General features: G+C 47.4%; 1 protein-coding gene and 1 pseudogene across 5 annotated transcripts; one reads left to right on the plus strand and one right to left on the minus strand.

Moving 5' to 3' along the window:
• Positions 1 to 11,695: 11,695 nt before the first annotated feature.
• P4ha2 (prolyl 4-hydroxylase subunit alpha 2) lies at positions 11,696 to 43,463 on the minus strand. Of its 5 annotated transcripts, XM_075992615.1 has the most exons (17): positions 43,368 to 43,463; positions 42,787 to 42,899; positions 34,744 to 34,843; positions 34,004 to 34,100; positions 33,472 to 33,623; positions 30,778 to 30,915; positions 26,954 to 27,193; positions 25,167 to 25,360; positions 24,245 to 24,421; positions 17,972 to 18,042; positions 17,654 to 17,753; positions 16,876 to 16,929; positions 16,491 to 16,550; positions 16,377 to 16,442; positions 14,216 to 14,284; positions 13,813 to 13,909; positions 11,696 to 12,182 (listed from the first exon to the last, which is right to left on the minus strand). In XM_075992615.1, the coding sequence occupies exons 3-17, from the start codon at positions 34,823 to 34,825 to the stop codon at positions 12,112 to 12,114; spliced, it is 1,668 nt and encodes a 555-aa protein (XP_075848730.1). In that variant the 5' UTR covers positions 34,826 to 34,843; positions 42,787 to 42,899; positions 43,368 to 43,463; the 3' UTR covers positions 11,696 to 12,111. The 5 variants fall into 5 exon arrangements, with proteins under 5 accessions (XP_075848730.1, XP_075848726.1, XP_075848728.1 ...); XM_075992611.1 differs by lacking the exon at positions 16,491 to 16,550; XM_075992613.1 differs by lacking the exon at positions 16,377 to 16,442.
• A 15,035-nt stretch (positions 43,464 to 58,498) lies between these two features.
• Positions 58,499 to 59,425, plus strand: LOC142859426 (guanidinoacetate N-methyltransferase pseudogene; annotated as a pseudogene).
• The last annotated feature ends 12,664 nt before the right edge of the window (positions 59,426 to 72,089 follow it).

Consider the following 72,089-nt stretch of genomic DNA (forward strand, 5'->3'; position numbering starts at 1 on the left):
CCTTTAACCCCAGCACCAAAGGCAGACAGATCTCCATGCATTCCAGACAGTCTGGTCTACACAGCAAGATAGTGAGTTCCAGGCTAGCCAAGGATATACAGTAAGATAGTAAGTTCCAGATCAGTCTGGTCTACACAGCAAGGCAGTGAGTTTTAGACCAGTCTGGTACACTGCAAGATAGTGAGTTCCAGGCTAGCCAGGGATACATAGCAAGATTGTAAGTTCCAGACTAGCCAGAGCAACATAGTGAGACCCTGTATAAAGGAAGAAAGGACAAGAGCAGCTGTGAATTCTTTGAGACCAGGAGGGGTGGGTTGGGAGGTAGCTCCATGGATAAAGCACTTGCCATGATGGCATGGGTGGGGAAAGATGTCATGTGTCCGTGTGTTATGTGTCTCCCCCCACTCCCGTCCATCAATGCCTGAGGTAGGTGGGAGAGTTAGTCCTGCGGTAATAAGAGTCGGGGAGCTGTCCCTGACCCCCATGGGCTGCAATACTAGCACCTAACCTGGGCAGCACAAAAGAGTCAACCCTGTCTGCGCAGGGGTGAGGCAGTGTCACTGTGGGTGAGGTAGCCCCAGAGTAGTGAGGATGGGAGAGCTGTCACTCACTATTCGTCATCTATTTTGTGGTGGCATAAATGGGGGGATGTCCCCCCATCCATTAATGCCTGAGGCAGGTGGGAGAACTGGCCCTGAGGTTACAAGAGCAGGAAAGCTGCCCCTGCCCCACCCCCCACCAGCAGCCACACTTGGGAAAGCAGGCCCTGCTCCTCACCTGGGCAGCACAATAAAGCCAACTCTATTGGCTGAGGTGTAGGTGAGCCAGTCCCCAATTGGTGAGAACAGGAGTCCTAGTCCCATCCCTCATCTGCCATATAGTGGCAAAGGCTGGGGAGAGATGTTTCCCCGCTGGGGGCTGCAGACCTCTGGATCCTTGACTTTCCTTGCCTGCCTCAGACCCTTTGCCTGCTGGAGTGAACTGAGCAAAACAACTTGTTTACCTCTGCCTGCAGCTGCTCTGAGCACGAGACCCTCATGAGTTCCTGATGGCAGGGGAGTGAATTCTGGTGGGTTTCACAGCTGGAAATCCCAAGAGCTGGGGCATGGCTATCAGTTAAGGATCCCTATGTAAGCTTCCCTGGAGCACAATAAAGTTGGCATTCTTGTATCAAGGATGACCTGAGTCCCCGTGTCTCTGTCTGTGTGCATGTGTTTTTAAGTCTCCAGCCTAGTTCCTGGCTTGCGTACCATCTTGTGTGCAGGCGCTCCCCTGCCCCCAACACACACACACACACACACACACACACACACACACACACACACACATCCATCAATGCCCGAGGCAGGTGGAGAAGCTGGTCCTGGGGTCATGAGAGCAGGAGGGCTGCCCCTGCTCCCCACCAGTGGCAGGACTCAGGAGAGGGGCCCCTGCACCTTGCCTTGCCCTGATGGCATTGGTGGGAAAGAATCGACCCTGAGGGCATGAAAGAAGAACTGGTCCCACTCCTTGCTCATTGCTGCAAGGGTAAATTAGCTGGGACAATGCTGGAGAGCTCACCCTGGAGGTGAGGAAAGGGGAGAATTGGTGGGCTGATCAACTGTGCAGCTGCCCAAGGCCAGACCAGGCTATGACTTGACCTGCCCCAACATTCACCCCATCTGTGATCTGTTGGAGCACGTGAAGGGACTGGTTCTGCAGACCCAAAGCTGCAGGATTTCCACAACACAGGACAACAGGAGATTCAAGAAGGGTCTCAGTGAGGGCCCAGCATCGATGGTGTAGTAGAAACCAGAGGCCTGAAACCAGACCAAAGACTCTGCAACGAACACTTGCAAGTAAAGATTGTATAGACAAACAGGTTTACTGCATGACTCATGGTGTCACGCCGCAGTTACATGATGAGAGTTTAATTTCTTTCCATTTTTTTCTTTTTTCTCTTTATTTTTGGAGGGGTTGCAGAGGCAGCGAGTGGGTGTGAAGGGATGGAGAAATGAATGGATCAAGATTCACGGCACATCGAATAAATAAAAAGAGCCACAGAGCCCGAGGACCCAAATTTGGTTTCCTATGGAGTCCCCAGAGCATGCTGGGTAGTGAGAATGGTCGCATCAGGGAACTCTGGGACAGACTGAGAGACTATGAATAAGATGGAAAAACAATTGGGGGTGATTCCCGACATCACCCTCTTGCTCCTCCATGCACAAATAGGAGATATTTTAAAAGGTGGGGGGGGGGGAGCGTAAGCTGGTACTTCTGTGCAGTTCTGGAGGCTGCGCATATGTGATGAGAAAGAGGCTGGCTAATTGGGGAAGAGGAAATGGGGAAGACAGACGTCCTGAGGGCACGGACCATCCACGCTGCAAGTGCACTTTTAGAAAGAGCATGGAAAATGCTTTAAAGCATCAGGCTGGGGATTTGTTAAACACCCTCTGCTCTCCCCTAGTACTGGCCTCTTAATCCCAGTGTTTTACAATAATAACTCCACCACAAATCAGGTCGCCCTAGAGTTCAGAGGAACAAAGAATCTTTTAAAAAGTTAAGAAAACTCTTTAACACACATCAGCCTTGTGAAGGACATCCGAGACATCCTTGGGTCAACAGTCAGCGGGCTAAGGGTCTTTTGTTCTGCCTGTTTAGAAATCACAGGAAGGCAAGAAGCTCTGTACACTGGGGCGGCAGAGATGGGGGGTGGGGAATGGGGGTCTCTGGCAGCTTCCATTCCCCTCAGCATTTTGCAGCAGAGAGTAGGAGCTGTACAGGCAGGCAGAGGCGGCAAGTGGTGCCCTCTAGTGTTACAATGATGGGCATGCCTCAAGTTATCTGGATCTTTGGCTTTTCGTTCCAACACTTGAGTTCTCCGCCCAGGACCTCAGACCCTTGTCCCTGAGACTTGACAGTTATCACTGCCTCTACCACTCTTTTTTTGTGTATTATCAGTTCCTCTTGCACTAATAAAATAAGGTAAGAAAAGACCACACCAGAAAAGCCAATTATTGGGTCTGATGTTGCCATTCAAGGAGCAGCAGAAGAGAGTGTAGGACTTAGCTGAGTGGCCTGCTCAGATAGCCCAAAAGGGGTGCTTGGACTCATCACAGACATTTAGTAGGACTAATACAACTTCCTCTTAGCACCAATCACAGTCATTGAAGCTTGTGGTTTGGACCAATCACAACCTCATAGTATGGTCCCTCTGCCAGACCACAAAAGGAAGTATTTTCCCTCTGGCCAACCTGGAAATGCCACAGGGTCATATAGAGTTCATCAAAGTTTGTGATAGAAAGTCTGGTATTTTGAACAGCTCTATGCTTTCAGAACAGAGACGACCAGCTGCGATTGTCACGGAGCTTCCTAAGGTGTCCTTGGAGTGTTTGAGGTCGCTGGCACAGGAACCAGTCATCTGGCAGATGTTAGAGCGACAGTCCTTTTTGTATAACGCAGCCAAGTCAGAAACAGAGTTCCAACACCTGCTAATTTGAGTCAAACTGTCCCAGCCCTGTCTTTAGTTCCATAAAAATAAACATCAGAAGGAACACTTCCCGTCTACAGTTTAAAGATTCCCCATTAAGTCTTTAACACTTTGCGGTGCCCCAGAGAGGGGCAGGTCACCCTCTCAGCTGTCTCCCTTGAATAATTCCAGGCTGAAGACTCCTCCTCTATCCAGCTGCCTCAGACTAAAGACTATGAAACAGTACCAGGGCAGCACCTCACCACACTCCAGCCATCCCAGTGCTCATCAGTCTTTTGGAGCTAACAAAACTTCCTGGAACATTCTTGTTCATTCTGCCAAACTCACACACGGAAGTCCTAACCCAATTTGTGACTATATATTTGGAACCAGAGCCCTCAGGAAAAGACAAGGTTAAATGAAGTCACATGAATATACCTTACTCCAGTAAAACTGGTGACCTCAGGAAGTAGATTAGAACACAGACAACAGACAAGGGGGTAGCCCAAGGTGGGAGGTCTCAGAAGAAATTCAACCTACAACATCTTGGACTTTGAGTCTTTAGAGCTGTCAAAAAGAGATTATCATTATCCATTCAATTAGCCGGGAAGCAGCATTTTATTTTGGTGATCCTAGAATGCTAAAACACATTATAATTTTATTAGATAAGCACTGAGAAGATTACGTTTTATAATTAACTTCAACATTGCAAAAACAGAGTTCAACTAGATGAATAAACATGGCACTTGATTTCATTTCCATTCCAGTTCTGTTGCTAGGATAAACTATCTTGACGAAAAGGAAGTTAGGGGCCTGGCATGGTGGGCACACTCGAGGAGGCAGAGGCAGGTGGGTTTCTGAGTTTGAGGCCAATCTGGTCTACAGAATAAGTTCCAGGACAGACAGGTCTATACAGAGAAACCCTATCTTGAAACAAAACAAAAACAAAAAGGAACTTACGGGGAAAATTAAGAGTTTATTTTAGCTCACAACACAGACTATAGCCCATGACTGCAGGGATGTCATAGAGGCAAGAGTTTAAGACAGCTGGCCTACAATAAAGAATTAATTACAGATGCTTGCTTGATGGCTCAAAGTCTCCACTCTTCTATAGTTCATGGCCCCCTGCCTAGGGAATGGTGCCAACTACAGTGGGCTGTGCTTCTCCACAACTGTTAACTAAAATAATCCCCCCAAAACATGTCCACAAAACAACACAATGTAGAGTCTCTTTGCAGGTGACTCTGGGTGTGTCGACAGTTTTCAGCTCCACGGGGCAGTTCATCATGGACATTAAGACAAAGGAAAAACGGGGCGGGGTGAAAGGGCAATTTCCAGTTAACTCATGTGTCAACCTGACTAAACCGTGATGAACAACTGTTTGATCGATGCCAACCCAGCTTGTCACCTCACATAATAGAATGCCAGAGATACCATCTTAGTTTTGTCAAACAAAAGCAAGATTTGTGTTGCCAGGCAATCAAGAGGGCTAAAATACCAGACTCCTAAAAAGTGACAGGGGAAAGAGGAATGCAGTGTACGGCAGTGAAAAATATTTCTCAAGCTTAGAAAGCAGGACAAAAAAATAAAACAACCAGCACACACTAGACATAAGATTTATAGTCCACGGAATGAAAAAGACCGTAGCTTCTAGTAGGAAATGGGACAAAGTATTATGAGTAGTGGGAAGGCACAAATTAAAATCAATTAATTTTATTTTTTATGGGTATGTCTGTCTGTATGTGTTCATGTATGCACGCAGGTGTCTGTGCAGGCCAAAAGACAGCATTAGAGCCCTTGAAACTGTAGTTACAGGCAGTTGTAAGCTACATGACAGATGTGGGCACTGATAGCCAAACTCGGGCCTTCTATGAGAGCATAAGAGCAGCAAGTGCTCCAACTGCTAAGCCGTCTCTCCTCCCCAATACACCACCTTTTTTTTTTTTTGAGACAGGTTTACTATGCAGCCTTAGCTTGCCTAGAACTCATGCTATAGACTAAGCTGGTCTTGAACATCCTGAGCCTCTTTCTAAGTGCTCAGATTACAGACATACACCACACACCTACCTGTCCTTTATTATTATTTTCTAAAGCCATTTGTATATGTTTGAAAGTTGTCTAACAGAGAAGGCAAAGGTATTTGTCCTCCAAGACTCAGCTCTAATGCTGTCCTGTCCACTCTAGAGCCGATGTTCTGGTAAAAGACACCCCTCACTCTGACCCCTACTTTCCTCCCCCCCTCTTCTTTCTCCTTACTCTCTTCTCTTTCTCTCTCTTCTCTCTCCTCTCTCTCATGCTCTCTCTCCTCTCTATCTCACTCTCTCCTCTCTTTTCTCTCACTTTCTCCTTTCTTTTCTCTCTCTCTCCTTTCTCTCGCATGCTCTCTCTTCTCTCTCCTCTCTCTCTTATCTCTCCTCTCTCTTCTCTCTCCTCTCTCCCATGCTCTCTGTCCCCCCCCTCTCCCCTCTCTCTCTGTCTCTCTCTCCCCCCCTCTCCTCTCTCTCTCTCCTCTCTCCCCCCTCTCCCCCTCTCTCTCCCCTCTCTCTCTCTCTCTCCTCTCTCTCTCCCCCCTCTCTCCTCTCTCTCCTTCTCTCTCTCCTCTCTCTCTCCCTCTCCCGTCTCTCTCTCTCCCCCCCCCTCTCTCTCTCCTCTCTCTCCTTCTCTCTCTCCTCTCTCTCTCTCCCTCTTTCTCTCTCCCCTCTCCCTCTCTCTCTCCCCTCTCCCTCTCTCTCTCTCTCCCTCTCTCTCTCTTTCCCTCTCTCTCTCCCTTTCTCTCTCTCTCTTTCTCTCTCTCCCTGTCTCTCTCTCTCCTCTCTCTCCCCTCTCCCTCTCTCTCTCCCTCTCTCTCTCCCTTTCTCTCTCTCCCTTTCTCTCTCCCTCTCCCTCTCTCTCTCTCTCTCCCTTTCTCTCCCTCTCTCTCTCCCTTTCTCTCCCTTTCTCTCTCTCCCTCTGTCTCTCTCTCTCCCTTTCTCTCTCTCCCTTTCTCTCTCTCTCTCTCTCTCTCTCTCTCTCTCTCTCTCTCTCTCTCCCTCCCCCCCCTCTCTCTTTCTCTCTCTGACACTCCTGTGCCATCAGTCTCATTCTCATGCCTCCTACTGCCCACATCCATGTATGAGCTTCTCCCAGTGCTCTCTATTATCTAAAGAAAAAGACAGTTCTCTTCATCTTTGCTTTCCCAATAGACCTTTACCAGCCATTAGAGGAAAATGTAGTGTTTTTTAGAGGTAAGGCTGTGAGAAACTTCCAGTCCAGGGTTTGAATCACACGCCTTCTACTTACTAGTCAGGAGCCCTCACATGACCTCGGGGACCTTACCTAGTTGTTCTAGCTCAGGTTTGTTGTCTGTTCTGAATAAAACGACAGACCGTGGCACCCAAGAACAGTGGCCAGCACGCGCGGAAAGGCTCACCAGCTGGGCTGGTTAGCAAGGGCTGCTGAGCAGGATGCCATCTCCATGGCAGCAGCGCCCCCACCCCCCAGCATTATCCCAGACTGCGGTCGGTACTCTTGAGCAGACACCAGCACATGACAGATTCCTTAATATGAGACACTCGACATATTATAAGTAAGTAGGGTAACTGTATTTGAGTTATATTTCACATGGAAGGAATTTTTTAAAAAATGGTAGACTTCTAGCCAAGATGAGGAATATTATGGTAGACTAACTTTTAGACTTCTATGCTCTGAAAAAAAAGAAAGAGAGAAAGAGGAAAAACCACAGATGGAGAAATGACTCAGAATGAATGGATGCTCTTCCAGAGGGCCCAGGTTTCGATAGGCAACACCCATGTAGCATCTGCAACATTAGTTTGGGGATCCAGTGCCCTCTCTGGCTTCCAAAGGCACTTCACACACATGGTACAGACATGTTTGCAGGCAACACATCTGTACTCATAAAACAAAAATAATAAGAGGGGAAAAATTGAAAAAGACAAAAGACGGAAACCAAGAAAAATCATAAAATCTGAATAAAACTGTACAAAAACCTCCTGGGCAGCATGGAATTACTAAATCATAAAGGGCTTGGGTATCAAGGTCATGAAGGATGGATCTTAAAAAACCAGAAGTCGACATCTTAAAGTCGTTTTCAGATTGTTGGTCTGTGGGAGAGTGGGGATCAGAGCAAAATGGAAGAGCACGCAAAGACAGGACAGGACCTTGAGGGGAGGGGAACCTTGCTCAAACGTTCACCCTGGTTACCTATTGAGACAGTTTCTGAACTCTGAAGCTGCACAGGCTGGAAGGTTAGGATGCTAAGCAGAAAAAAATCTCTGGATCAGATACAAATTTTCTTTGAATTTGAATCTTCATTTCTTTGAAAAGAGGAATGACATTTGGGGACTGTCTAGATACAAAATACGCGAGGATCGGATCTGAGGAACTGCTGACGGGGACAGAGCAGAGAAGGCTGCAAGCATCACAATGGGAACCCCTTTGATTTCTCCTCCTACTTAATCTATCTGCCCACCATCCCTGCCTATTCTCTCTCTGCCTAGCTATTGTCTGTTCAGCTCTTTATTAGATCAGTCAAGTGCCTTAGCCAGGCAAGGTGAAACAGATGCACAGACCTTTACATAATTAAACACACATTGTTACATCATTAAATAAACAGCAGAAACAAATGTAACACACCTTTACACAGTTAAAGTAATATTCCACAGCATAAAGAAATGTAATACATCTTTGCCTCATTAAAATAATATTCCACAACACTCCTCTGCCTAGTAAAGCGTGAGCCCCTGTGCAGGAAGCCATCACCATCTAGGGCTTTTATAATCTGTCAATGCAGTATTCAGAATTCAATAAAATGCCAAGAGTGGACCAAACAACCAGAAAAACAAAGGTGTTAAAAAAAAAGCCACAGAAAACGAAAACCATGGCATTATCCAACAAGAACTTTCAAGTAACTGTTTTCATTGATCCAAGAAAAACATGGAGGAAACAAAAGAAGAATTCCCCAGAGAACTAGACCCAGAACTAACGAAAAGGGAAGGTAGAGCTGGAGACACAACACAGTGGTTAAGCGGACCGAGTTGGGCTCCCGGCACCCCCATCAGGTGGTTCCCAACTGCCTGTAACTCCAGCTCCATATCTGACCCTCTCTTCTGGCCACAAAGACACAAAAATAAAAATAAATCTTTAAAAACCGAACTAAGCTGGGATAAACTCGGGGTAGAAGTGCTTTCCTGGCTCCTATGCGGCTCTGGGTCCAATCCCAGCGCTGAGGAAGGAGGTCGGAGGAGAGCAAAGGAGGTAAACAGGAAACAAATGAACTACAAAGTACACAAACGAAATAGCTAATCTTGAGCATCTGGGGTGGGAGGCCAGGAGACACAAAAGGCTAGGACAGATGTGTCAAAACAGACGCCTTTACCAACTAGATTTACCAGAGTCTCAGGAAGACAGAGGGAAGGGAATAATCAGGACAGAAACATTACTCAAAAGATGCAAGGTCTGAGAAATTTCTAGAACCCATCAAAGACCTCAACTGGCAAATTCAGTACGCTCTGCCAATGTCCAGAAGGAAAACAGGGAAAGGAATCCTGTACGTACATCACAGAAAAGCCACACAAAGTGAAAACGAAGATAAAAATGTCAGTTAAAAGACAGACAAAGGGGTGAGGGGTTACCTTCAGAGCAGCAACAACACAGGGTAGCCTTCCTTTTCATCAGAACTAAAAATGAAAAAGGCACACCACAAAAAAAGCATTTGGAAAAGATAATGAGCAAAACTGAAATGTCTATGAATTAGTAAGAAAGGCTTGAAGCAGAAACCTGATGACTAATAAATATGAAAGGTGTGCAGCATCACCAGCAGGCAGCAATCGGCACCATCTTACTTAGGGAGGTCTGCTGGAATAAAAATGCTGTAGACTGAGCAAAATGATCTATTTTTTTTCTTTTATTTTAAGTATCAAAACCGTGGTGTAAGTAGATTGTCTGGTGAGTGTGTGCTTCCTGGTTCGTGGTCAACCATCTTCTTGCTATCTTTTTACATGACAAGAAGACAGAGAGCTTCTGGGATATCTTTCATAAAAATGCATGTGCTGGCTAGTTTTATGTCAACTCAACACAAGCTATGGCCTCCTGAGAGGAGGGAATCTCCACTGAGAAAATGCCTCCATAGACTGAGCTGTAAGCAAACTCATTTTCTTAATTAGTGATTGACATGAGGGGGCCCAGCCTGTTGTGGGTGGTGCCATCCCTGGGATGATAGTCCTGGATTCCATAGGAAGCACACTGAGCAAGCCATGAGGAGCAAACCAGTAAGCTGCACCCCTCCATACGGCTGCATCAGCTTCTACCTCCAGGATGCTGCTCTGCTTGAGTTCCTGCCTGACTTCCTTCGATGATAAGACACAGAAGTGTAAACTGTGCCAGGCTTTTTCTTTTGGGACACCAACCTGCTCCCAAATCATAGTAAATAGAAAGGACAGTGCAAGCCACTTCCAAGCCTATAGAAACAACAGACATCTGGCTGCCTGGACAGTTAACCCAAGGTTCCTCTGCAATATTGGGGCATCCAATCTTCAGCCTACAGGCTTAAAATATCCAGTCGACTCTTCTATGGAGCAGGAATTTTGAAGGACTGTCCCACCTTGTTTTGGCAAAGTTCAGCAGTTGCTTTCCAGACAGTGGAGGGAGAGCAGATAGAACTTTCACTCACTCCTCCTTATACCCTCAAGAAATGTGAGTCAGAAGTCATGTGTAAAATTACTTATTGCATCCTTTATCATACTATACAAAGACTGAAACCATCTCAAATGCCCAAAGGGTAGAGTATTGACCATATTATGATTTATCTTGTGTCAGTATCATAGACTCTGAAGTCAACTAAAAGACACCTCTGGGCAGCTTTGTGAGGGACTTACAGGAGGAATTGGTGGAGGGGGAGGACCCTCTTCTACAGTACCCAACACCTTCCTGTGGCAGCCCAGATGCAAAGTCCAAAACAGCAGTGTTCTCACTCTTCCTTGCCTGCCTTTCCGTCTTGCTGGTGAGTGTGTCTATCCAGTTGTGGCCACCGCTGCTGCTGTCCCCCACTCCTATCACAATGAAGCTTCTTCCATCTTCCAATGTGGACTGAGGACAACCTCAGGCCTTCAGCACCAGACTGGGACAACTGAGGCACAAACCTCATAGACTGAACCACTTACTGCTGGTTCTCAGCTTCTCCGGAGTGTAGCTCACCACTGTTGAACTACCCAGCCTGCTTGCTGTAAGTCAATCTAATAAATTCCCTTTGTAACATATATTTATCCTGTCTGTTCTGTTTCTCTAGAGGATCCATAAAAACAGACTCCATGTCAATATGGACAAATCTTTAACACAATACCAAATGAAAGATGCCAAACAGACAGAAATAGTTATAGTCTGCCTCCGCTGGTTAAAAAGTCAATGAAAATGAAGTTACTGTAGTCAGTGACTTGGCCACAGGAGGGAAGCTTCAGTGGTGACCACCAATCACCATCCCATGGTTACCCACAGCTTCTTAGACAGGGAAGATGTCAGGCAGGAGGGTCTCCCATATGGCTCCTGAGTGGTAATCAGAAAAACTCCAGCCAGAAAGTAACATGTATGTAGGTACACACACACACACACACACACACACACACACACACACCTTCATATTCTTTGCATCTGTGAGCCAGGGACAACTCAGTGCACACATCCCAAATCAAACCCTAACAACATCCCAATTGTGAACCACATGTTCTTCCTATGTTCTCAGGGAGGGCAGGTGGGATGATTTGCCTCCAGTTTCCAGAAAAGTACATAAGCCTGGAGGACACATGGGCATGAAAACCATTTTTAGAACCCAAGACTAGGGCTTTGCTCTTGAGAATGTCTGCACGGTGGAGATGCATACAAAATGGTGAAACTGGTAAGGGCTCCTGGATTGTGTGCATACACATTCATATGTGTGTATGCTCATGTGTGCACATGCGTGTAGAGACCAGCCATCCACTTCAGGCATTTTCCTCTGAAACAAGGTCTCTCTTTGAACCTGGACCTCACCCGTTTTGGCTAGGCTGGCTGTCCGCCAGCCCCAGGGATCTTCCTATCTCCACCTTCCCAGTACTGGTATCATAGGCATGCACTGCCAAGCCCAGCTTTGTATATAAATGCTGGGAATCAGAATTCAGGTCCATGTCTGTGTGGCAGGCATTTTAAACAGAGTCAGCCCCAGTTCTTGGACTAAAAAAACAAAACCCAACAGCAATGAACTCAAAACACTGCAAAATAGGCTATTTAAGGCTTCTGGCAGGGGACATTTTATTTTTTGGTTAAAGCCACAACAAATAGAAATGTCATAAAAACAAACTTGTAAACACAGCATCAGAACTTTGGTTTCACTAAAACCTCTCCCACCTGAAACATCTGAGGTACAAAGGCACCGAGCTAGGTGCCACACAGTTTGGTTCTGCAGCAACCACACCGATGCTGCCCGTGGAGTCAGAGCAGGCATAGGCTGGCCAGAGTCTGGGGCCCAGGTCACCCAGGACTCAGCCCAGGACACACTCTCTCAAATTCAGACAAACGCTGGCTCCTCCGCTGACCTGCCTGACAGGAGCTGGAACACACAAAGGAATCTGTCACGCTGAACTTGAAGATGACTCGGGCTGTGGGACCAGGAAGGAGCAGAGCAGCAGACGAGGATGTCAATCAACTTCTGTTGTCCCACAAGGCCTCAGGAACTCTTGTCCTCGTTCATGGAACCACTTGTTGGAGACTGTGAACAGAAAACAGGGATGTGATGATTCAACCTAACAGTTCAGCCGTCCAATCATGCTTCCCATGACGACCACTGCCCTGTGGTGGGCGGGGGGAGACTCCAGAGCAACACAGCTCAGACCTCAAGCCAATCATGCACTGTTGAAAACACACGGGCACACAGGTAGTGGTACAAAAGTCTACCAGTGATTCGATGCATGTACGCAAGTTGCCATAGGAACAGAGCCAAAGGGCATCTCATGATGCTAGGAAAGCAGGACTGACTCAGAACAAGAAGCTGAACTGAAGTTATCGGGCAAATCATGTGACTGCCACTCACTCCAAGTGGGCTGGATGCAGAAAGCAGGATGAGAAAGTCCTCAAAGGCAGAGGCCACCCGGGGAAGTGTGAAGGACCTCAAGAGGCTGGGATAGTGACAAGCAGAAACTGAGGAGAGGGATGGTAAACCTATCAGCACTGGCAGGGCTTGGCCATGAGCCGCGGGCCCCGTGAGCTAGAGAGCAGAATCTTAGTGCAGTGGGTACCCTAGCTAGAGCACTGGTACAGGCACCGCCAGGTCACAGGCATGTACCGTGGCTCTGTTCTCAAACATGGACTCTCTTATGAGGAATACTAACATAATGCAGGGCAGATGACAGCTCATGTCAGAAAGCTGACAACCTAAGCTTAATCCCCAGAACCCACAACATGGAAAGAGAGAACCCATTCTTTCAAATTGTCCTGTGACCTTCACACGTGTGACATGGCACATGGGCACACACACACATGCACACACACACAAGCACACACACACGCACGCACACACACACATGCACGCACACACACACATGCACGTACACACACACATGCACACACACACACATGAGTTTTTAAAGTACTGCACTACTCAAGTCAGAGATTTTAAAATACAATTTAATACCCGAACTTACCTAAACACACTGCCCAGAAGACTTGATTAACGGGAAACTTTAATTAAGCACGCAGTGCTTACATGTGTCGTGTTTGTGCAACACGCTTGCCATCTAGTACACTGACTTTCCCTACACTTCCTCCTCCCAAACCAGCAACTACTTCACCGTTTCTGCGAGCCTGTCACAGGTTACCTCCCAAACTCCACGGGTCACAAACGCAAGAGATCCCTTCCTGTCACAGTCTAGTCCACGCTTTCCCCAGCTCTCCACAGCTGCTTCCAGGGTGAGGCTCAAGCTCATCCTCTGCGCTGTGCCCCAGGTCCAGTCGTCCCATCTCAGGACTCCCCTTCATCAAGTGACAAGGACAGCTAGCCTCAGCACCACCACCCCGTTACCTACAGTGCTGGCTGTAGCCGCATGTGTCTTTCTTGTCTCACACAGACACCCTCTCTCCTCTCTGTTCCCAGCTCTCTCGATGCGCCACTAAAACCCTTGCCACAGCCCACGTCTCTGAAAATCCATCCTGGACCTAGGGTGCTTATGCAGCCCCGGCCTCCGTGGCTCTCTGAGCATTGACAACCAGCTGTGGAAGCTCTGGCTGGGTGGTGTAAGCAGCCAAGACAACCCTTTGTGATGCGGAGCTGACAGCAGCTAGCAGTGGTTTCCACCTCTGCATCTAAGGCCGAGAGCCTCAACACTGCCCCTCACGTCACTCACCCCACTTGCAGCCCACAAGCACGGGACAGGCTGCGTGTCTCGTCCGGTAATCGCCTTCCCCACTCCGCAGAAGGTTGTACCAGAAGACAGCTGTGCCCTGGGAGAGAACAAGCTGTCAGAGTGCATCCTAAACATCAGGTACAGGGACCTGCTCTAGGCATCTAGCTAGAGCCATCCACTCCTAGGCAGAAATGCCCCTCCTTTTCTGTGCTGGGGGACAGGGCTCAAACAGAAGAAAGTTCGGTAATGCACCTGCCTTGCCTCCCTTCTCCATGGGTACAAGTGGGGACCGCAGTCCAGAGCGTGGGTGGGAAGACAGTCAAGTAGACAGCCCGTGGTACTGGGGGACATTGACAAGGTCTGAGCCCTGCTTCAACGCGTGACCCTGAAGAATCACACTCACCTTCTTGGGCCAAATTGCAGCTCCCAAGTCAGGAAAGACGGTGGCACCTCCAGCTTCTACATCACTCATCTGGGGACATAAGGCAAAGAGCTTGGTCCCTCTCCCCAAGGACAACAAGAGAAGCAAAATCGTAGGACACGACAAGATGCACAGGTCACCCTCACACCAAGAATGAGCAGCACTGGCTGGAAGTTCTGGCTATGACTGGTTAAGGCCAGGAAAGGCTTCCCACATGCGGCTTAATCTATGCTGTTCATCAAGACAGGCTCCACGCCTGGAGCTAAAGCCCCCAGAAGAGCCACATTCAGGACACCCTTGAATAGATACAACCTGTGTCCATTTAAAAAATGACTTTCTTAGGCTGGCGAGATGGCAGTTAAGAGCACGCTGTTACACACAACCCAGGCTCAGTTCCCGACACTCACATGGCAGCTCAACCACCCGTGACTCTAGTTCCAGGGGATCCAACATCCTCTTCTGGCCTCGGTGGGCGTCATGCATGCATGCAGCACATATAACATATATGCACACACACATGCATGCAAACACTGATATAGATAAATACATATCAGAGAGAGAGAGAGAGAGAGAGAGAGAGAGAGAGAGAGAGAGAGAGAGAGAGAGAAGGGAAAAAGAAAATGCCTATCTTTACCCTGTCCCCATCTTGAATTCTGACCCACTGCCGGGGCCTTGCCTAAGCTAGTGTTCTCAGCAGTGTGTACAGAGCTCTGGACAGGAGTTCCCTATGGCTTTTAACCTCAGGAGTACCCCCTTCCCTGCATGGCCGTTCTGCTGGCTCTAGCTGCTCTAATCAGCCCTCCACCTTCCCAGAATGCTACTCTTCCCTGCTTTCTCCTCTAAACTGCACTTTTACTTGAAGCATTTCGTCTATGCTGTAATAAGAATTGGAGCTAAGATGTTTCCCAGTGTGACACATACAGCCTGCCTGGAGGGGTGGGCACTCGGCAGGCTCATGATAAGGAAGACGAAAAGCCCAATGGCTTCCCCAGCGCTGGGGTTCAAACCCAGCGACTCTCCAAGTCAGCCTTGCTCGCCTCTCTCTCCAGATACACCAGCCTTTGCCGGTTTCGTGACATCCCAAACCTATTCCCTTCCAGGCCCCCACACACCTTCTTCTTTGCCAAAATATGTTCCACAAATTTCCATTTAATTTTCAAGTCTCAACTGACATGCTATTTCCTAAATGAGGTCTTTACCGAGCCCCATGCCTGGGCAAATTCTTCAGTGTTTGTCTCCATGGTAACTAAATAACCATCTTTCCCATGTTTCAAGTGAGTCTCCCATGTCAGACGTCAGATGTCACAATGGAGACCACATAGGACCTTCTCAAAAGTGTATGTGCATAGCAATCTCCAGGACAATTAAAACTTCAAGCCAAAAGGCAAGCTTTGTTTCTAAGCTCATTGACTATGCATCCTTAGAGTGGGCTATTATAATAGGGAAAGGTGAACTGAGAGCCCACGGGTGGGGGCGGGGCAGCAGGAGGGGAGCTGGCTACGCAGCCTCTGAGGAAACAGAGGCAGTTTCCATCTAAAAGCACCCCCTGGCCACCTCTGCTCTCTGCCACCGAGACAGAGCTCACCGTGGCTCTCATTCCCACAGCTCAGAGTAGACCTGAAGCAGAACACACCATGGCAGACACATGTTAAAGACAGGGGCTAAGGGCATCAGCCAGCAAGAAGTCGACGTTCCAGGGCTCCGCTTGGATGAGGTTATGTGGTCTCAGAGAGCGGGGTGGTGGTGAGGAAGGGACTCTGGAATGAGTGTTTAATAGAAATAGAGTTTCCATTTTATGAGGTGAGAAGAGCTATGGTAACAGATGGGATATGGTTCACATTAGGGATGGACTTAATAAAATCACTAAAGCACACAGAAAATTGTTATGATGGAAAATTTTATATTATCTATATTTTACCACAGCTGAGAAAGATATGAGGGGCGGGTAGGAAAGAGTCAGGGAGTAGAAGAAGGGCAAGCTCACAGATGGGAACAAAAGCCAACTCTCTATCCTCTAGCCAAGAAGGGCGCTGAGGAAGCCTATGCAACAGCTGACGCTATGAGCCCGGATGGGGTGGGATGTGCAGGAGCTCTCTGGCCCCAGGGGCTCCACCGGGCCCATCAGTGCACGCATCATACTCACGTAGTTTAGAAACGTGGCCACACGATTCCCAGTCCCTAAACGCTTGAAAGCATCTTGCTCATCGCTCTATAAAATTAAGTGAGAGTGGACAAATGGGCCCAGCCCAGTACTTACATAGTTAAGAAACGTCGCTAACCTATTCCCCTCCGTTTTGAGGCCGCTGTCAAAAGGTCGCTGCAATAGACAACAACTTTTATCTAAGTTTGCAACTAACTTACCCGCCAACCCAAAGGACTGGGACCCGAAGGGGCAGGGGGATGGTAAGTGTGTCTTCCATAGAACAGCAGGGACATGGGACAAGGCTACCAAACATTCCCTACATCGACAGAAAACAGCCAGGCTTCACCCTGCAGGTGCTTCACCAACAACATAGTCTTCCCCTGGTGAGGTGGAAGGCAGAGGAGGGATGGCATGAAAGCTGAAAGGCTTCTAGAAGCTCTAACCTTGTCAAACCAGCCAGGGCAGAGCCCTTCAGAACTACTAGCAATTGAGGGCTTACCCTAGAGAAGTCAAAGTGTGGTTCGTACTGTCCTCCCATTCCGTAGTTTGCGACCTGATGAGAGATTGACTTTGTCAGCAGTAAGACCAGCCCCACAGCCGCCCAACTCTCCGTGGAAACCATCTCCCTAGGCCTGAAAACAACCCCCAACTTGTGTGTGTATGTACTATGCGTGTGTGGTATACGTATATGGTGGTGTGTGCACACGTGTGTGTGCACGCAGAGGTCAGAGGAGAAGGCTGTGTGTGTCCTGCTCCATCACGCTCTACCTTATTCCCTTGAGACAATGAACCTGGAGCTAGGCTGCCACCCTGCAAGCCTGTAGGTGACAGTAAAATGCTTAACCACGCTCAGCTTTTAGTATGGACGCTGGGAATGTGAACTCAAGGCACAGGTGAGTACATATTCGCTCCGGAGATGGTGGTCCTGTCTTTGGAGGGTGGAATCTTTGGGACCTAGCTGGCATAATTAGATCATGGGCTGTGGGCCATGAAGGTTTTATCTGCTGTTGGCTCTGGCCAGCCCAAGCCCTCTGGTTTCTGATTCAGCAAGATGTGAACAAGTTGTATTACAAGTTTCGGCTGCAGAGCCTCCCCACGGTGATGGACTAAAATGTGAGCCACAGCAGACCTCTCCTTCATCAGTTTGCTTCTGTTGGGTCCTCTGATTAGAAGAGTAACTAACAGTGTAGGTGCCTGCTCAGACAGCCTGGGAACCTGGGGGACCACCCAGCCCAACAGAACCCCTCCCAACTTCTCTGGCCCCAGGACCAGCCTACCTGCAATAGTTCCGCAGTCTTCACGGTCAACCCTGTGATATGCTGCATCCGACGGTTGACGCGGGCCACAACAGGGTCATCATCCTCCTCTAACCAGGAGCTGCACAAAGAAAACAACAAAGATGGAAGGCATGGGTAGGCTTACGTGAGTCCTTCCCAGGCAAGGCCAGCTAGGGGGCAACACAGGGTGACTGCCCCGGAGAGAGAAGGTGCAGCAAGCAGGACAAGCCGGCATCAGCCCTCTTCTACCTCCTTGTCGGGAAGCTCTGGAGTTGGGCTTGAGTGGCTGCCCTCCACCCCACGGCTACCTCTGCTCACCTTTTGGAAACTCTGTAGCTGGCAACAGTGAGGACACCTGTCTTGGGGTCACGAACAGTAGCTCGTGCGAGCTAAAAGAAAAAGGATGGAGTTATCCTTTTTGGTTTTGGGTGTTTTCCCAGAGAAACTGAGACCAGATGGGCCAGCCACATCAGTGGGAAAACAGCTGCAGAAAGTAGCTCTAGCTGAGGTCCCATGATACTCCAGTCCAGACTCCACTTCCCTGGCCACACCCTCCTTGCTCATTACCCACTCTTCTGCTACCCAGGTCTATGCTGCCAGCTCTGTTATGCCTATGAATTCTGCTTGGTCTCTACATGATTTCTCCAAGCATGGCCTCTCTTGACAGGCCCACAGCACACTGCCTGAGCATGGCTTGAGCTTTGATTCCACCACACTCAGACTGGGCCATCTCTGAGTTGCAACCCAAGGCTTCTGTTGACATGGTCAAGTTTTCCCATCCTTCTGCCAAGAAGCTACCCAAACGTGTCTGCTGTGCCTCCTGCCCTGCTTGGCTCCTACTGTGCAGCAAGAAAAATAGTTTACAGTCTGTCTCGGCCCTCCCAGAGTCAACAGAGAAAACGGTAGGAATCTGATGTACATGAACTGCTGTACACAAGCCACCTACCGTGGGCAACCACACACGAATACACACACACACACACGAATACACACACACACACTCTCACACACACACACATACACACACACACATACACACAAACACACACACATACAAACACACACATACACACACACATACACACAAACACACACATACACACACAAACACATACACACACAAACACACACACACACACACACACACACAAACACACAAACCCTTCCTCTACCTCATCTCCCCAGTCTCCATATAAAGGCTCCGGGAGGGGACAGGCATGTTCAGGCAGAAGTATAGATGAACCAAACAGAACAGTGCTGACTCTTACTTCCAATAACTATCTGATTGGTGTTGACTGTGTGCCAGGTGCTATGCTGAGACCGAGCCATGACCCCTGCCTTCACAGACCTTGGTCAAGTGGAGACGGTAGAAAACGGGCCACGTAAGTAAGCATGGGTGAGCTTACTGTCCTGTGGGAATGCAGCCAAAGGTTGCAGCAGCTTGGGTACTTCTGAGAGCTGGGCTTCCTCTGAGACCCTCGTGTGTGGAGAAGGAATGTAGCTCCTTGTCTGATCCTTAGCAGATACAGTAATGACCCGGGGCAAAGGTCCAAAGGGAGCTGTAGCTTTGGGTCCTCAGAGCCAAATGCTGTGGGTATCCGTGCCAAGGCTGTGAACTCCTCTCTGATGCCCTTGCCCTTGAGATACCCTGTGTTCCCCTCGTGTGACACTGCTTGGTTAGCTACCTGATGACATCATCCCCTTGTATGATAGTTCTTCAGTGGCACTGTCTCATGTCTCCCCTGGAAACAGTATATAAGACACTGAACTTCTTAATAAGCTTGCTTGGTGTGAGACATAGCTTATTCAAGACCTCCTGAGCCCACCTGTTCTACCTTCTTTACCTCTGATCCTTCTTCCTCGGGACCCTGCCCTTGAAGAACAACCTGCTGGCCCAGGCTAGGGTACCGCGTACATTATAGCGGCAGGGAAAGGGCACTGGTGCAGAGGCCCCGGATGAAAGGGCACTGGCTACAGGCTGAGGCTACTGATGCAGTGAGATGAGAAAAGGCCTGAGACAGAGACTGGGGTCTGCTGCCATTTTATGGTCAACCTGAAACAGGGACGGCCTTATGCAAGGGAGGGGCGGTCACAATGGAATATAAGGACTATTGTGCCACCTGATGGACAGACCAGATGGGAAGAACAAGGATCAGGGCAAGAGATGGCAGAGGCCTGGGACAGGAGGTGAAAAGGGATGGAGAAGAGGAGCCATATCAGAAGTCTGGTCAGGAAGTAAACTGACCCATCTGATCACTCTAGCTCATAACGCTCTAATATGAATATGGCCGCCAGCATACCCAATAAAGATGGTTTCCCAGGTTCCTATCTATGGTCCTTTTATTAGCCTAGTGGATGGCCATTCCTGCCTGATGACAGTCATTGCCACTAGACTGTGCAAACATCTGAGCCTTGGCATTGGCCTGGTGCCCAAAAAAGACTTTGGGCAGCTGTGCTCTGCCCTGGGGACAGACGAGGCTATTTTGAAAGCAGACTGGGGACTCACAGACAGCTGCCAGGCATTCCCCGCAAGCCAAGCTAAGCTCGCTGGCCCCACTTCAAAGCCGGAATAGTATCTGTCTGCCCTAGCCTCCGGAAAGAAGAGGTCAGCTCATGATGGCCAATGTGTATGGTTTATCACATGGCTCCTGTTAAAAGACCAGTTATCCCAACATCAGCCACCTTCCCCATCCCTGCCACTCACGTATGCACGTGCACACAGAAAAGCATTCCATGCCCCGGACTATGGCAGGTAAGGAATCTCTCAGGAGATTTTGGTTTGTCAGTGTCTCTCTCGACTAGAAAACAGGAGAATAAGCTTTCTTCTTTGGAGGACTTTGGAAGTGACCAAGGAAGTGAAATGAGGAGTCCTAGTTACAGTGCTCCATACACTAGACTGAACCTCGATTACACCCATGATACCAGCAACAGACCCTGTCTCCTGATGTGTGCTATGTCTTCAAACCAAGGCTGTTCTGAAGTGAGCTTTGGGGCCACTACAGGCACCTATTAGAGGTCTGTCCATGAGCAGAAGCTCCCGGCCACCTCAGCCACTTCAGTTCTACTACAAACAAAGCAATAGAAGAGTCAGCTGATCCCTCCCTCCCAACTGCCTGTGACGGGAGAAAGCTGGGGCAATGACAGCTTCTCTTCGAAAAAGATTAAATGGGACCAATCATCTATGGGCTTGAAATCAAGGAATAATTGTAGCAACATGGCATACAAAAGCCAACAGTCGATGGTTATGGAGCAGGAAATGCCAGCTGGATCCTCCATGATCCTCAGACACAAGACAAGGCGGTCCACTGCAAAGATGTTCTACAAGCTCCAGGCATCTCAGCAATATGATCAAGGCAAAGGAGCTCTAACTGTTAGGAAGGATAAAACATTTCCCTTGCTTGCAGATGACAATTCTGTCAAGATAACCCAAGAACACCAGCCAACAAAGTCAAGAAGGAGGAACTTCTACCTCCACCTCTGACCTACACAGGTGAGTTTCTTCAAGGGAAAATGGAGGAGGAACCGGAGTCTGCAACAGACAACCATTAAATACACATAGAACACTGGAGACAGGTCCTGCCACACCAAGCTCAGTAAACATGAGTTACCACTGGGAGAGATACTGCAAAAATCAACAGTTTGGCATATTAGGCCATAAACGTGGCTCAGCTAAGAGCGCTGGGCTGGAACATAGGAGACCCCGGGTTCGATGGCTGCACTATTTAAACCAGGTGTGACATTATACAGCTGTAATCCTAGCCCTCAGGAAGTGGTAGCAGAAGGGTCAGAAGCTCAAGGTTACCCTTAGGTATATATAAAACAAGTCTGAAGCCAGCCTGAACTACATAAGACCCTGCATAAAAAATGGTACTCGATAATTTAGCATATAACAGTGAACTAATATAACGATGCAATGAATTAAAATATTTCCAAGAAGAAAATTTACAAAAAACAAACCAATGAGGAATAAGTTTAATAAGAAATGTATTTAAATTGAAAATTTAAACATAAGTAAGTAAAGATGAGGACTATCCAGATCGTATGTATGTACACCCTCCTCCAAGTCAAACAGTTCTCTGTGGTCCTTATCATCTCGTGGCAATCTCCACCCCTCACTGCCGTCCTCACCCCTCACTGCCGTCCTCACCCCTCACTGCCTCCCTCACCCCTCACTGCCATCCTCACCCCTCACTGCAGTCCTCACTGCCGTCCTCACCCCTCACTGCCGTCCTCACCCCTCACTGCAGCCCTCACCCCTCACTGCAGCCCTCACCCCTCACTGCAGCCCTCACCCCTCACTGCCGTCCTCACCCCTCACTGCCGTCCTCACCCCTCACTGCAGCCCTCACCCCTCACTGCAGCCCTCACCCCTCACTGCAGCCCTCACCCCTCACTGCCGTCCTCACTGCAGCCCTCACCCCTCACTGCAGCCCTCACCCCTCACTGCAGCCCTCACCCCTCACTGCCTCCCTCACCCCTCACTGCCGTCCTCACCCCTCACTGCCTCCCTCACCCCTCACTGCCGTCCTCACCCCTCACTGCCGTCCTCACTCCTCACTGCAGCCCTCAACCCTCACTGCCGCCCTCACCCCTCACTGCAGCCCTCACCCCTCACTGCAGCCCTCACTGCAGCCCTCACCCCTCACTGCAGCCCTCACCCCTCACTGCAGCCCTCACTGCCGTCCTCACCCCTCACTGCAGTCCTCACTGCAGCCTTCACCCCTCACTGCAGCCCTCACTCCTCACTGCAGCCCTCACCCCTCACTGCAGCCCTCACCCCTCACTGCCGTCCTCACTGCAGCCCTCACCCCTCACTGCAGCCCTCACCCCTCACTGCAGCCCTCACTGCCGTCCTCACCCCTCACTGCCGTCCTCACCCCTCACTGCAGCCCTCACCCCTCACTGCCGTCCTCACCCCTCACTGCAGTCCTCACCCCTCACTGCCGTCCTCACCCCTCACTGCCGTCCTCACCCCTCACTGCCGTCCTCACCCCTCACCGCAGCCCTCACCCCTCACTGCCTCCCTCACCCCTCACTGCCGTCCTCACCCCTCACTGCCTCCCTCACCCCTCACTGCCGTCCTCACTCCTCACTGCAGCCTTCACCCCTCACTGCAGCCCTCACCCCTCACTGCAGCCCTCACCCCTCACTGCCGTCCTCACCCCTCACTGCCGTCCTCACCCCTCACTGCCTCCCTCACCCCTCACTGCCGTCCTCACTCCTCACTGCAGCCCTCACCCCTCACTGCAGCCCTCAACCCTCACTGCCGCCCTCACCCCTCACTGCCGTCCTCACCCCTCACTGCCGTCCTCACCCCTCACCGCAGCCCTCACCCCTCACTGCCGTCCTCACCCCTCACCGCAGCCCTCACCCCTCACTGCCGTCCTCACCCCTCACTGCAGCCCTCACCCCTCACTGCAGCCCTCACCCCTCACTGCAGCCCTCACTGCAGCCCTCACTCCTCACTGCAGCCCTCACCCCTCACTGCCGTCCTCACCCCTCACTGCCGTCCTCACCCCTCACTGCCGTCCTCACCCCTCACTGCCTCCCTCACCCCTCACTGCAGCCCTCACCCCTCACTGCCGTCCTCACCCCTGACTGCAGTCCTCACCCCTCACTGCAGCCCTCACTGCAGTCCTCACCCCTCACTGCCGTCCTCACCCCTCACTGCAGCCCTCACTGCAGCCCTCACCCCTCACTGCCGTCCTCACCCCTCACTGCAGCCCTCACTCCTCACTGCAGCCCTCACCCCTCACTGCCGTCCTCACCCCTCACTGCCGTCCTCACCCCTCACTGCCGTCCTCACCCCTCACTGCCGTCCTCACCCCTCACTGCCGTCCTCAGCCCTCACCCCTCACTGCAGCCCTCACCCCTCACTGCCGTCCTCACCCCTCACTGCCGTCCTCACCCCTCACTGCCGTCCTCACCCCTCACTGCCGTCCTCACCCCTCACTGCCATCCTCACCCCTCACTGCCGTCCTCACCCCTCACTGCAGCCCTCACCCCTCACTGCCGTCCTCACCCCTCACTGCAGCCCTCACCCCTCACTGCCGTCCTCACTGCAGCCCTCACTGCCGTCCTCACCCCTCACTGCCGTCCTCACCCCTGACTGCCGTCCTCACCCCTCACTGCAGCCCTCACCCCTCACTGCCGTCCTCACCCCTCACTGCAGCCCTCACCCCTCACTGCCGTCCTCACCCCTCACTGCCGTCCTCACCCCTCACTGCAGCCCTCACTGCCGCCCTTACCCCTCACTGCAGTCCTGATCTGGAACTCCACAGATCCCATTTTTCTGGGACTATGCATTTCTTGAAAAGCAACCCATACAACCAGCCCTTCAACCAGGTGAAATGGCATCTGTCACCGAGCTGCTCTGCTCCCAACATGACCTGCTATCATGCTGACACCTGTCCATCTGGTTCCCTGCTTTTTCTTCTCTACGGAGTTCATAAATCTACAACGTCAGTCGAAGTCCACACTAGCTACGGGCGAGAGTGAACTGGCACACAGACAAGCTGCCCCACAGAAGCAGCAGGAGGGACTGTACCCCGCCTCACTCAGGGGCCCAGCAGGACCCACAGAGACACCTACTTTGGGCTTAGCGATTTCCTTGATCCTCTCGATTTCTTCATCCGACATCACATCATAGTACCTGACGATGTGCGGGCTATCCCACTCATCTTCCTCTTTGAAGGGGGCGATGAGGAGCTGAGGCACCCTGTTACCATGATGGTACCTACAGAAAAGCTTCTTCTGCCTCCGGGGCGTCTAGGAAGCACAGAATATAGGTCCTGAGCGGAGCGAGTCCTCATGCTCAGCGTCAGTCCAGCTGTCTGCACAGGCTGGTTTCACCCTCCGTGGCCAAGGCTGTCCTCGGCTTCACCACAGAAGAAAACCAGAGTGGGAAGTGACCCTACACAAACCATGCAGCTCCCCTTCTCCCTGAAGATCACGCCATTTCCACAATTCCTGCAGCAAAGGGCACCTCCTGACCCTTTCATGGAGATTTAAATAGGCCTGAAGCACTGTGGCTGGGGAGAAGCCTTTCCAGATGGAAAACAATCGGAAGCCAATCAGGGGGCACAGAAAAGGGGAGTGCCTCCTTCAATACTGAGCTGTGAGGGTCAGTAGAACCCTAGGGCTCTCGGAAGCCAGGGACACAGACACCAAGCCCCAGCAAGTGCTGCCATTTTCACCACTGGGTCTTTCTTGTCATTGACACCCTGGGGACCTGAGGCATATCTACACCCATCATTTCCCTCAAACCAATGAGTCAAACATTAGGTAGGCACACTGGGGTGAGTTGGGAGTACAGCAATGTCCTGGAGGATGGGATTTCTCCCTGGAGCATCCATGGAGACAATCTCCTGTTCTATGCATCAGAGAACCCCCACCTCCCAGCCTCAGAAGATGCTGAGCAAAGTGCAAAGCGACAGTGCAACTTCCCATGCTGCCTGCCCAGAGCCAGCACCCAGATCCCCAGCCTGACCACCCACCCTTTCCCAGGTCTCACCAGTTTGACGCCTTCCCCACGACAGAGGCTCTCATACACATCCCTCTCGGGGAGGTAGTCCACAGGCCTCTCGTATAGGTTTTCCTGGGTTGCTAGTCCAGCTTCTGTCTGATTGAACAATGGTTTTTCTCTTTCTTCCTCTAGCAGCCGCTCAAAGTACCGAAGATTCCCGCCAGCTCGTTCATGGCTTGGGTCTAGAAAAAGCGAAAAGTGTGGACAAGAAAACCACAAACATCTGTTAGGGTCGTTTACAGAAACTGTTCTGTGAGTCACTCCTCTCCCAGCAGCCCGCTGGTAGGCTACACTCTACTGGCTGCGGCACCTAACCGGGCTGCGTCAGCCAGCGCTTAAAAGCCAGCAGGGGCTTTCTCATCCTGTCCAGTGATGAGGGAAATATGTCATTAAAGTGAGGCACATTCAGCTAGTAACTAGGGGATTAGGCAGAACTGTGGAACTTCCAGGCGATGCCTCGGAGTCCCACCTCCTTCTTGTGATTGGCTGTAGCTATTTAAAGCCATTCCCCAGAGTACAGCCAGCAAGTCTAGGGACCACATCACACACTGGCTACAGATGGGACACAAGCTGAGAGACTGGTAAAAAATAAAATATAAATAAATAAATAAATATAGGAGGGCTACAAGGCAGACCAGATGGCTCAGCAGGTAAAGGCGCTCACTGTGAAGCCTGACAACCTGAGTTCAAAGCCCAGGATCCACACAGTGTACAAGGAGAGAACTGACTCCCTGGAGTTGGGCCCGACCATACAGATGTACACTGTAGCACTTCTGCGTTCACCCGCTTACACAATCAACAAACATACAGATGTACACTGTAGCACATACACAAACAAAAACAATAAATAAATAAATTGTAATAAACTTTTATTTAAAAGTAGAAGAGCCAGAGTTCTGGAGGACAACACAGTATCTGGAGCAACAGCCACGGCAGGAATTCGGCATCACTCCCAGATAACAAAACTGAGGCTCAGAGAGGTCCAGTGACTCAAGATGAAACCATACAGAAGAGTCAGGTGTCCTGACTCCCTGTCCAAGGCTCTTACTAACTCACATGACAGACTCTACAAAACCTTCTGGCCACGTTGTTTTTGCGGGATGCTCACTTTGGTCTTGCGGGATGCTCAAATGCTAGCTTGCCTCACACGCAGGCTCCCTGGGAAGCAGTGGCAGAGTCAAGTCTCCACTGCTTTGTGAAAGTCCAGACGATAACATTCCCACGTACTAGCAAAAGGTGCGGTAAAGATACAGCGCTTTGAGCCTTGTTCTGTCCCACACCACAAGACATACAGAGTACAAATGGCACGCTAAGTCCTACTTTAGACTTCGGGACACTAAGAGCTAGAATTACTGTCACTGCGGCCATCCAGAAGTACAGCTTGCTTCTCAATCTGTACTTTACACGGTGAAGGGTCTACCCTGCATAATGGTACAAGCGCCACAACACTAGGTTCTTATTTTAAAAAGTGCCACAGTACGCATGTATGTGCACATGCACTTACATACATATGTCCATGCACGTGCATGAGCAACACTCACATATACACACAAGGACGTCCAAGGCCTTTGAACACCCATCACCAGCTGAACATGACCTAACAGGAAGGCTGTGGGTAAGGAGCTAGTTGGCAGTTGACAAGGCAGTTGAAATCACTAAGACACACTCATCCCTGCGCAGGGGACAATCCAATCGATTTAGTTCTAAGAGATGATCAAGCAGTGTGGGCAGAAGAGTCAAGTTCCCTTGCTAGGTCCAGTCCCTAACCTCCTTACCAAGAGAGAGCAGGCGGCGGGTGAGCTCCACAGCACGGTGCAAGTCCCCCAGCTGGAAGACAGCATAGCTCAGGTAGTCCAGCACCAGGGATTTTGTGATGGTGGCCTCCTCCCCAGCGTCGAGCTGCTTCAGCACCTGCTCCATCCACAGCACAGTATGGTAATAGTCTCCTTCATTGTAGGCTGAGCGGCCCATCCCGAAGCAGTCGTCCACACTCAGCACGGCCTGGTACTTTGTTCCTGTAGCAGGAATAGCAACTGTCAGGCTTGGAAATGCCTTTGGGCGAGGGAGGGATATGCTCACTTTGGAGAAAGCCTGGGCCACTGAAAGGGGGACATTATTTAAGCAAAATCCCACCCCGACTTCATGCCACACACCATGAAATACCGTCAATATAGTGAGCATAAACAGGATGGTTTAGCTTAGGTTATAGGTCATAGTCAATCTCTAAGCCTCAGGGCTTTGTGACAGGGAGTCCCACCAAGACACGGCCCTGAGGTCAGTGGGTATAGGTCCTGTAGGTCAAAATGAGAGCTGTGTGGAGGGCAGCTGGCCATGGAAGTCTAAAGAGCAGAAACCTTGGATGAATTTAAGAAGGATTTCAGGTAACATGAAAGTCATGGATGAGGGCAGTCACAGGTAGGAAGTCTGAAAAAGGAAAGAACAGAGAAAATTCAAGGTTAGACCTCAAGGGAACACAGATGGAGTAACATGAGAAGGACAAGGGGAAGAAGAGACAGATAATGGGAATAGGTGACGGATGCCAATGGCGACAAAGAACCGAGGCTGGGATCCAGCAGGGATGTTGGAGCATCAGCTCAGCGGGTCTCGTGCCTGATAGGACCTCTTCCATGGAACATGGCCACAAAGATGGTTTCAACCTGAGGAACAGCAGCAGCTTTAGGGAGATGTGGAGCTTGAGATGGCAAAAACTATGTGTTCCTCAGGGGATAATGAAAAGACAGCTCCCACGAAGAGGGCTAGGCACTCCCTGCAGCCGCCCGAGGCTCCCTATTCACAGCTACCAGGCAAGGATGGCATGCGAGGACTATTGCCACATCCCTCCCTTCGCCCAAGATCTACAATGAGCCTCTTCCCAGGATAGTAGCTGCTGCAGAGACCAAGGTCTGTTTGTTCTGGTGGCCCAAAATCTGACGACATGGGACAGAAAGTCAGGAGAGTAAACATAAGATGGAATCATAGGCAGACCAAGCGTTGGGGGCTCATGGGACCGCTCTTTCTCCACAAGTCTCCGTGGATCTCCACTGACTCTTTGGATGCAGGAATCTATTACAACAGGCTTAACATGGATAAGCAAGCTGTGCCCTGGACCTGGACAGAGCCAGATTGCTGCATCCCTACCAGTTGTACGACTCTGGACAATTCACCCAGCCTCAGCCTTAGTCCCCTAGCTAAAAGGATATGCTACCTACCCAGTCTATCTAAATAAAGACACCAGAACCATTTTTAAAGGACTGTGCCAAAAATCCACTGAGATGATATATGGGGATGTTACCTCAGGATGTTAGAGATCAGCAGCTACAATCAACATGTCTTATGAATGCCAAGAATGTGAGGAATGACATCCGTAACTCAGCATCCTCCTCAGAAGGGAACTCGGGGACAGCTAGGCTGAGTGCTGAAGGGCTAACAGACAAGGAGGAGCCCACAACGGGTGAGGGTACCAGAGCCGAGAGATGGAAACGCTGGAAACAACAGGCAAGCTGGGAAGAATGCCCTATCTATAGGGAGACTTTGGGGTCACTTCTGAAAGCTAAGTATTGAAGTCAAATGGATAAATGTGTACTTAGGAGCAGACAGAAAATTGTCCCGAGTGAGTTGGAGATATGCAAAGGGCCAAAGGGTATTAGAGAGACAGAATCCATAGACTTTACGATTGCGGCTTAGGCTGCCAATGGGCAGAGGTGTTTTCTGTTAAGAGAATAGGTAAGGACAGATGGGAATTTCAGTTTGGCACCAATGAAGTTTATGTAATCCATGGAATGTCCAAGTAGAGATGTCTAGAGGTGCTCGCCTATTCTGGTTGGAGGCCCAGGAGACATGCCTTGACAAGGAACACAGACCAGCATGTCATCCGTGTCGGGCAGCACATCAAGCGATGAAAACAGTGGGGCTCCCCTGAGGAAGGGGTTCAGAGTGAACAGTGGGTGAAGTTCTGGGGAGTAACTCGCTTTACCCTCCGGCCCTATCCAGGACATTCGGGGACCTGTTAACTGTGGAAGGACACTGTCAATATACAGCTCCCTTCTCCCATCCACCATGCCTCACAGCCACAAGGCAAAAAGCTCCCCAGAATTACCTCCTCACTCTGGCCTCATGGTTGGGTCTGGACCAATACTGACTTAAGCAGGAATAAAGAGAACCCTCCTCCCCTTGTTAGCTCAGCAGAGTCCTCCACACCAAGACCCTGGGCCTTGAGTAGCCAGCCACAGGACAACTAAGGAGGAAGACAGGTCCTACATCACCTGGGTCTCTCAGCTGTATTTCCCCTAGGCTCCCAAGAAGGGAGGTGTTATTTAAATTATAATGAGGTCCAACTGAATTCTTGGGTTTATTGGTCTCAAATAACCCCCTAGACCCAGTAAATCTATAATCACTAGCACTGGGCAGGAAACAGGCAAAAGGCCAATTAAAAAAAATCAAAAACAGGAAGGAATGGCCAGACATGTGAAAAGAGAAAAGGCAGAGATCAGCACCCCAGAATCCAGGACATCAGACAGAAAGAAACAATCCATGCCAGACACTACAGCAAAATTAAAGGGTGTTATGCTTGTAATCCGTGTGCTGGCTTTGCTGGCCCTGTGTTCCTAGTGACTTTGAAGAACAGGATCACAGATGAGAGGGACAAATGATGGAGGGTTGTTTCATTGGTTAAGTAATAAAGAAACTCTAGCAGTCGCCATGATTCTCCGACTGGACATAGACGCAGGTTAAGATCTTCCCTGGTAAGCCACCTCGTGGGCTACACAGATTATTAGAAATGGGTTAGATCAATATGTAAGAGCTAGCCAATAAGAGGCTGGAACTAATGGGCCAGGCAGTGTATAAAAGAATACAGTTTCCGTGTAATTATTTCGGGTAGAGCTAGCCGGGTGGCGGGAAGCAGCCCGCCGCTCTACTTCAACAGACAAAGGCACTGTGGGTTCAGGAGTATGTGAGAACCGGGGAGGGCAGCAGAGAAAATAAATCAAATCACTACCCAGAAGCCTCAGGAAAGAAGAAATGGACTCAAAAGAGCATTGGACCTAGAGAAGTATGAGCGATGAGCTACAGAGCCTTCTTGTGAGGTTAGTGTGTGTGTGTGGGAGAGAGAGAGAGAGAGAGAGAGAGAGAGAGAGAGAGAGAGAGAGAGAAAGAGAGAGAGAGAGAGAGAGCACAGGGAAAGGGGGGCAAAAGAAATGGAGGACTAGGCGGGACTATATATGAACTCAAAGAGCCCAGAGAGGTAAGGACAGAATGGGAAGGGACAGAGACTAACTAGGGAGACATACGGGAGACGCAGTGGGTCTACAGACCAGCCGTGGACAGAAAGCAATGAGAGGCTCAGGGATGGGAAGCAGGTCTGCCAGCTGATGGGAGATTTTCTGGGAGCGGGATGCTGAGGGATACTCCTGAGCAACAGCCTCAACTCTCTACCATGCTAGAGGAGAGATCTTGGCTAATACCTGAATCAAGACGCTGGGGAAGGGGTTGAAGCATGGGAGACTGGCATCCAAAGGGAACCAGAAACCACCACCACCACCACCACCGACAGTCTGACCGTCCAGACACTGAGGAGACGGAAGTAAACAAGGTGCCTCACCTGGAAGTTCCCCCCTGGAAATTGTGTCTGGGTCCAGTTTGTATGTGTCCTGAAGTCTCATCAGTGCTCTGGCGGCTCCGGACTCGTCCTCGTCGGTGGGGAAGAACTGCCGCTGCACGGAGAGGTTGGCGACAAAACCTTCCAAGTGACAGCGAGAAGAGAAGTCACTCCTGATCCTGGGGACAGAAATCTACCAGGGACCAGAGGCTGTCGCTAGAAGGTGTCTGGCTGGTGGAATTTCCCTGCCCCTTCCCTCAAAAGCTGTTGGTAGGCTGTAGGCTCAGTGATCGGGACACGTGCCTGGCAGGCATTCGGGAGCCAGCACCAAAATAAGAGTAGAAAAATAACAATAAAGCGTTCTCCTTCTTCAGAGAGTCCTCCCTGGGGGCTCCTCCACAGAAATTCTTTCTTAGCCCTCCCTATGCTATTCATTTGGAACTAAAAGGCTTAGCACTTGAGTCCAGGGTATGGGCTTGTGGTGCCTAGACAGATTTGACTGCTGAAGTAGCCCCAGGTGGCTTTCTAGGGCCTCAAGGCCTAGTCCCAAAGAGAGACACAATTCCTGATAGTCTAGGACTCCGGGCCTTGCCATGCTAATGCTTCAGGCCTGAGAATCTGCCTAAGAACTAAGGACTGGGAGGGGAACGCCAACGAATTCCACTCCTGGCCCCTTTCCAAGAGCAACAGCACCTGGTGCCACCCCTTCACCACATGGCAAGCCAGGGCCCAGGGATGAAAAAGCTGCTACATTATCTTCTTCACAGCTCTATGGTCAGGAACTCTGAAGATGTTAGCATCCACATAAAAGAAGGAAAGCCTCATAGGCAGCCACACTGTACTGTCAGCGTTCCCCCTTATTTCAGGGGCAAGCATCCAACATCAGAGACGAACATAAATCATTGCTCTCTGGGCCTGTCCCATCACCTTCCAGGTAATCCTCGTTCCCAGCTGTTGATGGGAGGTGGCGGGGACGACAGGATCAGACAGCAGATCATCTGTGTCTGTAAGGGCTTCCTCGCCTACACCTCCTGCAAGCAGGAGGAACAGCCTGTTCTGAGCTGTTCTGAGCAGCAGGCCCAGCCCAGGAAAGGGAGGGGAGGCGGGTCTGGGAAAGGCAGTGCTTTCTGGAGGCAGTGAGCTCACAGGCACTGCTCCAGCAGGGCTGAGCTCACCAAACCCTCCCCTGAGACTACCCAGCCCCCAGCCAAGCCCAACCCCAGCTGGTCACGTGGCTGGGACCAGTCTCAGTCAGAGAGACAGCTAGTCTGAAGTTAATCAGCACTCCCAGCTCTGAGCAGAGGCCCAGCCTGAGGCTGGGAATCCCGTGGCCCACCTCCAGCCCACCCTTCCATTACCAAGATCCTCTCCTCTGGATCACAGGAGCATGTTCACACACAGAAAGCACTAGCCCAGAAAGAGCCTTTAGCAAATCCGTGCTCCACCCTGGAAATACCATTTCTAGGAATTTAACTTAGAAAAATAACTGGAGGTCGACACCAAGATACATGTAAAAGAGCTGAAAATTTGGACACAACCCAGGTGACTTGACCAGGCTTAGAGAATATCACTGTGACAGATGACTATCCAGCCATAACAATCACGGCACAGGCACATTTAATGGCATCTGCAGAAGCTGGGAAACCCAGGACTGAGCACATATTTATGTTGAACCCACGCAGTCATGTTTTGTTGTAAAAGACACACATAAAAAAGAATTCAGATGATGTCTCTATTCCCCAGCTTGCCTCAGCCCCAACACGCAGCCCACCTGGCTCACATGTAAGCAGATTAATTCTTTTTGGTGTGTGCATGCATGCATGGGTGGTGTTTGTAAATGCGTGTGTATGCAGGATTGCATATGAGTAGGTGCACACATATGCATGCGGATGTGCATGGAGGCCATGGGCCTTCTTCAATCTCCCTCTGCTAACTCACGGAGGCAAGACCTCTCAATTGAGCCCAGCACTCACTGATCAGCTAGGCTAGCTAGCCAGCTTGCCCTGGGAAATCTCTGCCTCTCGAGTGCTCGGATGATGCCAGACACACTTGCCTGGCTTTCCATGGCTTCTGGGGATCCAAACTTCAGCTCCCCTACTTGTACGGTGAGGGCTTTACCCACTGAGCCATCTCACAAGCCCGAGATTACAGGGTTTCTTAAATATTTATTTTTTAAAGTTTATGTGTATGAGTGAGTATTTTACCTGCATGTATGTTTGTGTATGCAGGTATGCATGTCTGTATTTATGTACGCACATATGCTGTGTATACATGTATGCATGCCTGGTGCCTGCAGAGGTCAGAAGAGGGTGTCAGATTAACTGGGACTGTAAATACAGATGGATGTGAGCCACCATGTAGATGCTGGGGACCAAACTTGGTTCTTCTGCAAGAGCAGCCAGTGCTCTTAACCACTATGTAATCTCTCCATCCACCAAGATCATAATTTTAATGGTGCTTATCATGGAGCAACTGGATTAAGCATCATGACTTTTATGTGATATATTTTGTGTTCCTGAAGTTTGTTATAAAAATATGTATTTCTGGAGCATAATTAGAAAATGTCATTACCAGGAAACATTACAAAAGAACAGGAAGTGACTGTTAGACCATTTTTAAAACAAACCAACACGGACAGCTCCAGGCAGAAGCAGACAGGCGCACAGACACAGCTGACAGCTGCTCACTGCCCCTCACCTGCGGCCGAGTCCTGCAGGACCAGGTCCCCCAGTGCAGGCCACTCTGTGTTCAAGCGCTTTACCAGCTTATAGGCATTCACGGGATGAGCCAGGTATCCCTCGGGGTCGGCGGCTGACTTGCTGGTCAGGGCTTCCATTTTACTGGCCCAGCTGTAAAACCAAAGAGAATAAAAAAAAAAAAAGACTACCACACCTACCCACACAGGCTGGTAATTTCCTTGGTGAGGCCCAGAGCTCTTTCATCAAGAGATAATAAAACATGACTATAGTAACTCCCTAGATACTTCTAGCCCTTAATCTAGGTAAGAGCTGGGAACTCCAGTGTAAATTAAAATGTGTTAAGCAGAAAGGAAAAAGATGGTTGCTTCTTAGCCCGTAGACTCAGCAACTCTGGAGGACCAGCACAAGTTAACTGCAGGTCTGCTCCTCTGGGTCACCCTCTCGATGAATTCCTCTTACAGACACTTGGACAGGCTGGGGACAGTGGAGCAGCAGGGAGACTCGGGGTGGGGTCTTAGGACACTGGACACCTCTTAATCTTGGAGAGCTTGGCTTCCTCCACAAGGATGTACTCCTTCAGAGACTGCACGAGGTCCTTCTCTGCATAAATCAGATCAGTCATGTGCCCTACAGGAGAGAAGCAAGGACCAGTGAGAAATGGATGAGGAGTGGCCTGCCCCATATACCAGAGCAGAAATGACTACCCCCAGGCAAGTGCATGTCAGTAAACCGGGGATCATAGGGACTGGTGGTTAAAGGTACCTAGTCACTCACATGGCATGACCCCAACTCTAGGAAGACAGATGCTGAGGCGGCAAGAGCATGCCTGGGCAAAGTGCAGGTGTACTGGGGAGGGGACTAAAGGAGAAGTCCTAGCTTCATTTTCCCATGGTCACCTGATTGGTCCTATCATAGGGGGATGGACAACCTAAGGGCTCATCAAATGCAAATCAGCTCTGAACTTCCAGTTGAGAAGGAGAGAATCTGGTCCTTGGGACAGAGAATGCCCACTGCTTAGACCACCCTCTTGCCAAAGACCAAGAAAGACCTGAAAGCTACTTGCAGTCTGCACTTCCAGAAAGGAGGGCCCAATTCAGAAAGCTGCCTCCCAAGATATACGATCATCAGGATCGCGTGGAGGTGTGGGGGAGTAGAACCTTCGCCAGCCCCACCCTCCCTGAACTGAACCCTGAACGAGCCTCAGGCAGTGACATCCCCTAGCACTTAGCTGAGCGCTGCTTAGGTAAACTAGAGTTCGGTTGCCACGTACCAATAGAGGTGAAGAATTCTGCCTGCACCCGGCTCAGGACACCAAACCAGGACATCAGCAACACCAACACCTGGAACTCCATGATGGGAAAGGGCAGTATCTGCAAGGCATTCAGGGACAGTCATCAGAGGGACACGGTGGAAAGAGCACCTTCAGCTGGACATAGCTGGGACAAGCCTGTAACCTCAGCACTCAAGAGACGGCGGGTGGAAGAACAAAGTTCAAGGCCGCCTGGGCTACATAGCAAGATCCTGTACTAGGGTGGGAACAATGTATATGAGAGGACACATTCATATACGCTGTGCACATACACACATACCCTCAAGTATATCACTAAATAAGGTATTCAAGATCGCCCAAGGGAGGGGTCACAACATGGAACTAGGGCTATGTGCTCAATTCTGGTCCCTGCCTGGGTTTTGTTTTCCTTTTTAGAAACAAGGTCTCACTATGGATACCAAGATGGCCTAGAACTTAATAAGCCTCCTGCCTCAGCCTTCCAATCGCTAAGATTACAAGTGTGCACACCCGGCTTCCTTTCTAATACATATGCCACGAGAGTGTCAAGAGCCACACGTAAGACGGTCCAATGCAGACAGTTTGTTCCCAGGACATCAAGATCATGGGGATCTCCTAGGGGAAGAAGCAGCTCTGCAGGGCCACTCTCCCCAAACCACTGATGCAGGTCATACCATCCAGAATGTGACAACGTGCCTCCGACAGAGACCTCCCCTTTGAACTGAGGGTGGGAACAATGTATATGAGAGGACACATTCATATACACATTCATAGTACTTGAACTGAGGGCTGCCCAAAGAGGTAAAAGTCCTGTTACCACATATCAATAGAGGTGACGAATTCAAAGACCTGGATCCCGTCCACCAGAAAGTGACAGAACAGAACAGACAATGACAAAGAGATCTGAGATAGTATGACGCAGGAGGCCAAGCCACGTTGAAGTGTACAGAAGGCCGTCAACAGAAGAAGAGGAAAACTGATTTCTGCCCGTCTGCCCCTGCTGCAGAGAGCACTTCTGAACAGACATAGGTCTTCCTGTAGTGGAGATGGAGACAGACACCGTCCCTGGCCACTCCCTACCCATTCGCAAACATCTACTTACACCCCAGAGATTCCAGGCACCAAGCTAGATGCTCAGGATACAAAGGTGGATCAGTTGCGCAGTCACAACCCTGGGGTCGGGCTGCTGACATGGGTGAGAGGCCAGGCACTGCCTTCTCAGCCATCTAGAAACAGATAGAGCTCTGAGGGACCCAGCAGCAACCTGGAGCAAGCTTCCCTGGCGGCTGGCCTAAGTACACAGTGGAGGCTTCAGACATGCTTCCCCCATCTCGGCCACACAGCCCGGAACATGCTGGAAAGCCAGCACCCTGCTGAACCCTTGTTCTGCCTATCCCTCCTCTTTGTGTTTCAACTCAGCCAAGTCTCTGAAACAGCTCAGATGGAAATTTACTCTAAAAGAAAGCAAAGGAAATAAATGAGACAAAATGCCCAAAACTATGTAGGAAAAATCTCCAGGTTAGGAGGATCTCTGATGTGGAGGCCAGCCAACTACCCCTCAAAGTGGGGGTGAAAAGAGAGCAGAGTTCAGGCAGGAGACCAGACCAGACCTGGATGAAGCTGGGGAGCTCCATGCACCTCCCAGCTGTGTGGCCAGTTCCAGCGCATACCTAGTCAGAAATCGGGCAGCAGACTCAGGAAAGGGGGGAAGCCTTTTCATTCCTTCCAAATACCACCCACAGTTCATACCTTACAGCGACTGAGAGAAAGCAGCCAGGTCTCTTTATTACACGAGGGCCAGCTGTCATTTCTCTGGAAGGTGCTGCCTGGCTGAGATGAGCCCATTCACAGATCCCAGCCTGGAGACACAGCCTCAGAGAGTCACACATGTGCTTTAGGAAGCGACTTACCAAGAGCCTTCCCAGTCCTGTTCTGGCTGGGGAGAGGAGTAGGAAAACTCTGCAAGCCAGAGAACTGGGTGCCCCAAGGCACCATTCTAATCAGGGCCATCTGCTCATTTCTTCTGACCCCAGGATCCCTGAGCTCAAAAGGCTTTGTGTAAAAGGTCACCTAACTAAGGTCAGGTGAAGAGGATGCTCTTATTCAAGAGCAACTGCGCTCTACACTGTGGGGAATGTCAACTCCGACCTCATAGCTACACCCAGCATTCACCCAGGACAGAGAAAGTGGGAATACGTGAGTCTGCCCAGGGCTGCCGCTGTCAAAGCGATCCCAGGAGCCCTCAGAAATCCACAAAGAACAAACAATACAGGAGGTGGTCATGGTCAAATCCCTTTTTATGAAAACGCGGAACCAAATAAGAACACTGCTGAGTTTTATGATCCACACCTCGGGGCTTGGATAATGTCTGCCCTGTAGCAAGCACCCAGGGAAAAGCATCATGAATTTGTTTAGATGAAGAAACCGCAACTAAAGAGTTTACACTCTGTATAGTACATTAACATAGACTATGTAACAATAAACGCTCTGTGGCTATCAGCATGGAATGATCAAAGCAGAGTGGCAAGAGTCAGCCCTCAATAATCCTTACTGTATGTTCCGTTTTTTTGAAAGGAAAAAAAATGATGTATGTATACATATAAAAAAGAATCATACCATAACTCTATCTTGGTGAAGTGATTTTATTTTTCTTTTTATGTTTGTTTTCCTGATCTTTCTACAAGAAATCCTAATAGAATTAAAAAGGTACATATTTTTGTGATATGTTAAATATGCATAGGAAACAAAGTGGGCCCTTCTCAACTGAACTCCAAAGGGGCCTTGGCAGTCCCAGTGTCTGGGCCCCTGTAGGGAGGTCTCGCAAAACCTGCCAATGTCCCAGCGACAGCAATTCACCCACCAGGCGGCTGGCACCGTTTCTCGGCATGGTGATTCCAAGACATACAACCTGAGCTCCTGCAGCGAGCCTGCTCTTTGGAAAGTGCATTTATAACCTGGCCAAGTAGCCATGGAAAGATGTTTCCAGCTGCAAACCGGCAGCATCGTCAGCTTCTCCCCTTACCTCATCGGGGAGGACCCTCTGCCAAGCTCTCAGCTGCCATCCAAATGCTGCTACATCTTGAGTTTTAACAAAGCACTTAACAGCCCAGAGACAGAACATGAGTTTGCAAAGAGGTCTTGCCTGGCACTAGGCAAAAATGCTGTTTGCCTTCAGTAAAGGGATAACCTCCCCGAACAAGGCTCTTCAACCCCTTTTCCCACCATGGCCTAGCCTGCCATACAGTGGCTAACGCTATACTGGCAGAGCCGAGAGGACCCAGGTACTCAACCAAGGAGGAGCTAGGCACAGGCTCCAAGAGGTCACACCACTGAAGCACATGCTGCCCACACGGGCTCAGAAGTGCACCCAAGTCTCATTGCCAGACACCGTGCCTCAGCCATCACCCTGACCATCCTCTAGCGTACTTCTTATCCATGCAGGTCCCACCTGCTCTGACCTCTTCACCTCTGGATGGGCTTCTCTCCAACTCTATTCTACCAAGTAGCCAGCAAGGCTTGCTGAAGCCCTCCCTTTGGTTCCTACTGCCAGATAAGATACAGTCCAAAACCTTAGCCCAATGGGCCCTTGTAGCTCCGTGACCTGGCCCTGCTACCCTCTCCTGCCTACCACACTACCTCAGACTCAAACCTTCAACGACTTCAGTATTTACCTCCACCAAGATACTTGTGAAAGCCAGATCTCTGCTCTGTGAAGCCAAGTGTTCTCCTGTCTCCCAAGAGTCCCCTCGAGTCCCATCTCTCAGTATCCATTTAAGAAAGCAAGTAAAACCGTCAGTAACCGAACTCTGACCTTAGATCTTCGGCCCCACTGCTGTCGTCAGGGGTGGAAGCTCACCAGGCTTGACAGGAATGCCTGTGTCAGGTACAGTATATTTGTCCTTACATCATCTCTAGTCAGTACATGAATGCTGGGAGCCATCAAAACCATCACCTCCTGCTGCAGCAGAGAAGCTGCCAAGGTCCGCTTGCCAACACTTAGCTGGGTTCCCATCTGGGCCTCAACAGATGGTCTAATAGTCTAGTTGAACTTAAATCATGCATAAAAAAAAAAGCATCCTCCATGCTGCCCCATGCCCTAGGCTCTGAACCTTCTACTCTGCCTTAGCCAGGCAGAAGATACTGTTGACCCAAGCTAGATGCTCTGGTTCCTCCCACTGCCTCCCGACTAGTCTCTCAAGTGGCTACAGAAGGACCACGGTGAGGAGTGAGGAAGAGTTAACTTCTCTTGAGGCAACTCTGGCTGACGAAGGATAAAATACAAGAGGGAGCCAGCAGGTACTTCCTCCAAATACCTTCTGTAAGAAACCGTCCACAGGCATGGAGTCCCCACGGAAGTTCTACACAGAAGCAGGCCCGAAATGGCGGAGGAGCTAGCAGACCTCCATTGAGCAGGACCAGCTTGCTAAGGTACCTCCTCATTGTTTCCCCTTCGTCTCTCCTTTCCCCTCACCCTGGCTGCCCTGCAATAGACTTTTCAATAAGCACTAAGCACTTAAGCTCTGCCTCCGGCTCTGCTTTCTGGGAACCTAGTCTAAGATAACCATGGTTTATGTTTCCAGAGATCTTTCATTTCTACCATCTAATTCTCACAAAAACCTTGTAAGCCAGATAATCATCTCCGCTTCAGCTACAATACTCCCGCCTGGTCCGCAGAGGATACATTCCAAGAAACCCGGTGCATGAAACCACAGATAGTATCGAACCCTGTGTATGCTGCTTTCTCTGTGAGTACATACCTATGATGAAATTGAATGTGCAAATTAGACACAATGAGAAATTATCAACAGAACGAAATAGAATGGTTATAACAAGTTACTGAAATGAAGCTGCCAGCGTGGCTACTTTTGCACACTGGGGCCCACTATTTAAAAGGTTACCTGAGCGCAAGCAGTGTTAATACCATGCAGTCAACCTGATAAGCTGGTGGCTACAAAGGATGGTGAGTCTAACAATGGGCAGTGTACACAGCAGGGATACACTAAACGAAGCAATGATAGCCTGTTGAAACCAGAACGGAGGGACGCGGATTCCATCACAGAACTCGGGCGGGCTCACAGTTGTTTATTTCTATGATTTTCCAATAAACATGTTGAGTGTGGATGATGAAAGCTAAAGAAAGTGAAATCAGGACTAACGAGGGACTTAGTGTATAAGACGTGAGAAAGATCACTATGGAGGGAGGGCTCCCCATACACCTGACATATGTTCGCAAGCTAAGCCCCCCAACAAAGCCCCCTTCTGCTAGCCATGACTATCCAATCTCACATGTGTCACTTCGTGGGACATGTGACTTCCTGAAATTGGGAAGTCATATTCTACTCAGGTTGAAGACTTTCTCATGGAGGGCTCAAAGATTCACAAATAAAGTCCATGACATCCCTAGTTGGAGCCCATTAGGAAAAGGAGAGCCCATGGACAAAAAAAAAAATAACAACAGTTCCCTGAATTCAAGTGGGCAGTCATTTCAACTGGGCACATTATGCATTATCAGTCGACCCAGTTTTGACACCCAGGGAACAGGTAGGTACACCTGCCCTGGGGTAGGAAAGACCCAGAGTTAAATTCTCGCTGGCTTTGTGACCTTGGTCAAGCCCTAGACTTCCTGATCCTCCTGCACAGGAACTGAATTGGATGACAAGTGTCAGCAAGCTGCCAACCATTGGGCTGATTTTGACCAATCGTCGGCACCAAGAGAATCACAGGAACATGAGAGGAGCTGAAGTGGTCATTTGCTCAGCCCAAGTTAGTCGCCCTTGGAAGGAGGAAGGTCCATGAGGAGGCAGTGAAAATGCAAGAAACAAGGAAATGGCGGAAGGTGAATGATGCCCGCATCCCAGGAACGCCAGCAGAGACGACATATTCCATTCAGGACAGACTGGAATCAGGTGTCACAAAGTACTCAATACTCAGAGGTGACCCTGGAATTGTCTTGTCACAGACCCTAAAGCCCACCAAGGACAGCTCCCCGGCAAAAGGCCAGGAGTGCAACCAATACTCCAAAATCTCCTAGACCTCTGTGCTTCTGACCTGCGCATTCCAGGCTCCTACAAGCACAAGCCTTGGGGATTCCACCCCACCCTGGCTCCCAGGAGTGCCAGGTACAGAGCAGGCACTTCCCAAGAAGTCTGGAGCAGAGGCTGGCCTGGACCAGGCTCACACAGACCTACCAGAGCCAGGGAATCTCTATCAACTTAATCCTCTGCCCTGCAGTGGTCTCAGCTGAACAAAACCCCTCTTCTCTAAGAGGTCCAGTCCAGACCTTCTCATCCTGCTCCGCTCTCACTGAGAAGAAAAACTGTCTTGTCTATCCCTCATTTCATGTCCCCAGCACAAAACCCACAGACTACAGGACTCCATGGTCCCCTTCACTCTGGGAGAGGATGGTGGTCTGCTGTAAGGCACTTCACAGGTCTAAATGACTAGATTTGAGTGGCGTTTTCAAAGCTGAGCTCTTCTTGCAGTATTCAGCTGGTCTTCACGTGCCGGCATTATTGCGTCTGCTGCCAACCTCCATCTGCATAAAATTAAGCTCTTGACAGATCCCAGAAGCCAGGGACACACCTCCCAGGCCTCTGCACACTATCAGCCAGCGTGGCCATAAGTCAGCCAAGGCCTTTCGTCCAGCCTCAAACCCTCCCGAGGATGTGGGAAGGCGCACTCAAAAAGGGAAGCTTTCTCAGGAGATGAGGAAACCCTCAATTCCCTCTCTCCACTCATTCCTCAGACTTGTGTGTACTCAGTCTCTCTCTGATGAGCACCCATGTACAGGGCTCCTCCCTGGCCGAGGCTGGTTGCCAGTGCTAAACAGCAACCTCGGAGAGATTAGGAGCTGCCTATGGGACAAAAAAAATGTCTCTTCCACCTCCTCTTCTCCCTTATTCTAGTTAGCCAGGCACGTTCTAGCCAGATACCAGGCACACACTATTCAAGGAATGGCCCACAATCCATTGTGGGCCATCCAATCTGTAGATAAGTAAGCCACTCTCTGTATCACCTCACAGCAGAGCCTGTGACAAGGAATACCAAAGGCCACATACAAGACTTCTTCAGTTGGGTTGTCACCGTATCTGCCTGATGAGCTCTCCAAGTACTAAGGAGGGTTAGTATGACAGAATCTTCGGGATAAGGCTTCCAGCCAACTCCATCCTTGCAACGTGGCTTCACTGGCTGGGCCACACAGTGGACAAGCTGGACTGTGTGAGAACAAGAAGGCCCCAGAAGGAAAGAATCCAGAGGTCAAACATCCTGTGCATGGAGAGGAGCCGAAAGGCCCGGCCTTGGGGCAAAAAAAAAAAAAAAAAAAAAAAAAAAAAAAAAAAAAAAAAAAAAAACCATAGTGACAGACTGTACCTTGGACACTTCCAAGGCAGATGAGGTGCAAGGTAAAGGAAATCCCTGTCAATTTAACAGAGAACTCAACCATGGATTGTCGCAGGTGTGATATAAACTCAGAACAAGCAACAGATTGCAAAAGTGCCCTATATTCTGAGCTAGACAAAGCTTAGGACATTTGAGGGTGCCAAAAGCTACAAAATGGTGCACCCAGACCTTGCCCTTAGGTTGTCCAGTCCATCAGAAGGACCAGGTGGTCTGCAGAAGCCTTAAAGTGAGATTCTGCAGGACGAGGAGGCCGCCTCAGAGGAAACTCAATGACCTCTCCGACAGCATAGTAAATGTTACAGTAGAACACAGATGACAGAAGCACCCTCCTGTACTTCCCAGTGACAACGGGGGACAAACATGCTCTTGACCCATGCTCAACGAACTTCTCCACGCACAGGTTTCTCACTCCTTGGTGGTTGGGGCTCTTGAACAACTCTCCCCTAATCGGCCCTTTCCCCGTTACCTTGCCTCCACTAGAATATGACAAAGATGATACTGGCCCAAGTTTGTGGCCACTTTGGGTGCTTCCCAAGTGACCACTCCAGTCCACAGGAGCTCCTGCCCCCTGTCCTGGGGCATTCAGACATCTGCCAAGTCCACACCTAGCAACCCAGTACTTACCTTGCTGCTCCTCTAGACCTGAACTTTCTGAGTCTTTCCTCTGCCTGCCTTTGCAGTCTCCAGGCACACTGAAGCTGTTTGTTGAATCGGTCAGTCACCACGGGTCTCCGCAACTACCGAGGGAAAACATCAGAGGTTCGACAGGGATGCCTGACAGAGAGGAGGAGGCTTTCTGATATAACTGTCCATAAAACTAGCGGCACCAAGCTAGTCCCTGTTAGGCTTGGGAGCCCTTAGCAGCGACCCCTCCGGGGCCAGGCGGGCGCCTCCACTTTAGATGGGGGCGACTCCGGGGTCAGGCCGCTCCTTCCCGGGATCCTGACCCCACAGGCCAGCCAAAGTGTCCGGCCCGGCGGAGCTGCACCGACAGGAAGGGCGCCGCCGATCTCACCGCCCTGACCCTGGGAAGGGACACGGGCGGGACAGGAACCGAGGCGGGTGAAGAATCAGGGCGCTGGGCGCGGGGCGCGGGGCTGCGTGATCCCGGATTCAGCTCCCCGCTCCGCGCAGGACAGGTCGCACCGCCTGGCCACCCCAAACCTAGCCCAGCACCGCAGACGACCCCGCAGAACCGCGCTCACCTGGACACGCGCAGCAGCCGGCGTTTCTAGAACCTCCCGCGGCGTCGCCCCGGCGCACTCGGCTCCTCCCTCGTCCGAGGCTCCACCCGCTTGAGCCTCCGCCACGTCCCCACCTCCCGCCGCACCCCCCCCCCCCCCCCCGGGCCCGCCTGGGCCTGGCTCGGAGCCACTGGAGCCTCGGGGAAGGCCCGGGCCGCTCGCCACGCGCTGCACGTATGCGGTGCCCGCCTCCCTGCACCTCGTGGGACCCCGCACGACGAGCGATATCCCCCATGCCAGCCATCTCCGGCCTCTGACGCCAGCCCTCGTCTTCTATGGTACTACCTCCCCCACATCCAGCACAACCTGCAGATTGCAGGAGGCTGGCGTCATTGAGGAGGGGAACTGAGTGTCCCAGGAGACTTGAGGAAGAATGGTCTGGGGTGCGCTCAGGGCAGGTGACCCATCCCCAAAGCCTAACTGCTTCTCTGAAGGACTCAGGCTGGCCCTGTTAGGACTCTTCTGACGAGGTGAGAAGTTGCCACAGCCTGGGGCATCCTGGGGCTGACTTATGGCTTATCACACAAGCCAGTGAGATTGGACACCACAGCCAGCCAGCTGGGCCTGAAAGTCAGTCAAGAAGAAAGGGAAGCAGCCTACCTTAGTCTGAACTAAAGGATGCCCTGGCGGCTGAGCAGGTTCCCACGCCTGCCTTGTGAGCTTGCCTCTCCATGAATGAGAAGCAGTCTGAGAATCTCATCAGGGAGCAGAGCCCAGAACAGAGATGCCCAGCCTGTGGGACTGCATCTGGAGCCGGGTGTGGATTCCCTATAACGGCAAGGGCCAGGCGGACAGCCTAGACTGGGAAAGACAGACACACAAAAACACAACTCAGAAAATACCACTCAGCCACTGTCGGTGTCTGTGTTAGCCAACAGCCAGAACTCGGATGAAACCAAACACAAACCTTCCTGCATCTGCTAAGCCACGGAAAGTAGTCTGCCCAGATCTTCCCATGCTTTCCCTATTCTCTCTTCAGACGTCACCCTCCTCCTTTCCATGGGATCTTTCCCATTGGCCTATAAATACCTTCAAACCATGGCTGTGGAAACATAACCCTCATATCACCCTACCACCTACTGTGCATCTCTCTGCAGCCAAGCCCTCTTTTTGACCTCTCAAGCCTTCCAGCTCTACAACAGCCCCAAGCTAGTGTTCTATACTATGTTTATTGTTTTCCATATATGTATACTCTTTTCAATACATCATCTAAATCAGCTTGCAAATACTTTACTACTGCTTTAGTATTGCTGCTTTTTCTTGATCTGTTCGGGTTGTCTAGATACTCTCGGCTCACTGCTAGCCTGTATGTTAGTGACTTTCTACACTGCAGTAATGAAATACCCCAAAAAGCAACTGTAGGAAAGAAAGTCTTGTTTCGGTTCACAGTCTGAAGGGACAAGCTGCCATGACAGAGACGGCATAGAGGCATAAGGAGGCTAGTCACGTGGTGTTCACAGGCAGGAAGCGGGCAGAGATGGAAGTTGGTACTCAGCTCTCTTTCTTCTTTTTTTTCCTTTTTCTTCATTCCAGAACCCCAACCCATAAGACAATCCTATTCACATTCAGAGAGGGTCCTCGGTTAAGCCTTTCTGGAATGCTCTCAAAGACACACCAGAGATGCATCTCCTAAGTGAGGGTAAATCCCATCAAATTGGTAACGAGGAAAACCAAGACATCAAGTCATATGGTCGATGAGTGTGCTGCTAGGAGTGGACTTTCCACTTCATTAGAATTCAAGCGTCCAGAATGCTCCCCAGAGCTCCTGGCTTTCAGTGGTATTAGAAGCGTATGTTAATACCTCCTTTTTCATCTATAATTGTATTAATTTGCATCCTTTCTTTGGTTAAGATAATAGAGAAAAGGCTCTGTTAACCTTGTCTAACCAACCCTTTGTTTTACTGCTCCTCTGTATTGTTCGCTAGCATCTGTGGTAGTTTGAGTGAAAAATGTCCCTCATGGTCTCAGGTATTTGAAAACTTGGTTCCCAGTTGGTAGCACTGTTTGGGGAGAGAGATGTGGTGCTGATTGCTGGAAGCAGCATGTCACTGGAGACAGGCTTTGAGATCATATAGCCTGACGCTGCTCCCTGTTTGCTCTTTCTGCTTGTGCTTGTGTTTGAGCATGTGATCTCTCAGCTTCCTGCTCCTGCTGCCACGTCTGCACTTGGCATTATGCCTCCCTGCCATGATGGACTGTAGAATTTCTCCTGTCCTGCAGCTGCTCTCAAATAAACAAACTGAGGCTGATATTAATTATAAATGCTCGGTCAGTAGCTCAGGCTTATTACGAACTAGCTCTTACATTTTAAGTTAACCCATATTCCTCATTTATGCTTTGCCACATGACTTGGTACCTTTTCTCAGTACAGCACATTCATCTTGCTCCCTCTGCATCTTGCTGGCAACTGCAGACTCTGCCCTTCTTCTTCCCAGCATTCTCCAAGTCTGGCTCTCCTGCCTAACATTATTTTGCTCAGCTATTGGCCTGTTAGCTTCCTTATTAAACCAAGCACAACAACATATATTCACACTATTCACACAGTGTAAAGGAATATTCCACAACAATGAACTCTTATCCCTCTGGAACCCTAAGTCTAAATAAACTCTTCCTTCTATAAGTTGCCTTAGTCATGGTGTTTTATCACAGCAGCAGGAAATTAACAAATAGTCTGTATTTCATTAATTTCTGTCCTGATCTTTGTTATTCCTTTCTATCTTCTAATTTGAGTTTGGCCATAGCCTTTTCTTTAGGGCCAATCATCCAATAATTCTCCTACTTTTTTCTCTTTCCCTAGAAGTACAAAGTGCCTAGGCTACTTTGTGATATAACCAGTCATGTGTTTTCCCCTGTGCTCTTGAACTTAAGCTGGGGTCTTAATATTTCTGGCACTAATAAAAATATTTAAGTTGTTGTACAAAACACTGAATGAAATTAAACACAAATCTGAGCTGGTTTCCTTTTATATAAACCCCATACCCTGATACCCTTGTGTTACAAGAAGAGGGAGCGGGTCCTTTGTTTGTCCCAGCTAGCTTACACCCAAAACAACCACACAGAAACTGTATTAATTAAAACACTGCTTGGTCCATTGGCTCTAACTTCTGATAGGCTAACTCTTACATATTAGTTTTGCCCATCTCCTTTAAACTGTGTATCACCATGTGCCAGTGGCTTACCAGAGATCCTAACCGGCATCCATCTCAGGCAGAAGATCCATGGCTTCTCTCACTCTGCTCTTCTTCCTCCCAGCATTCAGTTCTTTTTTCTCTGCCTACCTAAGCTTCACCCTAACAACTAGGCCAAGGCAGTTTCTTTATTCATTAACCAATGAAAGCAACACACAAATGGAAGACCCTCCTACACCATTTCCCCTTTCCTGTTTAAACAAAAAGGAAGGCTTTAACTTTAACATAGTAAAATTGCATATAACAAAACAGGTATCAAGCAAGAATTACAGTTACAATATTTATATCTACTTTATCTTTTATCATAACTAGGGAAAACTACAATTATAACTATAACTTCTTCAACTCCATCAAAGACTCCAGAAGGATATAATATTACCTAAGTAAACAGGAAGTGCAGTGTAAGCAACTTCCAAAACTCTAGAAATGACAGAAACATCTCACTGCCTGGACATTTACCCAAAGTTCTTTTGTACCACTGGGACATCAATCTTAAGCCTACAGGCCCATAGTATCCAGCAGACTTTTCAACGAAGCAGGCAGTTTCAAGGACAGTTTAGTCACTTTCTTCTGTATCCTGCAGAATGTGTCACAGAGTCTTTCATGAAGCAGTAACCCCAAAGGATCATTTCACCTTTAGGCAAGTTTGCAGTCATCTCTCTGTGGGTTCTTCATGTCCAGTTTATGCAACAGTCCAGGCAAGAGCAGTTTCTTGTCCAAATGGCTAACCGACTCCATAAGGAGCCTCTTCGATGTCCATCTTCCTCAGGAAGTAGATTGGTGCTGCCAGGAGCAGACGTATCTCATTGTCATGAAAAGCCCTAAGTTATTAAAACATTTAAAATGCCATATTCTGTAGTCTTTGAAAGATATGAAGAATGTCTATCTGAAATAGAGGCACATGTGATAGGGTGAATCCAAATCTTAGTTGTATTCTAGTCGTATTGCCTTCCACAATTTCTCCTACAGGACTATTAATGCAGAGGGATGATATTATTTTAGAATGGATCTTTTTACTACATAAACCAAGTAAAAAATTTAAAACTTATGTAGAAAAAGTCTCTCAATTAATTATAAAAAGTAAATTGAGACTTCATCAACTATCAGGTACAGACTCAGCAGAAATTATATTGCCTCTCACTATTGATAAAATAAAAAAGTTATAGGAAGACAATGAACCATGGCAAAGAGCTTGTGCTAATTTTTTGGGAGAAATTAATAGCAACTATTCCAAAAGTGATAGACTTAATCTTATAAAGAGAACTTCTTGGATTCTTCCTCGAATTGTATGTGATGCTCCATTAACTGGAGCTCGTACATTTTATACTGATGCTAATAAATCAGGGAAGGCAGGCTAAAAATCAGAAGAATTGAGTAAGATGAAACAAAGCCCTTATAATTCTGTCCAGAAGGCAGAATTATTTGCCAGTCTTATGGTGCTAAGGGATTTTAAAGAACCTCTTAATATAGTTACTGATTCACAATATGCAGGAAGAGTTATCTTGCATATTGAAACCGCTAAATTTATACCAGATGATACAGAATTGACTTCATTGTTTATCCAGGTACAAAACATAATCAGGAATGGCTTTGTCCTATGTACATAACACACATCCAATCCCATACAGGTCTGCCAGGTCCTGTAGTACAAGGTAATGCAGAAATTGATCGAATATTCATTAGAAGTGTGTTGCAGACCTCTGAATTTCATAAAAAAAAACATCACGTCAATAGAAGAGGTTTAAAGAAGGAGTTTTCTATTACTTGGCAACAAGCTAATGAGATTATAAAGAGATGCCCTACTTACTCTTTCTATAATCAAACACCACTCCCTGTAGGGACTAACCCAAAGGGTACTCAAAGGAATGAAATCTGGCAGATGGATGTGTTCCACTTTGCGGAATTTGACAAATTGAATATGTACACCACACCATTGACACTTATTCAGGTTTTCAGTGGGCAACTGCTTTAAGCTCAGAAAAGGCTGATTCAGTAATCACACATCTATTAGAAGTTATGGTCATAATGGGTATACCTGCACAAATAAAGACAGATAATGGTCCAGCATATGTCTCTGGGAAAATGAAACAGTTTTTTGCTTATTATATAATATAAAGCATGTTACAGGAATACCACATAATCCTACAGGTCAAGCAGTCATAGAAAAATCAAATCAAACTATAAAGGATATATTAAACAAACAAAAGGGGTGGAAAATGCCCCCAGAAATAGATTACATAATAGTTTATTAACCTTTAATTTTCTTAATGCCAATGAGAAAGGGACAGCAGCAGCAGAAAGACATTGGATAATGAAAAAGTCTGCTGAATTAAATCAACCAGTTTATTTCAAAGATGTGCTGACCTCGCGATGGAAGCCAGGAGATGTGCTGCATTGGGGAAGGGGTTTTGCTCTTGTTTCCGTAGGAGAAGAAAAATTGTGGACACCATTGAAATTAATAAAGGTTTGGTTAGAAGAAGAGAAACCTCTTGGAAAAGAGAAATGACAGCTCATCCACAATGATGATAATCATACAGGTGGTTAAAAAAAAGCATATAGGATGGGGACAAGGTTCTGTTCTTATCTTTGCAGGAAAACACTCATCTTCAAAGAATTCAGGGGACCCTGGATGTTTGAATACTGACAGTTGAAAAAATAACTACCCAATAAGGATCATCAAGAAAACAAAAAATGTTCCATAAGTATAGATGTCAAGAATATACATTTATATATATATATACATATATATATATTTCTAAATATATAAAGCTGGTTTTGGAGTTGGACACTGGCTCGGTCCCTCTCTAATTCTAAGCCTGTTGTTAAGAGAAAAGCCCAGAATTTCTGTCTCATGTCAAGAGCCATGATATGGAACAGAAAGAAAAAAGACTTTAGAAAAAATCTTTATTTTTTATGTTTATTTTTGTCTTTATCATACACTTCATTGAATATATATGTCTATATAAATAATGCTTAAATTTTCCACAATGAACAATAAATTTTTTCTGCAATAATCTTTGAAGTTTCCAGAGAAAAAGATGGAGCCCCTCAACAACAACTCCACCTGATTGATATGACATCATGATACTGATAGCGCTACTATAAGACCTGTTTTGGGTACCAGTTACACAGGATGGTTCCAACTTGGTTAGCTAAAATGGTGCACATCTTTTACAATGTTCTGGCCAGACCTCCACGAAATACTTTGAGACTATTTGCAATCTTTCCAGACATTAATCTTGAAACTTAACCATCATTTTACTTTCACAGGATCCCGTAGAAAGAACATCGCCCCCATGACAGCTGGAAGTAATTTTAGAAGACAATGTCCCCTCTCCCAGCAAAGTTTGTCCTCAGTGTTAGAGACATCATTTGGGGGCTGATTATGATTGGTATATGGTTGAGGGTTGGGAGAAATTTTATAAGCTCAGGGATCTTTTTGTAAAAAAAAAAAAGAAAGGGAAAATTGGATGATGGGATAATAGATTGGTTTGTGAGTTATTATTTATAGACAATTACATTGGTATAGATTCTTGTATATTGATACAAAGTTAAATAATATTGAATATTGTATGCATGCATGCTTCTACCTCTGTTTAAAACATTTTTATGTATTTATATATATATATATATATATTTACCATATTGCAGTGTACATTTCTACCTCTGATCAAGATACTTATACATTGTTTACTTTTGGAGGTCATAGTCCTCATTTATTACACAGTTGTTTATTGTCTAAGTCTTTAAGTTAGATAGGTATTAAAGAATTATATATCAATAGTCATCTATGTTTGTCATACTTATAGTTAGACTAATCAGGTTCTTTAGATACATAGAGATTATATTATGTATAGATAGATAACCTTCAACCACTTCAAAGAGCTGTAGAAAATGGCATTTGAATAACTTAGAGATCTGTTGAAGTGAGACTCAATTGCTCCTGGCAGCACCGATCCATTCCGGAGAGAATGTTGAGTACCAAAGACACTCCACTCTGAGCTTGTTTTCTTCTTGGCAGAACTGGCCTTTGGGCAAAGAAATGCCCATACCTCAACCACTGACAAAGGTACATAGTATCCATAAATGGATAAAACAGGACTGTCAAATCCTGCCAAGACAGGATAAGATAGTTTTGAAAAGTTTCTTGCCTTTGAACGGTCTGTCAGTCATTTTAGGCCTTAGCCAAAGTTGGTTGCTTCAACGTTGCAAATGAGACTTCGGGTGATTGCCCAGGTAGCCCAGCTGTCTCTGTCACTTTGTTGCACATTTTGGAAGTTGCTTGATTGCACTTTTTGCTTACTCAAGTAATATTGTTTCTCTTCTCAGATCCAAGCTTAATTCCAATGCAAGATTTAGACTCCTTAAAATAGAATGTTTAGTAAAACTTTTATTATGCGTTCCTTGCTTAATATTGCTTATATTGTTTGTAATTTTATATTTGGTATCTGTTCCTATTGTATATAGTTTTATTGGGTTTGGCTCAATCTTGTTTAGACAAAAGGGGGAGGTGATGGGGGAAGCTCTGTTAACCAATCACCTTTAAGAAGTGGAACTAAATTAAGGCGTGGCTACCTGGAGCCCAGGAAGAAAAACTGGAAGGGACCAGGTGCTCACTCTCTCAGGGTGATTCCTGCAGGACACAGCAGAACTCAGACTTCCCATTCTTGTGGCATGAGTTTACCCTTATAACAATTAAAAATATAATTGTTTATCTTTAAGATGGCCTGGTTATTTCCCAAATCGAGTGAACAAGTACACCCTTACTACAGATGTACCTAGGTAGAACATTCTGTATTGTTGTCTGCCATGAGTATGCACTGCTGACCCCTCTGCATGTAAGCTCTGCTGATAGACACAAAGGTGTCTAACACATGGCCCATGGGTCACATGAGACCAAAGAGTCCTATGATTTCACCCCAACACAAAATTGGAAACTTACTTATAACATGAATGTGTGTGTATGTGTGTGTGTTTTAACTCAACTCTGTGGTTCTTAAGAGAATAAACTTGCACATTTGCAGGTGACAATGTCGTGTTTTACACTGTGAATATGTGTCACTCTATTTGGTTTCATAAAAAGCTGAACCGCTGATAGCTAGACAGGATTTTCTGGGCAGAGAAGGCACTGGAAAGAAGCCAAACAGACATGGAATGAGTAAGACACACAAAATAGGATACAAGTAAAAGCCACATGGTAGAATACAGATTAATAAACATAACGTGGGTTAATTTAAGTTATAAGAGCTATGAGCCAAGCTTTCATAATAATAAGTCTCCATTTTATTACTGAGGAGACAACAGTCCCAACCAAAAATGTCAGCCAACAAATGCCACCCAACATCCGGGAACATATTTCCACATAAGACCTGAGCCAGTTTTTAAAAAAGGATCCAAACACACAAAAATGGAACCAAACATGGCTTCCTAGTCCCACAGTCTCTCATGTGGGTTCTCATGAGATGAATCTCTGGCTGCTACCTGCAGGATTAAGCCGCCAGCACACAATGAACTAAGTGTCTTGAGGGTTAACTCTTGCTCATGTAGACAGAGAAGGTTACAGATATGCAGTAAAGCAGATCCTGACAGAAAAGACCTCCAAACAGGTTACAGTGTGTTTAGCAATGTGTGCAGGCACAAGAAAAAAGGAAAAGGATATCAACAGTCATAATATATAAGTAAATAGTTTAAAAACAGTTGAGTAAATAAGCCACGTAGAGATGGGAAATGCACAGTGAGTCTGGATCCTATCTGCTATTGTGCTCTCTTTGAAAGATTTGATTGCTGCTGAATGAATGACAGCTGCTGAGAGACATTAGATTAGGGAAGCTGCTAAATTAAGTCAAGCTATATATTTTTAAAATGTCTTAACTTCAAAATGGAAGTCAAAAATATGTTGCATTAGAAAAGAGGTTTTGCTTTTCTACAGAAAACAAAAGGTTGTGGATTCATTCAAGGTTGATTTGATCTAGAAAAACCCCATAAAAATCCTGACTATAGTTATAAAAAAAATAAACCTAAAAAACTACAAGACAGATTACATATATCTTACCTGCTTAAACAGAAAACAAAAAAAATCATTTTTAACTGACTTGTGCACACTGCACATTCCATACTTGTGCTGATGCTATATATATATCTTGTGCTGGTATATACCTTTGAAAATGTGTGTGTTTTCAGGACAAGGGGACCAGATAACAAAGAAAACTGATGGCCCAGGTGATTCAGCCTCTCAGAATGCCTCTGTTGCTGTTTTCTTAGAGTTCTGTGTACAGAACAGCGTCAGGGCTGCTGGCTGAGATGGTCCAGCCTCACAGACTATTCTAGCCAGGACTTGATCATTATCCTAATTTTCGTGGGGCCCCCTAAAGATTGCACACACACACACACACACACACACACACACACCAGGAAGCAGTCTAGAGTATATAACACCCACATTCCTAAGAGGTGGGATGGATAGTTTTTGGTCATTTGGTGAATTATGGAGGTTTTTCATCATTTGGAGGTTGGCTACAAATTATTATTGGTCATGGCCAACAAAAAAAAACCAAAACCAAAGGAGATTAGATTCAGGGATCTCTTTCTGAAGAGAAAAAGGATAGATATTGTAGGAAGAGGCTGCTAGTTTGTAGTAAGGAGTCTGCTTGTTCATCCTGGCCACCCAGAACCAAAATAATCACTCAGAAATTGTATTAATTAAAACACTGCTTGGCCCATTAGCTCTAGCCTCTTATTGGCTAACTCTTATATTGATTTAACCCATTTCTATTAATCTGTGTATTGCCAGTGGGAGTGGCTTACTGGCAAAGATTCTGACCGATATCTGTCTCAGGTGGAGGAACCATGGTGTCTCTCTCTGAGTCTGCCTTTTTCCTCCCAGAATTCAGTTCTGTCTTCCCTGCCTACCTAAGTTCTGCCCTATCAACTAGGCCAAGGCAGTTTCTTTATTCATTAACCAATGAAAGCAACACATAGACGGGAGGACCTCCCACGCTATTTCCCCTTTTCTGTTTAAACAAAAAGGAAAGCTTTAACTTTAACATAGTAAAATTACATATAACAAAACACATATCAAGCAAGAATTACAGTTACAATATTTATATCTACTTTATTTTTTATCATAACTAAGGAAAACTATAACTATCACTATAAATTCTTCAACCCCATCAAAGACTCCAGAAGGATATAATAATACCCAATTAAACAGGAAGTACATTGTAAGCAACTTCCAAAACTCTAGAATTGACAGAGACATCTCACTGCCTGGACAAAAGTTCTTTTGTACTGTTGGGGCATACATCTTAAGCCTACAGGCCCATAGTATCTGGCAGACTTTTCCATTAAGGAGGAAATTTCAAAGACAGTTTAGTCAATTTCTTCTGTATCCTGCAGAATGTCTCACAGACTCTTTCATGAAGCAGGGACCCCAAAGGATCATCTCACCTTAGGCAAGTTCAGTAGTCATTTTTTGCAGGTACTGCATGTCCAGTAAAGCATCTCAGGCAAGAGCAGTTTCCTGCCCAAATGGCTAAGGAGCCTCTTGATGCTCATCTTCCTCTTAAAATAGCTTGGTGCTTCCAGGAGCAGATGTGTCTCACTGTCATGAAAAGTCTTAAGTTCTTAGACATTTTAAATGCCATATTCTGAAGGTCTCTGAAAGACTTGAAGAATACCTATCTAACTGAAATATATCTCTATACATCTAGAAACTCTAACTAACCCGACTACAAGCTTAACTATTATAGATGACTATCTATTAACTTATATTTCTTAATTATACATTACATTTTTAAATGAGCTACACAAGCACAATACCTTAATCAAGATCAGAAATACATATACATATAACAAAATTGACCTTAAATTTGTATCAATAAACCAAGATCCATACCAATGCAAATTATTCATATCTACATCATATCCCCCTTTAAATGTAAACAATTATAAACAATATTTGGGAATATGGGAATAGTTATTTCTCTATGCTGAGATAAAAGAGTGTATTGTTGAATCTACTTTTGAACAACCACTAGTTTCAAATATTTTACATTGGTATAGATTTTTGTATATTGATACAAATTTTAAGTTATTTTCCTTAGAACATACTATATATACATTTCTACTCTGATTTAATGCATCTAATTTAACAATGTAATTCAAATTTCTAGTATCTGAAAATTATTATTTATAATAAAGTTATAATGTGTTGTTATTATTATTACAAACTACATAGGATAATAAAAATGCAGGTTAGTAGTTAATCACCTAAAACAATCAAACTTGTAGTCACATTAGGTATGTTTTCAAGGACAAACAGATATACTTTAGATAGATTCAAAGACCTACAGAATACGGCCTTTAAAGGTTTTGTTAACATAGGGCTTTTCATGACAGTCAGATATAATTGCTCCTGACAGCACCAATTTACTTCAGAGAAGATGATGGGCATTGAAGAACCTTCCTATGGAGTTTGCTTTCTTTGTGGCAAAAACTAACCATTTGGGCAAGAAACTGCCCTTACCTTGACTGCTGATAGTATGCTGTATAAACTGGACAAGCAGGGCACATAGGAAAAAGACTGCTGAACTTTGTCAAGATAAAGTGGGACGGTCCTTCAAAATTCCTGCTTCATAGAAAATTCTTCTGGCCATTCTGTAGGACACACAGGAAAACAACTGCCAAAATTGGCCAAGACAGGGTAGGACAGTTCTTCAAAAATTTCTGCTTCACAAAAAAGTCTGTCAGATATTCTAGGCCGATAGGCCAAAGATGGATGCCCCAACATCACAGAAGAACTGTGGGTGACTGTCAGGCAGCCAGATGTGTTTGTTGCTTCATAGTTTTGGAAGTTGCTTGCTCTGCACTTCCTGTTTACTCAGGTAATTATATCCTTTTGGGGTCTCTGATGGAGTTGAAGACTAAATAGTTATAATTACAGCTTTCCCTAGTTATGATACAAAGTAATTAGATACAAAACTTTGGACCCATCAAGAGAGAATAGATAATGGAATATTTTCTCTAAATTTGTCAAGTACTAATGGACTAAAAATTGAAATATATTTCTTGCTTAGTAATTGTTCTTAATGTATATAGTTTACTGTGTTAGAGTTAAAACCTTTCCTTATTATTTAGGCAAAACAGAGGAAATGTTGTGAAATAATCTTTTTGTAAACTGTGAATATGTATCACTCTGACTGGTTTAATAAAAAGCTGAACAGCCAATCGCTAGGCAGGATTTGGGGAAAAGAGAGAACACTGGGAAGAAGAAGGAGAAACCAGACAGATGCAGACTGAGTCAGACACATGAAATGGGATAGCGTTAAAAGTCATATGATAGAATACATGTTGACAGAGGTTTTTCTGTCCTGCCTGGTTCCCACAATTGTTAAGTCCCAAAGAAATCACACAGAGGTCTACATTAGTTATAAACTGATTGGCCCATTAGCTCAGGCTTCTTATTAACTCTTACAACTTATATTAGTCCATTATTCTTAATCTATGTTAGCCACATGGCTTGGTACCTTTTTCATCAAGGCAATCACATCTTGCTTCTTCTGTGGTGGGGCCAGGACAGCAGAAAGAGCTTCCTTCTTCCCAGAATACTCCTGTTCTCATTGACCTGCCTCTACTTCCTGTCTGGTTGTCCTGCCTATACTTCCTGCCAGGCTACTGACCAATCAGCTTTATTTAAAATATAATTGACAGAATACAATTGTTCCACACCAAATATAGATTAATAAAAGTATGGGTTAACTTAAATTGTAAGAGCTAGTTACGAAAAAGCCTAAGCTATTATCTAAGCTTTCATAATTAATAATAAGTCTCCATGTTGTTATTGGAGGGCCAATAGTTGCAACAAAAAAAGTTTACCAACATTCAAAAATCCAATAATTCCCCTACTTTCTTCTCTCTCCCTAGAAATACAAAGTGCCTTGGCTACTTTGTGATGCAACCAGCTGTGTGCTTTCACCTGAGCACTTGAACTTAAGATGGGGCCTTAGCATTCCTGGCACTATTAAAAGTATTGTTGCCAAAACACCGAAAGGAATTAAACACAGGTCTGAGCCAACTTCCTTTTAAATAAACCCCATACCCTGAAACCCTAGTTACAGACATACCTAGGTAGAACATTCTGTACTGCTGGCCCCTCTGTATGTAAGCTCTGCTGATAGACACAAAGGTGTCCAATCCATGGCCCATGGGTCACATGAGACCAAAGAGTCCTATGATTTCAACCCAACATAAAATTGGAAACTTACTTAAAACATGAAAGTGTGTGTGTGTGTGTGTGTGTGTGTGTGTGTGTGTGTGTGTGTGGTGTGCTTTAACTAAACTCGGTGGTTCTTAAGAGAATAAACTTGTGGATTTGCAGATGACGTCATGTTGTAATGTCAAAAGGAAGTGCTTACAAGAACTCCCCAGCCATAAGTATGGATAAAGTGAACCATCACACTGCATTCCCACACTATCCTAACTGCTTCTGCTCCAACTTTTCTTCTGCCTCAGGAAAGGAAATCAGCACCTCCTGTGTTCTTCCCTATCCCTAGATTACATCCCTGATTCCTTGACTTGTCCTCTGCTTTCACCATCCTTAGGGAAAGACCTAGTGTTACCCAAGGAGAAGCAAGAACCTCTGTACTGGGCAGATAGATGACTAGATGAGTGAGTGGTCGTTTGGGGGTATAGTCCTTTCCTCTAAACCGGGACTCCTCAACTTCTCCTGCCCCCATTTGCCTGTGTTTCCCCAAGGGAAGGGGAGCAGGCAAACTTGGCTCTCAGCACTGAAGCCTCCTTAGCTTTTGGAGCTGAGGCCTTGGCAAACACTGAAGTAGCTAGAGGTCCGGTCTGGGTTCACAAGCTCCTGGTCTTGGATGGCATTCCTTTCTGAGTCAAGCTATGACACAGGGAGCACTGTATCTATTGACACATTATTATATGTATGTATGTATGTATGCATCCATGTATGCATGTGTATGTGTGAATGTATGTAAGTATTGTGTAGGTATGTGTGTATGTGTAAATGTATGTATATCTATATGTATGTATGTGTGCAAGTATGTATTGTGTGTATGAGTGTGTGTATGTAGGTATGTAAACATCCATATCTATAGGATATATCTTTCCACTGAACCCTAGGACCAACCCTGCATATACCCCAGGTTTCCCCCTTTCTAGGAACTGAAGGAAAATGGGTATGTCCCAATTCTGAAGACCAGAAGCAGAGGGCAGGCAACATGACCTGAGTTTCAAAATGGCACTTAGCTGCCACCTAGCAGATCCTTAGCCTGCTAGGCCACCCTGGCAAAGACCAAATAAGTCATCCCTTCCCCTATCCCTGGACTATTTCATGAGTGAAAATCTAAAGCAATTACCTGGGGTGGCTTTAAGCCACCTCTCAGCTACCTCCCACATGGACCACTGGCACCAGGAACAACAAAGCCAGCACAAACCACGCTATCATTAGCTATCGCGGGCCTTTGAGCAGCTGTAATTACCCAGCAGCTCTCAGGAGGCCCCCAACGTGAAAACAGTGAGCTTAGACTTCAGCTCCTTCCCGCACTCTGCTTCATTCAGGTCTAAACACCACACAGTGCAAGCACCCAGAGTGCCAGGAGTCGGCTCTGTGTGGTGTCTACAAAGGCAGAAATCCAACATTTTTATTACATTTTACTTTTATGGGTGAGGGGTATGTGTATACCACAGCACACATGTGGGGGCCAGGGAGTAATTTTCAGGAACTGATTCTCTCCTTCTACCGTTTGGATTTGGATGATTGAACTCCAGTCACCAGACTCAACAGCAAGCACTTTACCCGCTGAGCCATCTGACTGGACCCAGACACAGATACTGTGAAGTGTGTAGTATGATCCATGCTTTTAAGATTATTATGGCGGGGTCACCGCCCCACCCTGCCTCCTGCAGCCCCGCCGCTCCACCGCCCTGTCCTCCCGGCCTGAAGTGCAGAACCTCACCATGAGCTCCTCTGCTGCCAGCCCGCTCTTCGCGCCCGGCGAGGACTGCGGCCCTGCTTGGCGAGCGGCTCCCGCGGCCTATGACGCGTCCGACACGCACCTGCAGATCCTGGGCAAGCCGGTGATGGAGCGTTGGGAGACCCCTTACATGCATGCGCTGGCGGCGATAGCTTCCTCCAGAGGGGGTCGTGTCCTGGAAGTGGGCTTTGGTATGGCCATTGCAGCCTCCAGGGTGCAACAGGCCCCCATAGAAGAACACTGGATTATTGAGTGCAATGATGGGGTCTTCCAGCGCCTACAAGGCTGGGCCCTGCAAACAGCCACACAAGGTTGTTCCCTTGAAAGGCCTATGGGAGGAGGTGGCGCCTACACTGCCTGATGGGATCTTATATGACACATACCCACTGTCTGAGGAGACCTGGCACACTCACCAGTTCAACTTCATAAAGAACCATGCTTTCCGCTTGCTGAAGCCCGGGGGCATCCTCACCTACTGCAACCTCACATCCTGGGGGGAACTGATGAAGTCCAAGTACACAGACATCACCACCATGTTTGAGGAGACACAGGTGCCTGCGCTGCAGAAGGCGGGCTTCCGGAGAGAGAACATTCGCACTGAGGTGATGGCACTGGTGCCGCCAGCAGACTGCCGTTACTACGCCTTCCCTGAGATGATCACTCCCCTGGTCACCAAGCACTGAGCGACTGGCCTAGGCTGGAATGAGCGGATATCCTCTTCAGTGCCTTGGTGGGTGGAGTTGTGAGCTCCAGCCTCTCAGCTGTCCCTGAACTGTGACACTCTTGTTGGCCCAGCTACCTTCCCAGAGCTCAGGGATAAAATAAATCCTAACAAAAAGAAAAAAAAAAGATTATTATGGCGGCCCAGTAGCTGCTCTGTCCCTTTGCCTTCAACCCTGGGGCCACACTGGGGCTGGGTATTAGTAGTGAGTGAGGAAGAGGTGGATGGGTGGGGCGCTGGAGGATAGCCACTGGACATCTGACTAAAATATGACAGAAGAGATTTTTGGGTATTTTGTGACTTTCCAGCCAGAATCAGGAAGTCAGTAGACCCAGGAAAGTAAGACGAGATAAAGCCGCAGAGGTCAGGCTAGGTCACCAGGTATCTCCTAAACTGCAGAAGGGATTAGTGCTGAACCAGGCAGCTGTCACCCCGAAGTGAAGACAGAGCAGGGGAAAAGGATCAAGTTTGGGGTTGAGAAAGAAAATTCGATCTTCTATGGGGGTGGGGAAGAAGAAAGAGAAGAGCTTGAAGTTGAGCAGAAAGAATACCAGGGTAGACTAGGGGATAGCTGGGGATGATCTATGGTAATAGTGAGAAAGAAAATTGCCCAGATTTGAGAATTCACTAACAGCCTAGGAAAGGCTAGGTCCCTCCCTCACTCACTGAATGTTCTCCCTCCAGGCAGGGTTCCATTCAAGCTCCATCACCTAGAGCAGGCCCTGCTAAAGGATGACTAACGACAACCCCCAGACCAAACAAGAGTTCTAGCCGAGCCAGCTAGCCCCAGAAAGCACACCAGCCCCTTGGGGCTGGCATGGAAACCTAATCACAGCCCTGCTTCCCCAATTGCAAGGCTCTTTCTTCTACAAGGCAGTCACCCACTTAATGATAGCCCAGCGCTAATTCTCCCTGCCCCGCCCGTCCTCTCCTGGGCCTCATTTTCTGCTGTTATTTTTAAATTTAAATTTAAAAAAAAACTTACTTGACTATAATGAAACATGGCTGCTTGTCACCCTGCATCCTTTTGGGGGTGAGACTGATGTCAGTGACTCCACTTATGAGTGACTCTGGCCTAGGGAATGAGTGAATGGTGTGTACTACAGTAGCCAGGGGGTCCGATTCCCACCTCCTGATGGCTTTGCAGATTCGTGGCTTTTTCAATAGACCGGAGGCAGACCAATATAGCAGGTAGGTTAGGACCCTGCAACCCTATCTGGTTTGGGGCTGTGCACACTTCTCTCTTATAATCATTCACTTGGCAGCCTAGTTCCTTTACCTGCATATAGTATACACCACACACACACACACACACACACACACACACACACACACACACACACACACACTCCTCTCCAAACCATGAACCTAGCAACCTCAGAACTCTCTTATTCCCCGACCTGCACATCAGGCACACATACTCTCATCTCCGAACAATAGCACAAGTTTCCTTGCCCCTCATAACTATCAAATTTAGACAGATTCTATTCAAGTGTAGTCCCAACACAGTCTGATATGAAAAACAGAAGGAGAAATTTAGCCTGAATTTGTTTGTGATATATTCACAGTACGACGAATTGTGCCCTCGAGTAAACGTCTAGGGGAATCCCCTGTTTACCATCTTAAGCCTATGCTTTTCCATAATTAGGAATGCCTTTTATTAAAAAATCAGATGCATTATGGAGAAGCACATGTACAGTAGGAAAAATTGTTGTGTGATCTAATCTATCAACCAAAACAGAAAATCACCCAAGCTATACCCCTTCGTAACCAGACTCTTCTCTTGAACCTCATAAAGGGAGCTGAGTTCTCCCACTCACAGGCCCGGCTGGCTCTCTTGAAGTCTATCCCTCCATATCTGCGTTCGGGCTTTCTTTGCTCCGGATAAACTTCCTTTGCTTCTTTGGCAAATCTGTGTGAGCCCTCATTTTCAATTCTCTGAATAAGTAGCCAAGACCCTGGAAACACCTAGCCCAAACTTTCACCGCCAGTAAAAACAAAGGGAGCTGGACTGTGGGTATCTGGATAATTTGTACAAAATCACCACATGGGTTAGCAGAGCTGACCCTAACCCCAAGTTGCCACACACAGCCCCAACCAGAGGAACATGGGACACCTTGAGTAGACAACCACATTTGAACATACAAGTCACTAGAACCCTAAGTCCCTGACTCACCTCAAGGAGGCCAGGGCGTTCATTCCTCTGGAGTCTCTGGCCACTGCATGCCATATCAGACATATTCCAGAACACTCCGAGCCCATGAAAGCCCATAGTGTTTAACTGTGTAAAAACTTGGCCGAACTCCAGTGGACTCGTTTCCATGTGAAGATGTTATATTTACTCACACATAGTATTTGTATTCTCCATATACATTTACATAGAAAATGTAGTATTTTCTCTTTTGCCAACTTCTGCATTTTTTCCACAACTCAGATACTTGCATGAAACTCTGATAAGCTCAATAGTTTTTGTACTTCCGTGTCTTTTTTTTTTTTTTTTTTTTTTTTTGGTTTTTCGAGACAGGGTTTCTCTGTGGTTTTGGAGCCTGTCCTGGAACTAGCTCTTGTAGACCAGGCTGGTCTCGAACTCACAAAGATCCGCCTGCCTCTGCCTCCCAAGTGCTGGGATTAAAGGCGTGCGCCACCACCGCCCGGCTGTACTTCCGTGTCTGAAAAGGAGGAGCGGATGAGAGGCCTCTCATTAGCCCGAAATAACAACATAGACCACTCACGTGTGTGCAAGCACGCACGCGCATGCACAGCAACACACACAGATGCACACAAGTACCGATACAAGATAGAGGAATTCACATATGCACACATTGGCTTTGTCCTCTCGAATGACAAGGACAGGTGTGTCCTGTCCTCTGTCTCTTCTCTTGACTCTGACCTAGCAATCGAATCTTTAAACTGGAACAGAGGAGGGGCGCGGTGGTACCAGAATGGCTCAGCAGCTAAACGCACTTGCTCATGCAGTTCCCTGCACCCACACGGCAGCCCACAACCATCCCAACTCATCTTCCAGGGAATCTAATGCCCTCTTCCGAATTCTGTGGGCACCTGGGACTCACATAGTGCACATACATGTATGAAGGCAAAACACTCATGAACATAAAATAAAAATAAATATTAAAAAATTAAGCCAGACTCTTAACTTGATTCTTACCCTGAGCCGGCCATCTGAGGGCCTGGGTCCGACAAACTGCCTTCCTCCCTCATCTACAGGATCCAGCATCCTGGTTGAGTAGGGACAGCTGGAAGCGTGTCCTTTCCTGACTGAAAAGTGCATGGTCCAAGTAGTAAGAGCAGAAGGGCAGCTTTCTCAAAGCCGCTACACCGCGGGACACTATGAATGACGACGGCTGTTTGGGACACTGGCACTCTCACTGCACAGCCACCAACAGCCGGGCTCGCCCCCTCCCTTCATCCAGACAGCGTTTTCTCAAGCTCCACCCCAAAGAACTAACAGCTATTTGTGCCCAAGGTGCCTGCCGGACCTTGGGAAGGAAGGGCCTTGAAGCCCGCCGCTGAAGCGTCCTCCTAGCTCAGAATCTGCAAAAATAAAGATGACCACCAGGGGGTGCAGGAAGCCCACCATGGGACACTCAGTTAACGTGTCGTCGTGGGCCTCTCTGGCAGAGCCCTCCAAGTACTCAACCCTCTGCCATGTCCTCCCAACTCCCAACGCTAATTTAACCCTTCCTATTCTATTAGCCACCCCCATATGTGTTCTATCTCTCTTGAAAGTCCCTGCCATGGCTCCATACAAATTTCCTGGCCTCTATGAGTATTTCAAATGAAACACAAATACCTGAAGATCCGACGCTAACATCCACATATGAGAAAAAGCATGCGACATTTGTCTTTCTGGGCCGAGGTTATCTCACTCATAATGATTGTTTATACAACCTACACAGATATTTCATGTATAAAACATATGCAGTATTTTCATTTACATGTGAGTTTCATAATTTCATTTTTCTTAACGGCTGAATTATATTCCATTTTGCATATATGAAGCACATTTTCATTATCTGTTCATGGGATGATGCATATCTAGGTTCCTAGCTGTCATAAATAGAATGGCAACGAACGCGGACATAGTTCTTTGAAGTAAGACATAGAGTCCCTCGGGTGTATGACAACCACTGATACAGCTGTGTCATGGATTAATCTATTTCTAGCTTTTTGAGGAACTGCCACACTCGTTTCCACGGGGGCTGCGCCAGTTTTCACTTCCACCAACAGTGAATTAAGGGTTCCCCTTTCCCCACATCCATACCAGCATTTAGTGTCTTTTTTTTTTTTTTGTCGTAGTCATTCTGACTGGGTAAGATGAAATCTGAAAGTAGTTTTAATTTGCACTTTCCCAATGGCTAAGGATGCTAAAGAGGTTTTAAAATGTTTCAAGATCGTTTGAATTTTTATCTTTTGTCAGCTCTCTGTTTAATTCCATGCCCCCATTTCTTTTCAGTTGGGTTGCTTGGTTTTTGATGTTTACTTTTCTCAAATAACTCATTTTTAAAACCTTCCTGGGACTGACTGAGTGCCCGGGTCTCCGATCTGACAAGGTTCAGCTGGGACCTTTCTTACTATATCAGTATGAACAAACTGGCTGATGTGAGCTTTCCCGACCCTAGAAAGTAACTCCAGCCTGGGACTTCCAGTACAGAAGATAGGGAGGATGGAAAGAAAGTCCCAAAACTTTTGCTGAGCCTGTGAAAACGAGGACCCTCTGTAGCCAGCTAAGGTTACTTGAGCCTTGGAGGCATCCTGGGATGGTGGAGCCTGTGACCAAAATCAAGAATGAATCATGCAGAAAAACCAGGAAAGGACAAGGCAAGGTCACTAGCAGAACTCTGAACAAACCCAGAATAGCCTGGCTCCTGCTGAGATGAGCAACCCAGGAGACACAGGACTGGATCCCTAATCTTATCTGGCTGGATTCCTAGGATGCCCTGGATTGCGTCTGTGATTGAGCTACTGTCGGGTAAAACAGCCAGTCAAAGAAAACTACCCCGCCCAGAACCTAGAGCCAGTGAAAGAAACACACTTTGGCCCCGAAACCAGAGCCAAAGAAACACGCTCTACCCCGACCAACTCAGAACAAAAACCAACCAATCCCTGAGTATGAAACCCAGTCAATCTCTGAGTTTGTCCAGGCTCAGGGATTGAAATCTGACAATTCCCTCCCTGGGAAAATTCCATCCTTATATAAGGTCTGTGCCTGTTCAGGTTACTGCTAGCAGAGGCAGCCACCCTCCTGGATTCATCCCTTCCAATAAATCTCTTGAAGGAGGTTTGGGTGAGACCTTCTTTCCAGGAAATTAAACAGAGCAGAGAAGTAACACCTTTTGCCAGAGGCAGAACAGAGAAGAAAGGGAAACCCTCCCCTGCCCGAGCAGAGTTGTTAGATTGGGGAAACCTTTCCCTGGAGCAGGGCTGTAAGATGCTATACTTGTAGTGACTTTATGGTACTGCTTGGCTCCCGACTGCCAGGATCCCTTTCCAGGGACTTTCAGTGCTTACAGTTATGAATTAATGGAACAGTCCATTGTGCTAAGTGTAAATAACACACACAGTTGCCATCTGGGTTGAACAGCGTGGTGGTTTGAATGAGAATGGTCCCCATAGGCTCATAGATTTGAATGTTTGGTCCTCAATTGGTGAAACCACTTGGGAAAGATTAGGAAGTGTATTTCGTGATATTTGATCACATTGAAACCCCGATACTGTGTTAATAAAATTAACTTTGACTCAGTGGATAGCGATTGGCCTTAGAGAGGATGAAGGACCCGGTAAGACCTGTAGAGAGACAGTCACAGGAGTAGGAAAGGACTTAGAGATTTGTGGTCTTTTTCAGTTTTGGACCGTGTGGAGAGAAGCTCTCTTGCTGGGTCTCTAGCTAAAAAGGAAGGTCATCTGGGTACTTCTCGGTGTCTCTGATCTAGCAGATTTTCACGCTAACATCTGACTCTGGAGTCTTTATTGGTAAATGGAACAACTCAGATAAAAATGACAGTATGGCTTTGTTGGAGCAGGTGTGTCACCGGGGTTGGGCTTTCAAAAACCACGCCCTCTCTCTCCCTCCCACCCACCCCCTCAAGGTCTCAGTTGGTGTTCAAGTGCCACGCCTGCCAGCTGCTACGCTCCTCGCCACAATGGTCATGGGCTCACCCTCTGAAGCTGTAAGCCCCAATATACTTATCAGTTACCTCGGTTGCGGAGTCTATTCACAGCAATAGAAGAGTAGGTGCTCACTCAGACAGTTTCCACTCGTCCCTCCAGACTCCCCTCACTATCCCACCCCCTGTGTGTGCAGCTACTGACCCATGTAGACAACATCAGCAGTCTCCTGTCACTATCACTTACGACTGAGCCCAACTGTGGTGGTTTGAAAAAAATTTAAAAAAAAGACCCCAAAGGGAGTGGCACTGTTGGGAGGTGTGACTTTGTTGGAGTAGGTATGGCCTTATTGGTTGGACAAAGTGTGTCACTGTGGGCTTTGAGGTTTCTTTTGTTTAAGCTTCACCAAGTGTCACAGTCAACTTCCCGTTGCCTGCAAGCTGCAGGACACTCCGCTACTTCTCCAGCACCATTTCTGCCTGCACACCCACGGCCAAGCTCCGTATCATGATGGTAATGGACTGAACCTCTGAAACTGTAAGCCAGCCCCCACCAACTGTTTAATGTTTTAATGTTTAATAAAACATTAAATGTTTTCCTTATAAGAGTTGCTAGGGTCATGGTGTCTCTTCTCTTAGGTAGAAACCCTAACTAAGGCACCAACTAATGGGATTTCAAATAAAGATGGGCAGGAAGAAGAAACTGGATGTGGAGGGAGCTGCCTGCACCTACCTTTGAAGGCCTGGTTCAGGGACCGAAGAGAACTCTAGCTGCCCTGGCCGTGCTTATGAAATAGCAAAGGCATCATCCACTCACTCAGCCTGGGGCTTCTAAAGTCCTCTATACCTCACGTACATTTAATCCACCAGTTAATATCCACTGATGTCCCCACTGGACACTGCCAGGCTAACGATGAGATGGGGCTGGAGAGATAGCTCAGTGGTGAAAAGCTCATACTGCTTACAGAGGAGTTCTGTTTCCAACCTGCAAGCCCGAAGGCTCATGACTGCCTGTAACTCCTGCTCCAGGGCATCTGATGCTTTCTTCTGGCTTCCATGAGCACCTGTGTATACCTACACACACACACACGTAATTTTAAAGTATTTTTTTAAAAAGTGTACCCCATCCAGGCAGTGGTAGTGCACACCTTTAATCTCAGTCCTGGGAAGCAGAGGCAGGTGGATCTCTATGAGTTCTAGGCCAGCCTGGTCTACAGAGTGAATTCCAGGACAGCTATGATTGTTTCACAGAGAAAGTCTGTCTCAAGTCTGCCCAGAATTCATGTGGTCATTTTGGCTTTTGTAGGAGAAGAGGTCACATGGGTGAAGAAAGGCACAGTGAGTCCCCGGAGCAGAGGACACCTACAGAAGGAAGGACTCGGGTAGCAACATCAAGGAGAGGGGCGAAATGCGGTCCCCCAAGTAGCTGGTCACAGAGGACACAGGATGAGCAAAGTCTGAGATGAGAGGGTGGGACACAACAGCAGGTTGCATTTATAAATAATAATCAGAGTTTATTACCCAGATAGCACGCGTTACAAAATCCACAGTGTATTACTGTGACTTGGGAATAATAATCACTTGAAACAGTCAATATTCACCTTTACCCTCATATTTCCTGTCTCTAACACCATTTCCGTCCAATAGCAAACAACCCCACGTTTCCCCGACAGAGTTCTACTAGAATTCCACACAGTGAGGGTCTGCTGATGACATATTTGGCCTTCATTTTTCAGAAGTGACTTCTGCACCTGTCATTTGGAAGGCTATTTTTACTGGGTAAAGAAATCTGGGAGCTAGAGAAACAGCTCAGTGGTTAAGAGAGCTTGCTGTTCTTCCCAAGAATGCATTCAGTTCATCACCCCCAGAAGGCAGCTTACAAATACTGTTACTTCAGTTCCGAGGATCCGAAGCCCTCTGCTGGCCTTAGTGAGCAAGGGCACACACATTCGCATATGTGCAAACACGTAAATAAATAAATGTGCCTATGTTAATAGGGTTCTTTGTCTTTCTGTTTAAAGATGTCATTCTGCTGTCCACAAATTCCATCATTCCTGTTGGAAAGAGGATAGCCCTGGAATGGCTCCGTTGTTCCCCACATGGACTTTCAAGACTTTCTTTGCTCTATATTAGCTGGGCTATGACATGGCTACATGTGTTTCCTTCATACTCTTCCTTTGCTGTCTCCTGCTGATGGCAGAAAACTCTTGGCCATTCTCTCTCTTGCTATCACCCTTGAATGACATCTCAAATGCCAGCCATGCATATATCATCTGTTTGACAACATCCCGTCCCATGTATCTTATTGTATTTTCTCTGCTTTTGCATTCACCTGTGTATTTTGGTTTGGGCATTTACTAGTTCACTGATTATATCTTCTTCAACATCCATTCAATTTTTAAATCCATAAGTTCTCTTTTCTTTTTTATGTATATGCATGTATAGGTGCATGTGCATGCATGTGTGTGTGCATGTGTTTGTGTGCATGTGTGCGTGCATGTGTGTGTGCATGTGTGTGCATGTGTGTGCATGTGTGTGCATGTGTGTGTGCATGTGTGTGTGCATGTGTGTGCATGTGTTTGTGTGCATGTGTGTGTGCATGTGTGTGTGCATGTGTGTTTGTGTGCATGTGTGTGTGCATGTGTGTGTGTACATGTGTTTGTGTGCATGTGTGTGCATGTGTGTGTGCATGTGTGTGTGCATGTGTGTGTGTGTGCATGTGTGTGTGCATGTGTTTGTGTGCATGTGTTTGTGTGCATGTGTGTGTGCATGTGTGTGTGCATGTGTGTGTGCATGTGTGTGTGTGCGTGTGTGTGCATGTGTGTGTGTGTGCATGTGTGCACACGTGTGTATGTAGGCCAGTGGCTGATGTGCAGTACCATCCTCCATCATACTCCACCTTATGTTGAATCAGAGTTGCTTGAACCAGATCCTGTTGAGCTGGCCAGCTTGCTCCAGGAGGACCTTGTCTCAGTCTCCCAAGTACTGGGTTCATAGGAGGGTCACTACCCCCACTTGGCATTTGTGTGGGTTCAGGAGTCCTCATGCTTGTGTAGAAAGTGATTTACCGGGGGCTGGAGAGATGGCTCAGAGGTTAAGAGCATTTCCTGCTCTTCCAAAGGTCCTGAGTTCAATTCCCAGCAACCACATGGTGGCTCACAACCATCTGTAATGAGGTCTAGTGCCCTCTTTTGGCCAGCAGGCATACATACAGACAGAATATTGTATACATAATAAATAATATAAATAAATATTTTTTTAAAAAGTGATTTACCCACAAAGGCATCTCCCCAGCCCCAAATCCGTGAGTTCTTTCTGACAGATACTACATTGCTTAGCTCTCTGGGTCCAGTTGATTCCTTTTTATATTGCAATTCTATTTTTAAATGCTCTGACTATTCATGTATTTTTTTCTTCTGTTTTCTTAAACATTTTAATCATAATTATTTAGAGTTCCTGGTTTTCTGTCTATTCCCATTGTCTTTTCTCTTGGTTTTTAGTCATTTGGTCCATACTGTTTGGATGACATTTGGCAGACAGGCTACCAATAGACCACCTGATTACTGCCAGGGCCTGACTTAGCTCTGCGTGTGGCATGGGTGGTTCATTTTTGTCCTAGGCAATCTCTCTCTCTCTCTCTCTCTCTCTCTCTCTCTCTCTCTCTCTCTCTCTCTCTTTTCTCTCGGGACTTGGATGAAAATCTTGGTGCTCGCCAAGATGATCCCTCCTGAACTAGAATTCCAATTGTCTTCCTAGCAGTCTGCGTTTGAGATCGTCCCTGGTCTTTAACTGGGGACTGCTGTTTAAAAGCAGGGAAACAAATCTGGAGGGATTTGTTTGCGATTGTTGGGTGACATCTCTACATCACCTCCCTTCTCGAATCATCCCACTTTAAGTCCCAGCCTTTGGGGCATCCTTCAATTCTGACCTCTGTATCCCAGATTTGGTAAGATTGCTCTCTCTGGGCCCTTCTCCCCCTATGCCGCCCAGTGTAAAACGTACCTGGGGGAAGTGCCTGAGCACAGGTGGGGTCTAGTGTGTATCTTGTTTTCTCGAGGATTGTGACCCTCGGTCCTCACCTGCCTTCCCAGCTTTCTCTGTAGCTGAGGGTGTCCTTGAACTCCTGATCTTCCTGCCTCCTCCTTTAGTCCATACCCATTTTACGCTGTGCTGGGGATCAAACCCAGGGCCTCACACACGCTAGTCAAACATTCTGCTAACTGTGCTACATCTTCAGCCCTGTTTTATATATTTCGTCTGACTTTTGTCCTGGCTTTTGGCAAGAGGATTGGTCAGGCATGTTTTACCCATCATGGGAACAATAGAAAGTGTTCCTGCGTCTGCTTCTGGTGCCAAATCAGAAAGACCTGGCAAGGGTAGAACCAATGGCGTCTTCTCCTTTCTTTAAAGTTTTGAGCTTTTTCATAGGTTATGACCAAGACCGTGTGGTAAAAAGCTTACCACCCCCACACACGTAAGAAACTCCTCAACTAGATAAAACAATTCTAGCAACGACTTGCACACATTGAATATGAGGTCACTTTCATTTTTGAGCAGGGAACTCAACAATGGTTTTTGGTTTAGGTTTTTGCCTGGGACTCTTCCCAAATTCTGGCCGAGGGAAGCAACCAAAACAGAGCAAAGGTCTCAACGAGTGGAGAGAAGAGAGCAGAAACGGAATGTGTGTGTTGAGGTGGCTGAAATGTGTTGGCAGGGATTCGGAGCAGAAGGAGCTGCCCTAAGAGGGAAACCCACAGAGCTACATGGAGATCCATTCAAGACTCTTGTGTAAGGTGCGCACGCATGCGCACGCACACACACACACACACACACACAGTGCCCTGTGAGTGTGCACACTAAATGAAGTTTCAGAGGTCATTCCGTGCTAGCACCTGTCTTGATTCCTTCCTAAACTACTGAACACTCTGAGTGTTCCAGCAAAACCTTAGACAGGGCTGAGGAGATGGAGTTACTGAAGTGTCTGTCTGGCAGGCACAGGGACCTGGATTTGTCCCCAGAACCTACATTTAAAGGGCCAGACATAGTGTGTGCTTATATTTTCAGAACTGCAGAGTCAAAGACAAGTGGATCCCAGGGGCTTGCTGGTCTGCTAGCCTAGCCTACTTGGCAAGCTCCAGGCTAGTGAGAAAAAAATTCAAGATGTAAACATGGCTCAGTGGTTAAGAGTACTGACTATTCTTTCAGAGGATCCAGATTTGATTCCCAGCACCCACATGATGGTTTATAACCCTTTCCAACTCCAGTTCCAGGGGTTCTGACGCCCTCTTCTGACCCCCACTACATGCATGTGGTACACAAACATATACACAGGCCAAACACTCACACATAAAATAACAGTAAGCAATCTAATGAAAAATTACAAAGATTTATTTGTAAAAAATCAAGGTGTATAGGGCACCTGAGGAATGAGAGCTGAATATGGCCTCTGGCTTCCATGTGCACACACAGACCTGTACACACATGAATATGTGCACACATGTATTCTCTCTCCCCCAAGAAAAACTTGAAAAGTCTACCTCCTCAGAGAAGGGACACTCTACCTCTATGGTACCTTAGGCCTAAAACCAAAACTCAGTGGAATTAAATGGTAAAGTTTCTGTTTAGCGAAACACTATTCCTTAGAGGAGAAAATAACACTTGACATATCTACAATTCTCATTACCTGATCAAATACTAACAGGCATTGAAGAAGCAGAAAATAAAATACATAACTATGTAAGTGAGGACTCTCTCTCGCCTCTGCAGGCCCTAGGAACTCACACGGTACACAGATATACATGCAGACAAAACACCCGTATACATACAATTAAAAAAAAACATCGAGATGGGGACAAGTTTAAGCCAGCAAATTAAAGGTGTGGGGTATGAAAAGGAGGCTCACGGGGGCTTGCTGACTGATAGCCTAGCTCAGGGTCCAGTAAGAGACCCTGTCTCAAGTGAATAAGGCAAAGAGAGAGTGAGAGGTCAGGACACTCATTGTCCTCCTCTGGCCTCAGCATTTCCATACAACTGCCCGAGTACTGCGTTCGTTCATACACATGTGCTTGTGTCCTCTCTCTCTGTCTCTCTGTCTCTGTCTCTGTCTCTGTCTCTCTCTCTCTCTCTCTCTCTCTCTCTCTCTCACACACACACACACACGAAGATGACAGAATGATATATTCAATAAAATCAACCCAGTGTTCTCTGTCTAAGGAAACACTGGGATGAGAAGTACAGCAGTAGATTTCTCGGTACTGGAAATGTTAGAGGAAGGGTTCTTAAGGCCAGAGGGAAATGGTGTGTGCTGGAAACAGCCCTGTAGAAAGGAACACAGCCTGCTAGTACATACGACAAGTAAGTAGAAGTGGGATCTGCTAGTTGGCCTTGTCAGCGCGACCAGATTCAGAGTCACCGCGGAAACGAACTTCTGCGAAGGATTTCCTAGTTTGGGGAGACTGAGGTAGAGGATCCATCTAAATGTGGGTGGTACCATGCCATGGGCTGGGGTTCCTGAATGAAGAAAAAAAAAACAAGCGAGGTGACGACCTGAACTCGTTTCTCTCTGCTTCCTGACTGCAGCGCAGTGGGACAGCTGCATCCGGCTCCGGCGGCCACACCTTCCCTGCTTCGACAACTGCACCTTCCAGCTGTGAGTC

The sequence above is a fragment of the Microtus pennsylvanicus genome, chromosome 11 (assembly GCF_037038515.1).
Source record: "Microtus pennsylvanicus isolate mMicPen1 chromosome 11, mMicPen1.hap1, whole genome shotgun sequence".
Lineage (NCBI taxonomy): Eukaryota > Metazoa > Chordata > Mammalia > Rodentia > Cricetidae > Microtus > Microtus pennsylvanicus.

Excerpts from the sequence above, each read along its gene's own strand:
- P4ha2 (XM_075992615.1), bottom strand. The coding sequence starts at position 34,825 with ATGGAGTTCCAGGTGTTGGTGTTGCTGATGTCCTGGTTTGGTGTCCTG. Across the intron at positions 34,101-34,743 it reads AGAATTCTTCACCTCTATTG|GGCACATGACTGATCTGATT; the intron begins GTACGTGGCAAC and ends TCTCTCCTGTAG. Across the intron at positions 14,285-16,376 it reads TGGCCACGTTTCTAAACTAC|ATGAGTGATGTAGAAGCTGG; the intron begins GTGAGTATGATG and ends TTATGTCCCCAG.